Source organism: Oncorhynchus gorbuscha, linkage group LG07 (assembly GCF_021184085.1).
Source record: "Oncorhynchus gorbuscha isolate QuinsamMale2020 ecotype Even-year linkage group LG07, OgorEven_v1.0, whole genome shotgun sequence".
In the NCBI taxonomy this organism is placed as follows: domain Eukaryota; kingdom Metazoa; phylum Chordata; class Actinopteri; order Salmoniformes; family Salmonidae; genus Oncorhynchus; species Oncorhynchus gorbuscha.
Window position 1 is genome coordinate 68,870,571 of NC_060179.1, and position 72,089 is coordinate 68,942,659.

General features: G+C 40.7%; 3 protein-coding genes and 1 long non-coding RNA gene across 6 annotated transcripts; 1 reads left to right on the forward strand and 3 right to left on the reverse strand.

Moving 5' to 3' along the window:
• Window positions 1–4,688: 4,688 nt before the first annotated feature.
• LOC124040291 lies at window positions 4,689–6,450 on the reverse strand. Of its 2 annotated transcripts, none has more exons than XR_006839698.1 (3): window positions 6,125–6,450; window positions 5,524–5,638; window positions 4,689–5,255 (listed from the first exon to the last, which is right to left on the reverse strand). It is a non-coding gene; the product is annotated as an uncharacterized LOC124040291 (long non-coding RNA). The 2 variants fall into 2 exon arrangements; XR_006839699.1 differs by lacking the exon at window positions 6,125–6,450 and adding an exon at window positions 5,977–6,118.
• A 2,025-nt stretch (window positions 6,451–8,475) lies between these two features.
• On the forward strand, window positions 8,476–12,251 carry LOC124039349 (homeobox protein SIX3). Its single transcript, XM_046355308.1, has 2 exons — window positions 8,476–9,309; window positions 10,823–12,251. The coding sequence occupies exons 1-2, from the start codon at window positions 8,618–8,620 to the stop codon at window positions 11,013–11,015; spliced, it is 885 nt and encodes a 294-aa protein (XP_046211264.1). The 5' UTR covers window positions 8,476–8,617; the 3' UTR covers window positions 11,016–12,251.
• A 15,557-nt stretch (window positions 12,252–27,808) lies between these two features.
• LOC124039035 (proline-rich extensin-like protein EPR1) lies at window positions 27,809–31,653 on the reverse strand. The gene is made up of 3 exons (XM_046354918.1): window positions 31,316–31,653; window positions 27,914–29,490; window positions 27,809–27,816 (listed from the first exon to the last, which is right to left on the reverse strand). The coding sequence occupies exons 1-3, from the start codon at window positions 31,651–31,653 to the stop codon at window positions 27,809–27,811; spliced, it is 1,923 nt and encodes a 640-aa protein (XP_046210874.1).
• An 18,981-nt stretch (window positions 31,654–50,634) lies between these two features.
• LOC124040292 (homeobox protein SIX2-like) lies at window positions 50,635–54,002 on the reverse strand. 2 transcript variants are annotated; one of them, XM_046357339.1, is made up of 2 exons: window positions 52,870–54,002; window positions 50,635–51,436 (listed from the first exon to the last, which is right to left on the reverse strand). In XM_046357339.1, exons 1-2 carry the CDS (start codon window positions 53,427–53,429, stop codon window positions 51,133–51,135), a joined length of 864 nt encoding a protein of 287 aa, XP_046213295.1. In that variant the 5' UTR covers window positions 53,430–54,002; the 3' UTR covers window positions 50,635–51,132. The 2 variants fall into 2 exon arrangements, with proteins under 2 accessions (XP_046213295.1, XP_046213294.1); XM_046357338.1 differs by having other exon boundaries at window positions 52,864–54,000.
• Window positions 54,003–72,089: the final 18,087 nt, after the last annotated feature.

A 72,089-nucleotide genomic window follows, 5' to 3' on the forward strand; every position in this document is an offset into this window, starting at 1 on the left:
ATGCATCGCGCCTATAGGGTTAACCCAATAATACATTTAATTATAAACTAGGAGAAAAAGTGATAATTAAAGTTATGTTTAGAGAGGATTTAATCAACATGTGAGTGCGGTCCATTGATGAAACATCATTATTTCTACCTCTGCATGCGGAGGCGGTCCTTTTCCCCCAGCAACGACACAGAGCCGCGCACGGGGCTTGCACCTGTCACAGCAATGCAGCTCGCTGCGTTTCCTGGCGTGCTCCAGACGTCCTCTATTGATCTCGCCCGCCAAACGGAGACACTGAAATAAATCACATTTGACAGGTGCTGCTCACGCGTGAACAACGAGTTTCATGGACGCTACATCCCTCGTTATTATCCCTTAAACTAATATCGAGTATTACAATAGCTCTCTAAATTTCAAATTCTAGGCCTTCAGTGATGGATTATGACCCGTTCCCGCCAACTCAAAGGCAGCAGTTGACCACAGAAAGTGTTAGATATAGGCTAATGGCAACAGGGAAACTAGACTATGTCAATGGACAAACTTAGTAAATAAACTTTTAAACGAGAATAGCTTTAGAATTGTTTTTGCAAAATAAATTAGTTATATATTTGAACCAGTGGCCACAATTGGGATTGAGCACGCAATCTTCTGATCCAGAGTCATGGGAACCAGTGTCCAACATTCTGACCCAGAGTCATGGGAACCAGTATCCATGACTGGTATTGAACACAAGCAACCATCCACAAACGCCCATCCACCACACCCATCCACAACGGAAGCCAACTTGATGGTAGTAGCATTCATTCCTTGTTGTCCTTAGAGGCTGGTTTTGAAGACAATTCCTGATGTAGACTTCCAATTTCGAGGTAAATCTTGAATGTTTCGGCAGCCAACCTGGTCTCAGAGCATTTCATATTATTCTGTATGTCAATTTGAGACACTCCATTTAGATTGATATGTTACGTTTCGTATGGTTACATAAGACAGATGGTGACTTAAGGTAAAAATGTACAACGCCTAGTCGAGCAACCCAAAGGTTGCGAGTTTGAATCTTATCACGGACAACTTTAGCATTTTAGCTAATTAGCAACTTTTCAACTACTTACTACTTTTTAGCTACTTTGCAACTACTTAAGATGTTAACCCTTCCCATAACCCTAACTTTAACCTTTTTAGCTAACCCTTCCCCTAACCCTTTAACCTAAATACTAAACTTAACCCTAACCCTAAACACAAGCTAATGTTAGCCACCTAGTTATAATTCGTAACATATCATACATTTTTGCAAATTAGAGACATATTGTACATTTCACAAATTTGTAGAATATTGTACATTTAGCTAATTCATTACATTTCATATAAATTGTCATTTATAAAATATCATATGAAATGGGTGATGGACATACACAAATTAATACTTACTGTATCATATGAAACGTAACATATCATAAATGGGGGTATCTGATTTACGTACAGAATAATACGAGATGTTCTGAGACCAGGTTGTGGCTGGAGATAACTGTCACTACATGCTGGATACTATATATAGTTCACCGCTTCATTGTTACTTAAGCTTGACTTGGGGGGTAAACAGGCAATTGAGTGGAGTAATGTCAAAAGCTGGAGTCAAGAGGGAGTGAGGCTAAACGCTGTAGCATTTAGAATTGTACTCGTTGCGTGCCACAAACACTGAAACAAACAAATGTGTGCGACAGTGACAGAATCGCAGGTGACACACAGTAGCCTAACCTTCAGGGCTCAAACTCATGCTGCAGTGTTATGGATCTGTAGGCCTATAGATCGCTCACGCTGGTCGATGACGATATAAAGCTTTAATGAAAGCATTTACCCGTGACGCGCAGAGATGGCCAGACACTGCTCAAAGAGGTCAAGTGAATGTGGCAAGCAGCTATAACATGAAATAGGCCTAGGCCTCCTGAGCAGCACCTAGTATCAAAGTAGCCTATGAATTCACATCTGGCGCGCAGAGAAAATTACGAAGGGAAATAAATATATATATACATATTGAATTCGTGAATTAATTAAATTAAATTAATGAATGAAGATGGGTAGCCTATACGCATAAATTATGTACACAACGTGAACTTCCTATTGTGTCTGACGTTGCTTATGGGCTTCCATGTGAAATAAGATTGGACACGATTTGCCTTTCGACATGATGGTACTGATATAGAGTTCTCAAATTAAGGGGTTTTACTGCGATATTCCAGCGTCGACTCACTACCGGTTTTGGGTAATTATAAGAAACATTCCAGTATTCACATCAGCATCACGGGTTTAGCGCCCTGATCGAGTTTGACTCAGGAACATATACTGTAGCCTATATCATAGACATAATACATTTAATAATTGTGAAATAGCAAATAGTATTACCGTTACACAAATACATATTAGTAGCACATAATGTAGACAATATTACTTATACTACATTAACATGGGATATTAATAACAAGATGGGCCATATTATCAGCATCATTTGTCATTAGGCTACTACTACTACTAGGCCTACAATGCTATTACTGGTAAATTATGTGGTCAAATGGTCTTGATCAACTGGATGGTGAGGAGGTCGGGTGTACAATCTCTAGCAAGGAACAACATTACATGTCATTACGGTATGAATTTCAGAAGTACTTCTGAGATATCAGCTGCTGTGACAACCTTGACATTAAACTGTTTAGAAAAAAATAATCTCTCATTTCTAATGACATGAAGAGCAAGGCCTAGGGAATATTGAGTGTTTTTGGGGCATCATATGTTAAACCCAGGGGCGTGAGCGATGCATCCATTATATTATTTCTGCATTAAAGCGCTCTAACCAAATACCTGGAAGAGTGATCATCGACACCTCCAGCGTTGGTGTGTCGTATTGCTGCTCTTTGGCAAGGGCACAAGGCGACAGCATATGTTTCATACCTTGCATGTTATCAAGAGTATAGGTGTGTTATACTGATTTAAAATGAAAATCATTTTTTAATTAATTAAAAATCATGAACCAGTGACCTATTGCCTGAAATGATCAAATAGAAAACACACAAATGTGAAATGTAGGTAGTAGGCAAGTGAGTCTATAATGGCATGTGATTATGCTGTATATATTCAATAGGCTACTTTCAATTAACTTTTTAGCAAGCAGGGTCACAACTGTAGGCCTGCCAAATTAGGTATTGTTTGTTTCCCCAAGACCCCTCTATAAAACTATACTTTCACATAAGCCTAGCATTGACAAACGTTTGATGAAGTGACTCGTGTTTATTTGATCTAACCCTATATCGCCATGTACTTGAAGCTCAATTGATTAATTATTTCATATGAATTAGCGTATTTTTAAATCCAATATAGGCTACTGCCTATACGAAGACGAAGATGGCTACATTATTATTTTATTAATCTCTAAAATGGCAATTATTACCGTAATGAAAAGCTCTAATATTATTAGGTAATAATTACTACATAATTTCAGATTCTTATTTCTCTAACCAGCGAGTAACTTTGACTCTGAACATGTGATATTGGCTTGTTTATTTATTTCACTGATAGTGTTCGCTGTAGGCCTACCGATGTATAACGATAAGCTACATAATTAAGGTGTTAAGGAGGTGAAAACAATTGGTTTATATGGATAAATAAATGCATACTATGGTAAATAAATAAAGGGTTACAATAAACAAATACATAATTAGAATTGTTTTATTATCCTGCTTGGGGTCCATACATTTGTTTCGAATAACTCCCTCGAGGAAATGAAAGACTAATTGATTTTTAAGTGGTGCCCCAGTGAGCAGGAATAGTAAGGACAAGCACACTTGGAAAGGCATTTGCGAAACTGCGCCGTTTTACCTGAATTGAGAGGCAGTGACGTGTTGTTGATTCGACTTAAATCACACAGGGGCCCGGGCAAAAGCAAGCAGAGAGAGCGTCTGCATGCGTGGAGGTGATTAAGTGAACTTTTGGAGAGGCAAACTGACACGTCAAACCCGATTGACCAAGTAGGCTACACGACAGCAGCTTGCGATATTACACGGGGTGATTTCTTTCACACACACACACACACACACACACACACACACACACACACACACACACACACACACACACACACACACACACACACACACACACACACACACACACACACACACACACACACACACACACACACACACACACACACACACACACACACACACACACACACACACACTTCCCTTTTCTCTTGTTCAATCCAAATGACTCAGTGCACCCCCACCATCTGATAAATGCATCATGGAGTTCAGTCCAACGAAAGCCCTCCTTAGAGGAACCGGAAGAAAGAGGGCCTGCAGTTCCAGCCACCCGGCTCCATTCACTGAGAAGCTTCCAATGGCTTCATTAGAAGTAACGAGTTGACACAAGGTAAATCTAACATTGAGGCGCCATTCTCTCCGTGCACGGAGCGCCCTCATTAACTGTCGCTAACAAGCCGTGCAAATACACTGATTGGACAGCTCCCGTATAACCCCGCAGACTTAGCAGGATGCCCACTTAATGAGACCACACAAAAAATAAAAGAAGAAGTTGGGAAAAACTCTTTACAGTCGAATAATGTAGGGTTTGGTGAAAGAGTTAGTGTAGTAGGTAGATAGGACTGGATTGTTCGGATGGTTCTAAACAAAAAATGTGTATGCACTGGGTTTAAATTCAGGAACTTTTATTTTTTTTTAGAAAATAAGCAGATTTCTAGACTTTTACCAAAAACAAATCATCAGAAAACTATTGTCAAAAAAACAGTCGCCGGTCCTGCATGCGTAGGCCTAATCATCTCGTATAATCTTCATTCCCATTTTCTATTCTGCCCCTCTGGATCTCATTCTTGCTATCTTTAACAAACACTTAATTCCTCCCAAGACCATGTGCCAAGTCAATACTACCCCGGCTGTATCAATAGCCAATAAAGAACGTAGTATTGACAATAGCCAATTGTTATTTTCAGTCTATAAAGGTAGGCCACGTCTGATTACATTTACATTTACATTTAAGTCATTTAGTTCATCGTTGACAATAATCATCATAAGAATCATCAATAAGAAGAAATGCTCCAGTACAGCGCTATAAACCATGTTCGGACTCATAGCAAAGCAACGAGGGATGAAAGCCGGTGCTAAGCAAACACAGAGAAAGGGGTATTTGCGCCCCGTCCCGACAGCATCACACAGCTGCAGCAGCTCTTGCTGTGCAGGGCTTGGAGGACTGGCTGGTGCTCGTGGCTGCTCCATGAAGACAGATGCAAAAGCAGCAGACCAAATTTGATCAGATTCTTTCATATAATTTGACACTAAAATGACATGGCAATATACCTAATCAATCATTGTAATTTAAATGCTAATGTTTTTCATGCATTTAGCGACATTTTATAGCCTAAGACATTTGTGTGAGCTCGTCACTATTATCCAAAGCGTGCGTCTGGAGCAAATCCTGGGCTATTCTAATAGTCAACTTTAGAGGCAGAGCTCAGTGTGTGTCTAACGAACTTACAGGATCCGGAAAGGATTTCCCCTCTGCACTTGGACAAACGGATTCCTTCAAGAAATAATGCATACACGATAGTCCCGTCCCTTTAGTTCATCGTTGACAATCCCCCGTTTAAAACCTGATTTAAACAGGAGAGAATGAAGAAGGGGAAAGGAGGACGAAAAGAAGAATAGCAGGTGAAAGAAGCAGATGAGGAAAAAATAACAACTAGGCTGACTGATGGATAACGTAGTTTTGTGGTAAATATGACAAAATGTCACCCTAAAAGTTCTAATCCGTTCTATTCCGAGTTCAGTCAATAACATTTTAAGAAACTTTGTCGCTGTCCACATCAGCATGTGACCAAGACCCGTCATAAAAATATATCCATATTTCGACTATGCAGTGTCAAAATCGTCTATTGAAGTGTGTATAGTCTCAGAAGCTAAATAAATCAAAATATGAAAGTCAACGCACCCTCGCTGCATTATTTTCACTCATTATCCTGAAAATACCCCCAATATTACGCACGCATGTTGATCGAGGGTGGGTGTAGCAGGCTTTTTCTGTTCATCATTTGAGGAGCCGAGGCTAGGGAAGAAAATAAAAACGAATGCTTTCTTACCTTTTCAAAGAGTGCCTCTGTCTTTCCTCGGTTTCCCCTCTCACAATATGACGTAAGACCTTTGTTTATTTCCCCCCCTTGGAACATTGAAAAAAATATGTAGCCCAACTTCGAAATTTAGAGTTCAGAGTCAATGGGCGCAAAGAAATAAATCCCTGCTAACTAAACACGCCGAGTCAAGGTTCATTAATATTTGTTGCTGTCAGTTTAGTGTTATTTCTAACTCCTGCTTGCACTGTCAAGTCGGGGTTGTGCGGCAAATAAACAAAGATCGAGCTAATGTTTAGTCGGCATTGAGTAACTTGCCTCCCGCTGGTTATCGTTAAGAGAGGAGCATTAGAAGCTGGAGGATAAACAGACAATTAGGCCAGGTGAATAAACTTGTTTGGGGGTGTTAATTACGTGCTTAACGTAGACAAAAGCTATGTAAAAAAATTGATTTACCACTGGCTTTGCAAACCCATTCAGGTCTTACATTTCACCTAAGTGATTTCCGAATTGCCTGCGAGGGCTGCTTACAACTAGGCTCCATCTCCTTAAAAACATAGTTCCACGTAATACCTGGAACCCATGCATATACCTGGATCTACAAGCAGCTTTGAATATTCCGAGGACTTCCAGTTAAGCCCCCTCTTAATATTGGCCGAGCGAGAAGGGAGGGGGGTAGTTTTAACATGACTATAGCCAGCATGGAAATAACGCAGGTTACTTCCAGTCCAAGAAGCTTTCCAACCGGACCAATTCAAGTGCCACTTGGAATTACTTCTCCTGAGTTTCGTATGACAAGGGAGCAAACAGGTTTGATCCCAAAGACACAACCTGCCCAAACGCTTCCAACAAGATCATCACCCCACCCCTATAGTACACACACACCACACACACTACACACACACAGGCGAAAACAAAGCAAAGCTACCCATATGTCTAAATCTACATATGCAGCCACTGGAACAAAACTCACACTAATTGTAAAAATAAGTGAATATGATAAGATGAAAATGAATACGCAAATGTACATGCTACTTAGCCTTATTCTGGAACCGGTCGTGTAGGAAGATGCGGGGAAATGCAAACATCTGAGAAAGAGAAGGAAAAGTTTTGAATTTCTTAACGATTTAGAAAGACGGCTTAGGATAATTATCTCAGTTGTATTGAGGGTGGATTAGCCGACGTATATATGCTGTGTTTCACTACGTTTTATACATGCGCTTATACAATGTGAGCACTGTTCGCGACTGCAAACTCAAAACAGTTTTAACACCAACTAAGCCCTTTCTAAATATGAGGCAGTACAGTCGTTTTTTGTAATGAACCTGAAAACCACACCGCTACGGCTGCTGATGTGGGCTCTAAGCCGAATCCCGAGACAAATATGGATATTGATCATGCCTATCGTTTGTGAAAATGAAAACAGGTTAATATGCCTAGTTTTCTGTAGGGTATATTGTGGCAGACTAAATATTCTCACCATAATGATATAAACTGATAAATGGTCGTCAAAACTACTAGGCCTATAGCGAAAGAGCTGCATCAAAGAAAATAACATTGGAAAAACGTTCTTAATTGAAATGGTCCGGTTGATCAGCATTTAATTATTACAATGCACCCCATCGATATTCATTTGACATGAAAACAATGTTTGGAAACACCCGCGCTGGGCAGTGGGCCAGGGTTGCACCGCTGCGTAATACCAGCCGAGGCCAAAATCGACTAGAGGGTGAGCCACTGCTCATTACACCCACACCAGCCCCGGTCTGCTGTCTCTTGAGCAAAGCTAGTGCCCAGACCCTGTCACGAAAATATTGACATATAGCATTTCCCGATTCATCTCCGGAAGTAAAAGTCAGACAGACATATCAAACGGTAACAAATTGCCAATAATATGTTTCATTGGTTTAAGATATATATATGTTCTTACATATGTTGCGCAATATAGCCTAGCCTATTGTGAGAAAACCCTACCCGATAATAATTGACTCTGTTATAAGCAAATTCTTTCAAAGGTGTATTCCGGTGTGTGTGTGTGTGTCCCCCCCCACCACCAAGCATCTCTACCCTACATATCTTCTTTAGCTTTAACGAGCCTCGTTAAGATCGCAATAATATTCCACCCACTAATTGCTCATTCCATTCAACAAATAGGCGAGCGTTGGCTTCTACTTCACGAGAGCCGTGCAGTGGGAGGGTGGTGTTGAGATTGGAGTTTGTGATAACCCCCTGTGCTTGCAACAGAAGTGGTGAAAGCCCTAGTCTACGTAGTGGCTAATGATTGGCACGCTTGACAGTGATTGGCAGGGCTGCCATGACAACCTCACAACGACACCAAGAAGACCAATAGAAAAGCGAAACAAAATGTTTCAATGCTACACTCACGGTGGATTTAGGGGGAGATATTATGAGGCTGGTGTCATTATAGGCGATAGCTATTGAATCATACAATCTTTACTCGTCGTTCTTTTTCTTGATAATTTTCTTTCTCTCTCAGGTCATTCCATGGTTTTCAGATCCCCTTTAGAGCTTTATCCCTCCCATTTCTTCCTGCCAAACTTCGCTGAGCGCCCTGTGCTCTTGGCGAGCAGCACTCCCAGCACCAGGTCTCCAGAAGACTTGTCAATGTTTGCGCTACCGACCCTCAACTTCTCTCCGGAGCAAGTGGCGAGCGTCTGCGAGACGCTGGAGGAAACCGGAGACATTGAACGGCTGGGACGATTCCTGTGGTCCCTGCCGGTGGCACCCGGAGCATGCGAACAGATCAACAAGCATGAGTCGATCCTGCGAGCTCGCGCAGTGGTTGCTTTCCACACGGGGAATTTCCGAGACCTGTACCACATCTTGGAGAACCACAAGTTTACCAAAGACTCCCACGGCAAACTGCAGGCCATGTGGCTGGAGGCACACTACCAGGAGGCCGAAAAGCTGCGCGGTCGCCCCTTAGGACCGGTTGACAAGTACAGGGTACGGAAGAAGTTCCCCCTGCCCAGGACCATCTGGGACGGCGAGCAGAAGACGCACTGTTTCAAAGAGAGGACGCGCGGTCTGTTAAGGGAGTGGTACCTCCAGGACCCATATCCAAATCCCAGCAAGAAAAGGGAACTGGCACAAGCCACTGGACTCACTCCTACACAGGTCGGAAATTGGTTTAAAAACCGGAGGCAACGAGACAGAGCCGCCGCAGCAAAAAACAGGTCAGTACGCTGTTCATTTGTCATAGCATATGCTACATAGCACCAAATAGGCTACAATAATTCCTTTAATCGAAATGCAAATATACCATGTAAATGTTCAACTTCATCGTAACAATAAACAAGGTTATAGAGGGGTTACAAATGAGCAAGTTTGGTGTATAGTTAGGGGTGGGGAGGGAGCACGACGACATTTTACTTTTTGATCTCATAGGCCTATGCAATCATTACCTAAAGAAAAATATAACTATTATTGTTTTCCAAAATAATCCCCAAAATAGTATACTGCGTAAAACATTTTCGTGCGTAAAGCTAAGCTTGTAGGCTTCAGGCTACGCTGGTATGCCAGTATCCCTGATAAGCAAACTGAAAACACCAAAGTATGCGTTAGGTAACAAAACAGGAAATACACACAAAGAAAATCATCAACAATGTACATTTGAATTTGTCCTATATTCCAGACAATAACGCAAATAATTATTGATGAAGTCTGTTAAACTTTGAATACAGCATATTATGATGATACTACAACAGTGCACGTTTTCGATTATCATCTTGTATCCCAAAGAGAGTGTTGTTATCTTCAACAAGTGAACGTTTTTGTCTGGAAACATCACATACACTGCAGGGGTGGTATAGATATGGATCCCAAACAGGAAACAAAACACCTACGATCAAATACTGTAGGTTATTGGTTACTTGTTTAATCAAAATAATATTATGTGCCTATATATTCAAAGGTTGCACCTGTAAAATTACACTGTAGACTAAGATAGGCCTACAACCAAATGCTAATGTTAAAACACACAAAAAGATGGGGTAGTTTTGCTATATTAATATGAGTTCAGTTACCAATTTTACATTTTTATTCGTGGTGCTTTTTACACATAAGAAACGCATACATTAGGCTATAGACGTTTGGAAATGATTGATGCATAACACTCTTGATATAAATCAACATAAACATAAATACAAAATAAATATTCTACAATTATGGCCTGTTTTCGATTCACAGTGTGTAGCCTATTATTTATTTGCAATGCAATAATTTATTACAAATTGGTGAACTGAACAAGCCAACTGAATAAAAACAGTTGGTGGTAAAAACAGCTATATTTCTTCATCTGCATTTTCTCAGTGATAAAAGAGTACATCATGGATGAATTAATTTAGTAAATCAAAACAAATCGTAAAAATTAATCAATCTTTCATTCATTTGGATAGGCCTGGGTATGACAAAATCTACGATAAAAGACAGCTCTCAAACTACATTGGCCATGATATAAGTCGCTAACAACACGCCTGTTACTTTAACATAGACTGTTATATTTCTCCCACATTTAGTATTTGTATCTGTTTTGCTTTAGCCAATTCTTACCCCCATTATGTGTAGGCTACAGAGCTGCATTTGTTAAAGGCTTGTCAGCGAATGAATGACAAGCAGGCTGAACGCTATTTTGCGGAGCAACACTGTGTTTAATTGCTATATTATTTTCCCTTTCTTTTATTTCTCCAGGCTTCAGCACCAGGGAATAGGACAGAACGGTATGCGGTCCCTTTCAGAATCCGGGTGCACTCCACGCAGCTCGGCGGAATCGCCGTCGACCGCGGCCAGTCCTACTACCAGCATCTCCAGTATGACAGAGCGAGTTGATACTGGAACGTCCATTCTTTCAGTAACCTCCAGTGACTCCGAGTGTGACGTATGATATAAAAAAGAGAAATATTTACAGGAAATATGGACCTGAAAAAAAAAACTATGAAATATCGGGATGAAAAAAGGACCAATTGATTTAAATATTTAAAAAAATATAAAAGCACGTCTTTTTTAAGCGCTTTCAATGGACCCACCAAGCCTTCCCCTACCCCTCACCACTACCTGCATGATGTTTTTTGGTATCTGGGGAACATACCCTGTTCAATATTTCTACAAGGATAATCGAGAAGAGGGAATTACCAGAGGGTGTTTATCGCCTTTTCATCTCTGTTTTAGTCCAAGTGATGATGCCGCTCAGCCAAGATGCAATCCTGTTTTACTTTTATGTTCATCAGACAATCATTTACGTCGTAAGCACCTTTTTACTATACACTTCTGTCACTGCCTGTGTGGGGTAGGCCTACATGGTCAAATGTGGAACCCAATCGTTATGACTGTATCAGATTTTTATTTTTATTTTAAGATTTTATATTGAATTATGTATATCTCAAATAATGCCATCATTCTCCCGCGGTCTGTAATATCCTATATGTGTAGATATGCTTGTATATAATATTGCTCTCCCATCTCCATCCTCTTTTCTATCCCTGTTCTTGACTTGGTGTTCCTATACATAAAATATTTGTCAAAACGTAAAAAAAGTGCTCTAGGCGTTTCTTTTGTTTGTTTGTTTTGATAGACTACCTAACATGGGATAATGACGCTATATAAACGTGTTATCGGTCACATTTATGCAAAGGTATATAATATAAACATTGGAATACTCTTCAACAATTCAAGTCCTATACTTCCCCGTGCATCACCTAAAGCGCTTATTATTCAATGTTCATTTCTTGCGTGTTTATGTTAATGTACATTTCTAAATCAAATACAGTATTCCATTTTCTTATATATTCTGCATTAAGTCTCTCTTTTAAGTGAGTGTTCATTATCCACCATCAAGCGTTTATGAGCATCTAGGCCTATGTTGAGAAGTGGTTATGTTATGCTCATGCAAGCATAATGATTCTGATACACATGCTGTGGTCCTTTTATGAAACTACACATAGGTTGTAGCCTACGATGTTAAAAAAAGTATTTTTTCCCTAAATATATGCATGTGTTATGGTAAATGTCAACGTCATAGTCTCTTAAACGAGAGTCCAGTTTCTCCTTTTGTTTATGGTTGCCAGTGAATACAGAAATTAAGTAAACGCGCCATTAAATGGACTAATCATGGTGGACTCCTCCCCTGCCTCAATCTCTCATTGTGGTTCGGTGAAAGAGCCTTTCTTCACCCAGGGATGAGCATTCCCTACAGAAAAGCTTTCCCTAGGCGATTTATCCTAAAATCAAAACCAATCGTAATAACCCTTATACTTACAAGGGAACTGAAAATAATTATTATGGTAGATTAGTATTGTTCCTCGACAGAGTTCCCGTTCTCTAAACCCTTACCAACATGTTTTATAGCTGTGAAAAATAAACGGTATAGTTTCAATGTAACTGTGAGGACAGGACGTCTCCTTTGAAAGGAGAAAAAAGTAGGCCAGGGAGGCTACAACTGTTTTACTCTGGGTTCAGGGAGGCTACAACTTTTTACTCTGGGTTCAGGGAGGCTACAACTGTTTTACTCTGGGTTCAGGGAGGCTACAACTTTTTACTCTGGGTTCAGGGAGGCTACAACTTTTTACTCTGGGTTCAGGGAAGCTACAACTGTTTTACTCTGGGTTCAGGGAGGCTACAACTGTTTTACTCTGGGTTCAGGGAGGCTACAACTGTTTTACTCTGGGCTCAGGGAGGCTACAACTGTTTTACTCTGGGTTCAGGGAAGCTACAACTTTTTACTCTGGGTTCAGGGAGGCTACAACTGTTTTACTCTGGGTTCAGGGACTGTTTTACTCTGGGTTCAGGGAGGCTACAACTGTTTTACTCTGGGTTCAGGGAGGCTACAACTGTTTTACTCTGGGCTCAGGGAGGCTACAACTGTTTTACTCTGGGTTCAGGGAGGCTACAACTGTTTTACTCTGGGTTCAGGGAAGCTACAACTGTTTTACTCTGGGTTCAGGGAGGCTACAACTGTTTTACTCTGGGTTCAGGGAGGCTACAACTGTTTTACTCTGGGTTCAGGGAGGCTACAACTGTTTTACTCTGGGTTCAGGGAGGCTACAACTGTTTTACTCTGGGTTCAGGGAGGCTACAACTGTTTTACTCTGGGTTCAGGGAGGCTACAACTGTTTTACTCTGGGTTCAGGGAGGCTACAACTGTTTTACTCTGGGTTCAGGGAGGCTACAACTGTTTTACTCTGGGTTCAGGGAAGCTACAACTTTTTACTCTGGGTTCAGGGAGGCTACAACTTTTTACTCTATGTTGGTGGAATAATAACTAACTGCTCAATTCAACAGTTAAACATCATTAACTTTTAAGACACACAACAGAATGCGTGTACATGCAGTGTATCAATTCTATTGGCATTGACATATGTCGTTGACACTCGGGATATCTTAATGAGATGCAATCCAAAAACAAAGTCTAGGAAACATCTTTTGAACATGCCTTGAAAGTGTTGATCATTACACTTAGTCCAACCAAAGGAGCTAAAGGACATTGACCTAAAGTGAAACGCATAAACGAACATGCTGACAAAGGAATACATTCCGCGGCCAAGATCCTCATTGCTTTGACATCGGAATGTCCGTAGACAAAAATATGGGCATTTTTTTCGACAATATCCCAACCCAGAATTTTCACATGGCAACAACTTAAACTAACTGCAAAATTCAACAATAACCCACTTGTAAAACAATGTTACTCGCTTACTTAACTCGGCAACTGTGTGTGTTTCTTTCCTTCTCACCTTTATTTAACCAGGTAGGACAGTTGAGAACAAGTTCTCATTAACAACTGCGACCTGGCCAAGGTAAAGCAAAACACATTAACAAACGTACTGTCAATAACACAATAGAAAACAATAGAAATATCTATGTACAGTGTGTGCAAATGTGTGTGTGTGTGTGTGTGTGTGTGTGTGTGTGTGTGTGTGTGTGTGTGTGTGTGTGTGTGTGTGTGTGTGTGTGTGTGTGTGTGTGTGTGTGTGTGTGTGTGTGTGTGTGTGTGTGTGTGTGTGTGTGTGTGTGTGTGTGTGTGTGTGTGTGTTACTGAGAAGCTGTCTCCATTTGATGGGCAAGAATGCAAGGTCTCCTAAAAATGAGAAACGAGCATAATTCGAATTTTACGCATAGGCTTAACCCCTTTAATGTAAAGTTCTCAATATCTTATTCGGTCTTATTCATAAGTCACTACATCAGTTTTCACTAAGGCTACCTAGGCAACCTAGGCTACTCATATAGTTTTTCTCGTCGTGAGATGAATAGGAAAACAACCACTAAACAAACACTAAACATAGCCTAGTGCAATATCGATTTAAAAAAATAACTTGGCCTTAATGCAAACTAGGTGCAGGAAAACAAATATGAACTGATTAGAGTGCACTCGTTGGGAGTTGTGGTTGTGGTAAATCTGCATTTAAGCCCGTTTTAACTGGTAAATCCATCTGCAGGAGAAAGATAGGGCCTATCACCCGCACCGGGCAGTGGAAACCATAGCTGATCTGTATCACCGCAGCAGACCCTCTCAGACCACATTAGTTTATTGGCGACGACAAGTCCCAGCCATGATTAAGATTACATTAATCGGAAACTGAAGAGCATTTTTATCAATAAAAAGGATATGGGGGATTAACTATAACGCAGATGTCCGCTATAACAATCATAGTAGGCCTAGGATAGAGCCTCAATGAAAGTGATTTGCATATTTTCCGATACTTAAAGCCGGAGCCGATACGATTTGTAAAGATAATTTAAACGGAAGTTAAATAAACTGTATGTATTATTTCTAAATGTAATCAACAAATAAAACTTTGTAGTAGTATCTTAACTAAGAATAACTTTAAACAAATAGCTTATGTATTAAAACAAATGTAAATGTACATTTTGCAGGTGGTTGACATTTTGCAGATGGCATTATAGGCCTATATATAACATAGGACATATATTACCTCTAACTATTAAGTAGACGAGGTCTTTTGTTTCATCAGGGATCATTACTGGTGCAGCGTTTTGTTCGTGATCTGTCAAGTCATATATCATGAGACAAAATAACTTTGCCAGGAGTAGTCGCCGTCTCTGATACTCACATCGAAATACGTACAGAAAGTAAACGAGAATGTGAGAAGAGCGCAGCAACAATGGACGGGCATGTTTTTCTTCTTCACTCCATATCTGTGCCTGGTCTATAGTGCGTGCGTCAAACAAACAGAATAATGGATTATTTGTTCTATTCCCATAACCTTGCGAGCGAGGCAGCCCACAACTATTTGGCCATGGTCCGCAGTGAGAAAGGCTTGCACTGCCCCGTTTTTTCTCTGATTTCATCGGTTAACTGAACACAACTTTTCTATTCGTGTGTATTCATGCAGCTCTCAAAGAGCGGCAGTTCCCTCTGACCCGGATTCTGCGCGTGCAGCAGTGGCGCAGCCTCACAGTGCACAGTGCAGGCGTTCTTGTCAGGACCGGGTCTTTTGGTTTAAATTAAGCAGGCCTTGAAAAAGGTAAAACTTCGGACAAACAGTTAGTAGACTATATTCTTATTGTTGGAGAAAGCTACCGGCCTACTGCACCATACTAACATCATTTTAGAGAGGTAACTAATTGACAGGATTTTATTTTTTACAATTTAGGGTGTAGGTCTATTCAATTGCAATTTGGAAACTACAGCTGGATATATCATTTTTTATTTGAGGAATTCCAGGCATATGTTGGATTTCAAAGGATCATATGAGAAAAGGTAGGAAGGCGGACGGACTATAGGCTTGCAAAAAAATGTGTGTGCGTGTGTGTTTAGTAAGAGAGAGAGAGAGAGAGAGGAATTTCCATGCAGTTCAAAACTAAAAAGGGAGCAGTCTATGACTTGTTCTCAGAATGCCACAAAGCACCTGTCTGATGTAGTCTCCATGGCATGCAGGGCCCGTGATAAACATTCTTCCCTCTCTAAAACTACTGGGATTTAAAACTGTAATTCTATTAAATAGTAATTGAAGGGTCACGAGAAGCTATGATACAGGATCAGTGGTGTATAAGCCAACCGTTTGAACTTTAATTTGGAACCATAGGCAGATGGGATCATAGCTCCTCTGATGCTTACCGTTGTAAAACTGGTCAGCACAGGGGAAAATGGTTTAATGCCGATTAGTACCATTCCATAACCCCTTTTAAACAAGCACAACATGAAAGCAACCCAACTTTAGCTTGTTCATCCGAAACACACCTCTCTACTACTCAATGGAGGGTGTGGGGTGCTGGGCATAGCTCTGATCTCGCGCCTTCTGCACACTGGGCAGACAGACCCATGAGCAGCTTAAATACCGCGAGCACCTGTGTTTTCAACAGCTATTCTCATGCCATGGTAGATGGGATTAAAAATGAAATAGTTCATTCTATTTATATGGTTCTATTTCTAAGGGCATTGCTGTATGCACTATAAATAGAAAACACAAACACATGGAGAGAAATAGGACTATAACATTAGTTTGTGAAAACCTGTGCACAATACGATTTTCATAGTTTAGTATGATTCATTATTTGATCTTTAAAGAATTTCATTTTTTTCAAGATAACTAAACACATGAATAAACTTTTATCAAAAGATAAAATATCTTACACACATTTACACATCCGCATGTGCCATCGACTTGCTTATTAGCCTCTTGATTAGTACCATTTTTAAAATAGACACATTATTATTTCATAGCAGTTTGCTTAATGTCCCTCAGATTCAATCTTAGATCATCTGGCCTACGTTTTAAGACATTTTTTTTATTTGAAACGAAATAACCGCTTTCAATTGATATTAAGGATATAATGCTACCCCAAACTACTCCATATTTCCAATTATTTTGACATAGTGGCGTAGTCCTGTAAAATAAATTGCGATGAAAATGAAGCATTAGCACGATCGTACCAGATGCATCGTTATTTACGAGGCACACTTTTAAGAGCGTTTCCCAAACAAGCACGTAGTGAGAAAGTGCGTCGTTAATGTGTCGATATTGATAGATGGGATTGAAATAAAAGCAAGTTCCACTTAAATATTTAACATCATAATTCTTGCACAATACTGACGACGTTTCAGCTCCTAGAGAGATATTACCACCTATGGCTGCACATATTGAGTCCCGTTTATTATGATAACCCAATAATAATGCACTAAATCACAGATTGGGCACATCTTGTCACACATCATGAAACATATTGAGGCACAAATTACAAACAGTAGCCTAGTGGCAAAATAAAACTTAATATGATTTCAATAGAATTTAAATATAGGCCTCTAGGCCCATGTAGCCTATTTATCTTTTAATGCAATCATCTCGGTTTTCATCCGAAGCATCGTTTTGTCCTTCACTTGTTTGTAGCATATGCAAATACTTGGTAACTTTGTACCTATGCGTAGTGAACTTAGTTCTGAAGTTATCAGCGGTCAGACAGATACCTAGCATAACATCTTTATTCTATGTTTATTGGAGATCTTCAGTGAATAAAGTGACGCTGAAGGGCGAAAAACATCTAACGATGCACTTTGGCTGAATGTTTTTAAGAGCAACATTACTAACAAAGGCTCTGGGAAACAGATCGGCTACTAAAGATAGGCCTATATCATAAAATGGTTCTGACGATGATCTTAACGCTACGAAGGATCTGGGAAACGAGGCCCAGTCTAGTTTCAGAAGCAAGAAATGTCCACTTCATTAATATAGATATTGTCAGGAGGATGTGAATTGGTAAAACATATAGAAGTAAACTGAGCAGAGAAAGAGAGAGGAAGAAAGAGAGAGAGATTGATGAAGTTTGGTCTCATATCTCATATCTCCTGACAGGATGCTGAAGTCGTCCCCTGGCTCCGCGTGCTCAATTAGCGCCGCTGCTTGCGGAGCCCTGCTGCGCCGGAGAGGTCAGCACGGAGCCACCAGTCTCCCGCGCCTCCTACGGCGACTCTGCCCAACAATCATGAAACCGTTTAGAAATTGACTCATTTTGTAAATAATCTTTTGACTTCCCAACAAAGACATCATTCGAGAGGGGTTTATTAGCAAGAAACCATTTACACGAATGTCATGTAAGCTGGAATTTGGCGATTTGGTGACATCTCCCTTATGAATTGGCGATTGTTCCATGGTCTGTCAGTGAACGTTCGGCTCTATTGTTTGACCAGAGGGAGAGTTCTAGGCGAAACGAGTCCCTTCACTAGCAGTAGCATTGAAAGGACCGGATGGACTCGGCCACACACCCAAACCTGCTCAGCCGAGGACGAATAACGAGCGACAGATTGGCCGCCAGTTGAAGCCAGTAAACACCTTTTCATCCTCTCTTCGTCTATCCTCGGGATTTGACACCTACTGACCATTTCTGAACTGGCTTAGAAATGGCAATGAATGGAAGGAACAACGCAACAAGTCTGTAGCCTACGTCCACGTGTAAAAACAGCTAAAAACACAGAATTACATATATCTTCTAAAAAATACTTTTTATTTATTATAAATATGTCCGGATAAATAAAAAAACCTTGTCATTTTTTTAGGCCAAATGGTTCAAATTGTATGTTATAAACGTTCACAAAACATTTATGAAACACCTTGTATTATTTTAAACAAACACATTTTGGAACTATTCGTCTCCAACTATGACTATCATAGACATATTAGTGTACATTGTATTTGTTGTTTTCACCTAACACATCCTATCATATTATATTTGTTGGCATTGATAACATACAACTACAGTTAGGCTATATATATTTAGAAATATTTAGTGTTTTGGTTCAAATAGCCTAGGTCAACAGGTAGGACACAACGAATTACCACCAATAACCACTGCCTATAAATTATCTGAATGGAATGAAGCTAAATAAAGACCGACAGCAAGATTTCATAATTTGAAATGAATCAGTACATGTTTTTAGAGAGATTCATGTTACTAAAAATAACGTTCTTATCCAAGGGACTTCCAACAAAAATATGACTGTCAGGGCACATTTGAGAATTATTCAAATAAAGCAAAATCATTTTTAGTTTATGTAAATATGTGGAGCACACCTATAGTGTCATAAGCAGTCTATAAACCCAGCCTGCATTTAACAAAAGGTTGGAGATTGACTCGAGCCTGGTTGCCCTTATCAATTTAACCTCCGTTTAGCCCAGTAGAATGGATTACCCACGGATCTGAGCTCGGGCTCACAAACAACCCCTGACAGTGTCGATTCCGAGCACAGCGTTTCTGCACAAAGCCATGTGCATTGACACAAGTTCAACCTGCCACCATTACACGTGCTGTTACTGCCATCTACCGGAATTTGCTTGAAGTAAAAAATAACAGAGATGTGAAATAGGCCTACAAGATACTGACTCACTGTTGGTTGCAAGATGGATAACAGGCATCGAAATATTTATAACTGCGTGGGCTATCCAAATGTCGTCATCGTTGAAGAATAAGCCGATTTGAGGTCAGCACACATCTAGTTGATTTTAGTTTTAGGACTGGTTTCCTGGACACAGATTAAGCCTAGTGTTGGAATAAAAAGCATGCTCAATGGAGAATCTCAATTGAAATAGCTTTTTAGTCCAGCACTACACTTAAACTGTGTCCGGAAAACCAGCCCTTAGTGTTAGGGACAAAAGTAGCCATTTACATTACATTTAAGTCATTTAGCAGACGCTCTTATCCAGAGCGACTTACAAATTGGTGCGTTCACCTTATGACATCCAGTGGAGCAGCCACTTTACAATAGTGCATCTAAATCTTTTAAGGGGGGGGGTGAGAAGGATTACTTTATCCTATCCTAGGTATTCCTTAAAGAGGTGGGGTTTCAGGTGTCTCCGGAAGGTGGTGATTGACTCCGCTGTCCTGGCGTCGTGAGGGAGTTTGTTCCACCATTGGGGGGCCAGAGCAGTGAACAGTTTTGACTGGGCTGAGCGGGAACTGTACTTCCTCAGTGGTAGGGAGTCGAGCAGGCCAGAGGTGGATGAACGCAGTGCCCTTGTTTGGGTGTAGGGCAAGCACCATGGTCTTGTAGCGGATGCGAGCTTCAACTGGAAGCCAGTGGAGAGAGCGGAGGAGCGGGGTGACGTGAGAGAACTTGGGAAGGTTGAACACCAGACGGGCTGCGGCGTTCTGGATGAGTTGTAGGGGTTTAATGGCACAGGCAGGGAGCCAAGCCAACAGCGAGTTGCAGTAATTCAGACGGGAGATGACAAGTGCCTGGATTAGGACCTGCGCTGCTTCCTGTGTGAGGCAGGGTCGTACTCTGCGGATGTTGTAGAGCATGAACCTACAGGAACGGGCCACCGCCTTGATGTTAGTTGAGAACGACAGGGTGTTGTCCAGGATCACGCCAAGGTTCTTAGCGCTCTGGGAGGAGGACACAATGGAGTTGTCAACCGTGATGGCGAGATCATGGAACGGGCAGTCCTTCCCCAGGAGGAAGAGCAGCTCCGTCTTGCCGAGGTTCAGCTTGAGGTGGTGATCCGTCATCCACACTGATATGTCTGCCAGGCATGCAGAGATGCGATTCGCCACCTGGTCATCAGAAGGGGGAAAGGAGAAGATTAATTGTGTGTCGTCTGCATAGCAATGATAGGAGAGACCATGTGAGGTTATGACAGAGCCAAGTGACTTGGTGTATAGCGAGAATAGGAGAGGGCCTAGAACAGAGCCCTGGGGGACACCAGTGGTGAGAGCGCGTGGTGAAGAGACAGATTCTCGCCACGCCACCTGGTAGGAGCGACCTGTCAGGTAGGACGCAATCCAAGCGTGGGCCGCGCCGGAGATGCCCAACTCGGAGAGGGTGGAGAGGAGGATCTGATGGTTCACAGTATCGAAGGCAGCCGATAGGTCTAGAAGGATGAGAGCAGAGGAGAGAGAGTTAGCTTTAGCAGTGCGGAGCGCCTCCGTGATACAGAGAAGAGCAGTCTCAGTTGAATGACTAGTCTTGAAACCTGACTGATTTGGATCAAGAAGATAATTCTGGGAGAGATAGCGAGGAGAGCTGGCCAAGGACGGCACGTTCAAGAGTTTTGGAGAGAAAAGAAAGAAGGGATACTGGTCTGTAGTTGTTGACATCGGAGGGATCGAGTGTAGGTTTTTATGTGTTGTATAGTTTTTGTGTATTTGGGGATGTCACTTCTTGCCACTGTGGGGCAGTAATGCATAAGGTTTTGGGTCAGGTCACATAGGTTAGGTTAGGTTAGGTTAAAAGGTAGACTCAGCGAGATGATGTAGATGAAAAAAGCAAACCGTAGTAATGGGTCAATTGTGGTTAAACTTCTACTCGGTTTTGGTCCCATAGCTACCACGCTGTAGCAGCGTGAAGCTTACCCGTGCACATGCGCTGATACTCAGTGTGACTGTGAGAGCAAAGTCTTGCATCATGCTCATCTCAGTGGGTGTGTTCAAGCACATCACCTTTGTCAAGTTGGTGATAACGCATTTGAAAGTGTGTTGCATTCTGGGGAACAAAATTGTCAGACTTCTGCCTACATGTCAACTTACCAAAATCATGTGATCGAAGGTCATGAAGTTTTCACTGCAGTCAACTGCAAGTTTGTGCAGTTGCTCTTCACCAACTTCCTCCTGCTGCCATGGTGGGAGGCTCTACTGTCAACCAATCATGAGGGTGTTTTTATTTGACCCACACAAACTTAAACACAGACATGACTGAAACAGGAACCAATTTGCTTGGATTTATGTGTACAGTGGATATATACAAATAAATGTGATATTTTAGGTTCTTTCTCACTAAGTGATTGTACAATGTACACACATTATATTATATTATGATTTCAGTTTGTGAGTGTGTGATATTGGGGTTAGAGACATGTTTTATAAACAATGGCAATACTGCCATGTTGATCTGAGCCTTGCTGTAGGAAAAACACATTAGTGTCCGACTTTCGACTGTTGCAGATGCACCTCCTTGACTTAACTTCTCCACTTTTATCTACAGTCGTTTGCTTTAGCCTTACCACTCAAACTCGCCCGAATGCTGCAGTGCTGCTTCTGGCAACTTCATCTAGCCGAGTCCACCTTTCAATTATAAACTTCATCTCAATTCAACCTGCAATCTAGAAAACCCATTAGATTTTCATTTTGGTTTCAGTTTTAGTTTACTATGACAACCTTGCTTGGCCCACTGTGACCAAAACAATCATGTTTAGAGGGGTGGGAGGGGGGGGGGGGTGGAGGCCCCCAGAGAGGTCATAAGCCATGGCAAAAACATTGAATTGCAGGAAGTTAGCTGTAAAACTTGTAAATGTTCTCTCAGCCTCATGGCAAAATGTGTAGAATAGCAAGAGGTTAGCTATAAAACTGCACATTTTTCTTACTGCCCCATGGCAATGTGTAGATTTGCAGGAAATTATACAGAACATAAATAGAAATGCAACATGCAACAATTTCAAATATTTAACTGAACTACAGTTTATTTAAGGAAATTAGTCAATTGAAATAAATTCATTAGGCCCTAATCTATGGATTCCACATGACTGGGAATACAGATATGCATCTGTTGGTGACAGAATGTTAAAAAAAGGTGCAGACATAGATGTGGACATAAACCAGTCAGTATCTGGTGTGATCATGCAGCACGATTCATCTCCTTCGCTTAGAGTTGATCAGGCTGTTGATTGTGGCCTGTGGAATGTTGTCCCACTCCTCTTCAATGGCTTTCTAAAGTTGCTGAATATTGTCAGAAACTGGAAAACGCTGTCATACACATCGATCCGAGCATCCCAAACATGCTCAATTGGTGACATGCCTGGTGAGAATGTAGGCCATGGAAGAAGGGGACATTTTCAGCTTCCAGGAACTGTGTACAGATCCTTGCGACATGGGGCTGCATATCATGCTGAAACATGAGGTGATGGCGGTGGACAAATGGCACGACAATGGGCCTCAGGATCTCAGCACGGTATCTTTGTGCATTCAAATTGCCATTGATAAAATGTGTTCATTGTCCATAGCATATGCCTGCCTATACCATAACCCCACCGCCACCATGGGGCATTCTGTTCACAACGTTAACATCAGTAAGCCGCTCGCCCACACGACGCCATACACGTGGTCTGCGGTTGGGAGGCAGGTTGCCAAATTCTCTAAAATTAATTTGGAGGCAGCTTTTGGTAAATAAATGAACATTTAGTTCTCTGGCAACAGCTCTGGTGGACATTCCTGCAGTCAGCATGACAATTGCACGCTCCCTCAAAACTTGAGACATCTATGGCATTGTGTTGTGTGAGAAAACTGCACATTTTACAGTGGGCTTTAGTGTCCCCAACAATTCGAATCAAATTCACATGCGCCGAATACAACAGGTGTAGTAGAAATGCTTTACTTATAAGCCCTTAAACAACAATGCAGCTTTAAGAAAAATAAGGGTTAAGAAAAGATTTACTAAATAAACTAAAGTACAAGGTGCACCAGTATAGTGATCATGCTTCTTAATCAGCTTCTTGATATGCCACACCTGTCAGGTGGATGGATTATCTTGGGAAAGGAGAAATGCTAACTAACAGGGATGTAAACAAATTTGTGCACCAAATTTGAGAGAAATAAGCTTTTTGTGCGTATGGAACATTTGGGGGATCTTTTATTTCAGCTCATATTTTTGTTCAGTGTAGCTTTAAAAATACAAAATTGTCTCAGCCTCATTGCAAAATGTGTTTAATGACATGAGATGAGCTATAAAACTGCACATTTTCCTATTTGCCCCATGGCAATGTGTGTAGAATTGCTGGAAATCAGCTTTACAAATGCAAAATTCACTCAGCCTCATTGCAAAATGTGTATAATAGCATGAGATTAGCTATAAAACTGTTTTTTTCTGCCCTATGGCAATGTGTGTAGAATTGCAGGAAATTGGCTTCAAAACACCATACTTTTCTCGCAGCCTCATGGCAAAATGTGTAAAATAGCATGAGATTATCTATAAAACTGCACATTTTTCTCTCTGCCCTATGGCAATATGTGTAGAATTGCTTAGGCCTACCGTCTGGCCCGTTTCGCTGCAGCTTCTCGTGCTTCAGTTAATGCTCAGCACCATGGGGACAGCCGCCGAACAAGCTCGCGCATGAATGTTTTATCATATGAAAGTCAAATGATGTTGGAACACTGAACTGGATTTCCATTTGAGATAGATCAAGGATTCAGTCGGCAGCGAGTGTAATGGAATCTCGGCTCCCTAGTTAATTTTTCACTACTGATACCCAGAGTTTCCGAGCTTCCGATGAGACAATCTAATGGGCTCCGTTGGAGCGCTGCCTTTCAGAGTTAAACTCCGGTAAGAGCATGAGACCGAGATGGGCCGCTGTAAATGGACAGTAAAACACTGCTTATGGCTACAGGACAACCATTAATCGCAGTCCTGGAAGCAGCTTTGACCGTACTGCGGTATCAACTTTTACATTTCCACTTTATGGTGACTATACTCAAACAGTTATGATCCTATTTTCTTGCGTAAAGCATGCCGGAAATAGATAGGCTACATCTCCGTCATGGGATGGATGTTGACAAATAGCCTACAAATAGGCCTACCATGTATGTATACAAGCTTATAGCCTATACATTTCTGCACAATGTGTAAAACAAAGGCCTATCATGGTACGGTTGAAGTCGGAAGTTTACATACACTTAGGTTGGGGTCATTAAAACTAGTTTTTCAACCACTCCACAAATGTCTTGTTAAAAAACTATAGATTTGGCAAGTCAGTTATGACATCTACTTTTTGCATGACACAAATAATTTCCAACAATTGTTTACAGACAGATTATTTAACTTATAATTCACTGTATCACAACACCAGTGGGTCAGAAGTTTACATACAATAAGTTGACTGTGCCTTTAAACAGTGTCGAAATTCCAGAAAATGATGTCATGGCTTCTGATAGGCTAATTGACATCATTTGAGTCATTTGGAGGTGTACCTGTGGATGTATTTCAAGGCCTACCTTCAAACTCAGTGCCTCTTGCTTGACATCATGGGAAAATCAAAAGAAATCAGCCAAGACCTCAGAAAATAAATTGTAGACCTCCACAAGTCTGGTTCATCCTTGGGAGCAATTTCCAAACGTCTGAAGGTACCACGTTCATCTGTACAAACAATAGTACGTAAGTATAAACACCATGGGACCACGCAGCTGTCATACCGCTCAGGAAGGAGATGCGTTCGGTCTCCTAGAGATGAACATACTTTTGTGCGAAAAGTGCAAATCAATCCCAGAACAACACCAGAGCACCTTGTAAAGATGCTGGAGGAAACAGGTACAAAAGGATCTATATCCACAGTAAAACGAGTCCTATATCGACATAACCTGAAAGGCCGCTCAGCGAGGAAGAAGACACTGCTCCAAAACCGCCATAAAAAAGCCAGACTATGGTTTGCAATTGCACATGGGGACAAATATCGTACTTTTTGGAGAAATGTCCTCTGGTCTGATGAAACAACAATAGAACTGTTTGGCCATAATGACCATTGTTATGTTTGGAGGAAAAAGGGGGAGCAGGCAGAAGCAGAAGAACACCATCCCAACCGTGAAGCACGGGGATGGGGGGTGCTTTGCTGCAGGAGGGGCTGGTGCACTTCATAAAATAGGTGGCAGGAAAGTTATGTGGATATATTGAAGCAACATCTCAAGACATCAATCAGGAAGTTAAAGCTTGGTCGCAAATGGATCTTTCAAATGGACAATGACCTCAAGCTTACTTCCAAAGTTGTGCAAAATGGCTTAAGGACAACAAAGTCAAGGTATTGGAGTGGCCATCACAAAGCCCTGACCTCAATCCTATAGAAAATTTGTGGGCAGAACTGAAAAAGCATGTGCGAGCAAGGAGGCCTACAAACATGACTCAGTTACACCAGTTCTGTCAGGAGGAATGGGCCAAAATTCACCAAACTTATTGTGGGAAGCTTGTGGAAGGCTAACCGAAACGTTTGAGTCAAGTTAAACAATTTAAAGGCAATGCTACCAAATACCAATTGAGTGTATGTACATTTTGACCCACTGGGAATGTGATGACTATTATTCTGACATTTCACATTCTTAAAATAAAGTTGTGATCCTAACTGACCTAAGACAGGGAATTTTACTTGGATTAAATGTCAGGAATTGTGAAAAACTGAGTTTAAATCTATTTGGCTGAGGTGTATGTAAACTTCTGACTTCAACTGTATATTACTGTCTGATTAAAAGACTAGTTTTTAAAACAAGATAGGCCAACTACCTTAAAACAAATATATGCTAGCTAACCAAATAGGCCTGCATAAGTGTAGTGAACATGCACACCACATCTAAACATACTATAGTTCCTCGGAATGGCCAAATATCTTTGCAGAAACCCCAATAAAAAAAGATCATCCTCATGTTTTCTATTTTCCCTGAGCAGGCCAATCCACAGCATCCCAGTGATTTATCTTTGACTCCCAACAAATCACACAATCTAAATCCAGACATGAGGACAAAATATCCACCAAGTGTCTGAAGCACCACCGACCCACTAATCCACTGCATCTACTATTTTATGTTTTTCACATGAGGTGACTCACTGGATTTTTAAACCAAACTCTGTAAAAAGGCATCTGCCCCAAGGTTCCCCTCCTCATGCATTTTTAAAGGGTGCACTGTTCCATCCACTTTGCTCTCTCTGCGAGCCGAGTTCAGCAGCAGAGCTCCAACCAGAGAAGAGAAGTAGATTCAACTCTACTGTGGGGACTGCTCTGCTGTCCTGACCGACTGCAGTTGATGTGATGTGTTTTCACTGCCTCGCCTCATCCCACCTCGCCACTACAGGTCCAGATACAGATGATGTCAGTTAGACTAAATGCAGCAGCCCTCCTGGGAATATATGCACACGCACTGAATATGGTGTTATTATACAACTGTAATGTGACACACTGGTGCGTGTGGGACTGGCTTTACGAGGCAGCAATTCAATAATTCTGTTTTTTCAAGACCAATTTGAAACCGTTGATTTATTGAGATCATTATGGGATTGCATTGTGAACATGGTGTAATTACACATTTCTAATGGTTTATTTACACATTTAAAAAAATGTAGTTTCATAAATCAGTACCACTCAGGATTTCAAAATCACATAAGACAGTATTAAGTAAATGGTCATAGCCACTACAATGGTAACTGCATCAAGGTTGAAAGTTTCAGGAGGGTGAATATTTATATGAACTTAATTAAAGTGATGCAACACCCACTCACTATATCTTAGGATGGAATGACAACATCCATGGTCAAGAACCGTATACGTTCAGAATGTCAAACTCTGGCTGATGACTGAACCATATAACTATTTTTCTGTCTGTATCTATGTCTGTATCTATGCAGTGTATTGTACCATGCACCTTAAGGGACCACAATGAAAATACGTCATTTATTTTATTGTGTTGTCCCTGTCAAGTTTTGAAAATGTATGTACTATTTGTGCGTATGTATTTTTTAAACTGTCAAATAAAATCAATCAGTCACAAGCATAGCCAACCATACAACTACCGTGGACACACACACAACAACATGTATCTCTATATGAAGGGCCCACAACTGTCACAGAGGGCACTCAAACAGTAATCTCAACCCCAGACATAAACTGGTGCACCTGGGCTATGAGCCGAAAGAATGCCATGTCATTCCTTAAGTGCTTCATCACAACCCCCCCCCCCCCTCTTTTCACAGGTTTCTGCATTTATCAGTCAGTTTACTGGATGCAATGAGCACACATTTCATAAATACAGTGTGAGAAATGTCTGAGGGAGGACAAAGGGAAATCTGTGCTCTGAAATTGATATCATAAGTACAGAACAACTCATTGTTTTTTTCTAGGGGTGACTGGTGCTGGGTATAACTGGTGCTGGGTATAACTGGTGCTGGGTATAACTGGTGCTGGGTATAACTGGTGCTGGGTATAACTGGTGCTGGGTATAACTGGTGCTGGGTATAACTGGTGCTGGGTATAACTGGTGCTGGGTATAACTGGTGCTGGGTATAACTGGTGCTGGGTATAACTGGTGCTGGGTATAACTGGTGCTGGGTATAACTGGTGCTGGGTATAACTGGTGCTGGGTATAACTGGTGCTGGGTATAACTGGTGCTGGGTATAACTGGTGTGCTGGGTATAACTGGTGCTGGGTATAACTGGTGTGCTGGTGCTATAACTGGTGCTGGGTATAACTGGTGCTGGGTATAACTGGTGCTGGGTATAACTGGTGCTGGGTATAACTGGTGCTGGGTATAACTGGTGCTGGGTATAACTGGTGCTGGGTATAACTGGTGCTGGGTATAACTGGTGCTGGGTATAACTGGTGCTGGGTATAACTGGTGCTGGGTATAACTGGTGCTGGGTATAACTGGTGCTGGGTATAACTGGTGCTGGGTATAACTGGTGCTGGGTATAACTGGTGCTGGGTATAACTGGTGCTGGGTATAACTGGTGCTGGGTATAACTGGTGCTGGGTATAACTGGTGCTGGGTATAACTGGTGCTGGGTATAACTGGTGCTGGGTATAACTGGTGCTGGGTATAACTGGTGCTGGGTATAACTGGTGCTGGGTATAACTGGTGCTGGGTATAACTGGTGCTGGGTATAACTGGTGCTGGGTATAACTGGTGCTGGGTATAACTGGGTGTATAACTGGGTATAACTGGTGCTGGGTATAACTGGTGCTGGGTATAACTGGTGCTGGGTATAACTGGTGCTGGGTATAACTGGTGCTGGGTATAACTGGTGCTGGGTATAACTGGTGCTGGGTATAACTGGTGCTGGGTATAACTGGTGCTGGGTATAACTGGTGCTGGGTATAACTGGTGCTGGGTATAACTGGTGCTGGGTATAACTGGGTGGGTATAACTGGTGCTGGGTATAACTGGTGTGCTGGGTGGGTATAACTGGTGCTGGGTATAACTGGTGCTGGGTATAACTGGTGCTGGGTATAACTGGTGCTGGGTATAACTGGTGCTGGGTATAACTGGTGCTGGGTATAACTGGTGTGTATAACTGGTGCTGGGTATAACTGGTGCTGGGTATAACTGGTGCTGGGTCAAACTGGTGCTGGGTATAACTGGTGCTGGGTCAAACTGGTGCTGGGTATAACTGGTGCTGGGTATAACTGGTGCTGGGTATAACTGGTGCTGGGTATAACTGGTGCTGGGTATAACTGGTGCTGGGTATAACTGGTGCTGGGTATAACTGGTGCTGGGTATAACTGGTGCTGGGTATAACTGGTGCTGGGTATAACTGGTGCTGGGTGCTGGGTATAACTGGTGCTGGGTATAACTGGTGCTGGGTATAACTGGTGCTGGGTATAACTGGTGCTGGGTATAACTGGTGCTGGGTATAACTGGTGCTGGGTATAACTGGTGCTGGGTATAACTGGTGCTGGGTATAACAGTTGGGAAAGCAAAGAAAGTTGCTCATTGACATTCTAAACCAAGGAGAGGGCCTCCAGTCAAGCCGTTCGACCGTTTCTTTCTAGATGACCTCAAATGTCACGCTCGTGCAATATCGTCCTCTGACATCTCCCAGTGAGGTCCACAGTGTTGACAGACAATTCTGTTAGAATAGACTCATTCTGTGAGAAGTGTTTTGTAAAATTTGTTCACGTAACAGTGCAGAGCAATTGCACATCCTCTTTGTAGTCCAGTATTTGGTCAGACCTACTTATTGTTTAATGGTGCCATCTACTGGACACGCCAGAGTTCCAGGTTACTTTTTTACAGATGGTTATAGTGATTGTCTTACAATACTAAAATAAAAGTAATTTCCTCATTGCCCTTCTCTCCAGACAGACCATTTGAAATCTATAGTTTGTATTATGTCATCAAAAAAGGGAAAGGGGGATACCTAGTCAGTTGTACAACTGAAAGCCTTCAACTGAAATGTGGGTTAACTGCCTTGCTCAGGGGCAGAACGACAGATTTTTACCTTGTCAGCTCGGTGATTAGATCCAGCAACCTTCCATCAAGCATGATAGGAAGGGACCACTAATGACACATGAGCCTAAATTCATTAACCATCAGTGTGGAAATAATATGATGAAGTGTAAACACTAACCTTCACCTGATACTTGCTAGTGTTATCTTCCTTTTCCTCATCCACATCTTCATTGTCTCCTGTTCAAATAAAGGTTACATCAAATGAAATACAGTATATAGGCCCTGTGACGGGACCTCATTCATTTTGATCAGGTCAACCTTGGACATGATAACCATAGGACAGAGTTTAAGCAATTAGGGGGTGTAAAAAAATGTGCAATTTGACAGGACTTTTATGTTTGAAATAAATGTACTACTGTATTATAACACAAGGTCTGAATACACATTTATAATGGAGAAAAACTAAGCTAGCATTCTGTTCCTATTCCATTTGATAATTATAGTTATGGTTAAAGGTGATCCTACATTTATGTACTCTACTGTATCCTGAATTAAATCAGACCAAGCAGCTAAATTGTTCATGAAAAACCTTCATAGCCTACAACATTTTATCAACTCAACAATCCCACCCTCATTTTGAACCCTCCACCTTCCAAATTTGAACTTGAGCCATTCTGTACAGGCACACAAAAGGCAACGTTCCATGTGTCAACTGAACTATGCATTACCAGTGCAATGGCTTAAGGTCACTGACAAATACTCTGACTATCCCTCTCTCTTTCTCTTTCCATCCTCAGTTCTGTGGAGGAAAATTATACCCATGGCATGTTTTCAGCATCTCTCAGTCACTACACAATTGTTCACCATTCTTGCGGGTGCCTAGAAGCTAAATGGAGAACTAAATCAAGCAGCAACTGAATGCCAACAAAACAAGAAAGACTTCAAACGGCTGCCACTGTAAAATTTGAGAAGACCTCAGCTTGGAAACCAGTCTGGTGTAAGTTATCGGAAGGGAAGGAGGGAGAGAAACAACAGAGCCTGTGAAATTGGGGGAGGGGAAGGATAGTGAGAGGGAAATAAAACAGAGGGAGGGAGAGAAAGATAGAGCAATCTGGTTTGCCAGCAGCTACTGTGCAGAGCAGCTGAGCCACGAGTACTAGAGTGTGAATGAGATGTTCAGTTGTTCATTCAGAAAAGCATGTGTGTATGACACTAGAACCCTTTTCACACTATTACGTGACCCAAACTGTACTGTGCTGCCAGCCACCACTTTGTCTCTGTTCCCTTTCAGTCAGTCAACTTCAGTACATACTATGGGGAGTATGTACTTGGCGTGGGGTATGTGGTGTATCCTGGGTGTGAGGTATGTGGTGTCTCCTGGGCGTGGGGTGTGTGGTGTCTGCCTGGGCGTGGGGTGTGTGGTGTCTCCTGGGCGTGGGGTATGTGGTGTCTGCCTGGGCGTGGGGTATGTGGTGTCTCCTGGGCGTGGGGTATGTGGTGTCTGCCTGGGAGTGGGGTGTGTGGTGTCTCCTGGGAGTGGGGTATGTGGTGGCTCCTGGGCGTGGGGTATGTGTTGTCTGCCTGGGTGTGGGGTATGTGGTGGCTGCCTTGGTGTGGGTTTGTGGTATCTCCTGCCTAAAGCCTCCTGGCTAACATCGGCTAACATGCTTAACTTCCGGAGAGTGAAACTTACTATCTTTCCTCCGGCGTTATGGTAACCCCATTCCTATTTTCAGTTTCTGGAGTTGGAGGGAGTGAAGGAAACAAGGTTTGTGTGCACCTCCGATGAAGAATCAGCCCCCCGAGCACTTGGCTGGGGTAACTCCCTGAACAAGGGGCCTTGGCACAGGTCTGAGTGACCAGTGCACCCCTCTGCAAAAACATTACTGTGACAACAGTAATCAGCCTTTGCCAGAGCCCCCTGTGCCCATAAAAGGGCCGGGCTTCATGCACGCTATACAGTCTCACAACGTATGTTGGAAGCAGGGGGCAAGCAGTGTTACACACATCCATGCTACTGTCCCATATTCAGTCTCTAGGTGTCATAAGAAACCAGAAAAAGGTGAGATGTAGGCAGATAGCTATCTGGATCTCGAGCTATGCTCGCTCACGTATCACGCGTTTCTATCCCCTCTGAGGGTGTCCGGGTTCCAGTTCTGCTTAGACAAATTTCAGCTTGGTCACAGAGTGTTTTAGCCTGTGCCTATGCCTACTGGGGAGGATGTCGTCTATGATGAAAGCCGTTCCTGTGGGGCTATTGTTGATGCGGCCCTTCCAGGGCTGAGTGCTAGCCACTCACCTGGATGCATCTCACAGCCTAATAAGTCTGTAGCTTCAGGTGTCCCTGTCAGACCTACGGGCCATGGCACAGTGGTGAGACCCTCTGCTAATGTCAGGGGACTCCCATGTGCTGAGTTGTATCCTGCAAGGTGATCACGACAGACGCATCCCCCCACGGGATTCAGGGGGTATGGACACCGGAGCGGAGCGCACTGCATGTCAATTACCCAAAGTATCTGGCACTCAGGCAGCTTGTGCTGGTCAGAACCAACAATATGTCAGTGGTGGTTTGCATCAACAGATGGAGAGAGACTGTATCTCTCCCTCGTAACCTTGGCTTGTTCCCTATTGCTGGGGAGCAGTGCGCATATGCTTTCACTTTGGGAGACGCATATCCTCGGTTGCCTTAACTTGGGTGCAGATATTTTATCCAGGTACACCCTCTCTTGCAGGAGTGGAATCTCTCCCAGGTATGGGACATTTTAGTCAGGGCGCATTGCGAGGAAGCCTTGGTTTGCTGAGATCTTTCGCCTTTTAGGCGAGGATCCGTGGAAAATTCCATTGTGGGACCTGTTGTCCAAGACGCATGGGCGGGTTTGGCAAGCGAGGCCGGAGATATGGTTCCTATGGGCCTTGTCACTAACAAGGTCAATCTGAAGGCTAAAGGTTGACCTCCGAATGTTATTGCTATCATTCAATCTGCAAGGGCTGTATGCGTATAAGTGGCAAGCGTTTGAGCTCTGGTGAAACATAAAGGACTTGTTCCTTTCAGTGCTTTGTGAGGGACATCCTGATGTTCCTACAGAAGCTTTTCAGGTATTCTCCACTTTAAAAGTGTACATGGCCGCTGTCTCAGCGTGTCATGTGGGAATTGATGGAACCTCACCCGGGGTTCACCCCCTGGTGGTGCGGTTCCTGAAACGTGTATGTCATCTCAGAAGGTCTCTAAAACTATTGCACCCACATGGGACTTGCTGCTGGTTTTGGAGGCACTGTGTGCGGCCCCCTTTGAGCCTCTGGAGTCGGTAGATCTGAAGATCCTTTCATACAAAACCTCCCTGCTCATTGGTTTGACTTTGGCTAAACGTGTTGGGGACCTCCATGCATTATCCGTACACCCTTCCTCTACTCAGTTCTCCCCTGGCGACTCTAAGGTGATGTTGTGTCCAAATGCAGCCTTCGCCCTGAAAGTGATGACTATGTCCTACAGGTCCTTAGCTTTTGAGCTATTTCCCTTTTCGCCTCCTCCTTTTGGTACTGAAAAGCAACAGAGGTTACATGCCCTGTATCAAGTGCAAGCTGTACACATGTACATACGGACCGGCACATCCGGTTATGTGACCAACATTTTGTCTGTTTTGATAATCCAGCTGGTCGCAGGTCGCTCTCTTAGCAGCGTCACTCCCACTGGATTGTGGAGGCTATCTTCCTTGCATATAGCAAGCAGCAAGGGGCAATGGTTACTTAGCGGTGTACGAGCCTCCTCCACCAGGGGTCTGGCAGAGTCTTGGGCAATGTTTAAAGGGTTGACTAAAGGAGATATTTGTGCTGCAGCGAGTCGGGCATCACCACATACTGCGGTGAGGTTTTATCGCTTGGATGTCACTGCTCCCGGTATAACACACAGTATGCTTACGGCTGGGACAGGGGAACGTCACTAGGCAGCACACAGTATGCTTATGGCTGGGACAGGGGAACGTCACTAGGCAGCACACAGTATGCTTACGGCTGGGACAGGAGAACGTCACTAGGCAGCACACAGTATGCTTATGGCTGGGACAGGGGAACGTCACTAGGCAGCACACAGTATGCTTACGGCTGGGACAGGAGAACGTCACTAGGCAGCACACAGTATGCTTATGGCTGGGACAGGGGAACGTCACTAGGCACTAGGCAAACCGTATGCGCAACACCCAGACTGTCGCATCTGGCGGTGGGTAGCCTGCCATGGGCCGTTTCATCTAGTATCCATTGGGGTCGGCTTGGGGCAGGATTATATTTCTCCAAAGTAGGTTGTACCGAAGTTGACTGACTGAAAGGGAACATAACATTATGACTCTAACTACACTTCCCTGAAGGACGGAAATTAGGTACAACCCCTATTTGGCCCCGCATCCTCCATTCCTGGGCTCGGTGAAGAGCGGTATTAAATTGAAGGAACGAATCCGGGCCTCATGCTTATCACCTTGGGAAGGCGGGGCTTCCAGCAGGGCACAGATTTCATTGGCCTTGTCAGGCGTGATTGTTAATCCTTCAACCTATGTCGCAAGAGTGTGACTCCCCATAGTAAGTTGTACCTCGTTTCCCTCCTTCATGGAACAGTAGTTATAGTAATATAGTTATGTTCAGTAGTGTGAAAAGGGTAAAGGACTGCTTTTAAATGGATTCTAACCACTTCAAAAGCAAGGGAAATGAGTGACCATGTGAGAACAAGAAAAAGGTCATTGTATCTATAGATATTTATATTGGACTTTGCACGATATAGATTCAGTAATTTATCCTGTAAAGTCTTGTGCATAACAAAACCTCCCTATCAACAGATACTGTATTGCGATGTAAAGTAATGTATTGGATTATGGATGCTGGTTAAGCTTCTTTCCTCTAGAGGGTGCAAGTGTTCAATGCATCACTGCCAGGATGGCTGCAAGCGACTCACCTTTGAATAAAATATGGTATTTTGTCAACATTAGGCTAGAGGGTGCTGTTACTCAACAAACTGTGTGTGTGTGTGTGTGTGTGTGTGTGTGTGTGTGTGTGTGTGTGTGTGTGTGTGTGTGTGTGTGTGTGTGTGTGTGTGTGTGTGTGCGTGCGTGCGTGCGTGCGTGCGTGCGTGCGTGCGTGCGTGCGTGCGTGTGCGTGTGCATGTGTTCTTATTAAGGATTCCACACTTGTCTGCAGTGTTGAGGTGTAATTGTTATGGTTTCCATTGCAGCAGGAAGACAGACACACATGCATCCTCCTCCTCATCGTCTTAGGTTGACCCTGGTTCACTTACACAGTCACCCTGTTTAGGCTACCACAGTTTCCTCCTTGTCAGAGTAGGGATGGACTAGCTGTATCTAAACCTAGACCATATTATTTACCAATGTTGAAGATGAACTGCATCTCCCTAGGTTACCTTATAATTACCCAGCCCTCATTTATGGAGCCAACTCAGACATTTCATAAATTCCCTACAGGCCCTAAGTGACACGTATCCATCCTCAACGATAGTTTATATTTATGTTATTAGCATTACAAACTTTTCTGCGCAAATGCACAGACCACTCTTTCAGGTGTTAAAGATGGTCATCCTCTCTTTAGATCTTTGAAAACTTGCCTTTAAAGCACCTAAAGCCAAGTACACTGTATATCAACATAATACACTCATATATATTTTATTTCCAAAACTGTATTTTCTTGATGCTGCCAACCAACATTGTTTTTGAGTGACAGTGCATTTGATGAGGAACACAGTTGTTCTGGGCATCAGTTTGACTTACTCAGTCTACCTAGTAATACCTGTTTGGCTGTTTAGCTGGAAACAAATAAGAGCCAACTGTACACAAAAACTATAATGCTCAGTGATCTGTGATGGAATAGTAGCTATTCCACCTGTTTGTCTAGTAGTATCGAGGCTGTAAGGGATGTTGTGATGTCATAATGAGGTGGAAAATGGCTTCTATATTGATTTAGAATCCTATTGTCTATTATGCATAACAATAGGAACACTATGATGAGTATTAGACATTCTGTTCTATGGTGTCACAGACTACAGTCATACATTCTAGCTGATCTCACACTTTGGCATGTGACTTGTTCTATCACAAGAACCTATCATCATCCCCACCCTTATGACACTTTTTGTGTGTGACATCGAATAAAAATGATATATTCTATGAAGTGTAAAAATATAAATCATATGATATACTGAACATTCTGGACTATCCTGTCTATCACAGACTACTGTGATATTTTCTATTTGATTTCAAATGTGAGTTGTGATATCACAAGAACCTACCATTATTACCCCTTTGTCCAGCCATGACAACCATCTATAGAGAGGCTGTAAAAAAACAAACAGCATCTTCGACAGTTTAGTAAGATACTGTGGATGACATTTTGAAAGCAGCATCGGTTAGATGATGTCATAGATTTTTTGTCACTATAAATGCAATAAGTATAATCAGAGTAACTAGCACCCTTCCTTACGTTATCAAAAGGGCCCCTATTACAGAGAGTGATTAGACCACAAAGACTGGAACGGTACACCTAATACTGACACACTCAACGTTAAACCTAAACTAAAAATGTTTATAAAATGTTCATTCAAATGTTTTGGGTCTGACAGTAATTTCAGGATAGTCCTAACATAGGCCTATGAAGAATAATTGGACCTAGCTGCTGAGTGTAGATGTAAAACATGTTTATGCTGCCAGTTGATATATGACATCAAAACGTCAGCTAAATCCGTTTAAAATATTTTTACTTTCCAATGTAGAAAATACTGTGTGCTACACTTAAAGGTCTGTGAATGATTTAACCTGTCCATTGTGTTCCAAAGAATGGTGTAGTTATTCTCTGGAGTGGAATGATTTTATGGTAGGGTGTCATATGACACCTCTGGAAAAACTATTGCTGCTGAACTTCATGGAATCAACATGACCAGCGACATCTGAATTTCTAAATTTACAATTTACGTGAGATGGAGTAGTTTTTCATACAACCAGTTTTTCATACAACCAGTTTTTCATACAACCAGTTTTTCATACAGCCAGTTTTTCATACAGCCAGTTCAACTTCCACTCCACTCGTGACAGGGTTCCCATTGTGCCGCAATAAGACTCAGGAGGAGTAGGCCTGAACAGTGACCTTTTACTCAAGCAAAGGTCAGTGTCTGTGACAGGCAACAGAGGTGTACTGTAACGGTATGCGTCCGGTACGGGGGAGTTCGGTGCATTAATGCTTAGCCTCTGGTTATAGCCTACTCCCCTGCTCTTTGTTGACCGTAACACAACACCGTCCGTTTTCCCCCCCCCCCACGGGTTTCATTTGTTTTATGGGATGCACCTGATACACTCAAACTGCATTATAAGCCAAGAAATGCTGTAATCAATGTGTCCATCAATACACATCCCTCTGTACCTCAACCATGGAACGGTTCTCAACTCTGCACAAAACATTCCATCACACCTATGTAACGGATAGTTATTAATGAATGTTGATGACTAGTAGACTAGGACAATTTTTAAAAAAATGTATAATTAATATTATAAACCTGGTAGTTTGGGTCCTGGATGCTGACTGACTGAAAACCGTGGGGTACCAGACAATATACCACAGGTATGAAGCACATGACTTGTTTATTGTTCTAATTATGTTGGTAACAAGTTGATAATAGCAATAAGGCACCTCGGGGTTTGTGGTATATGGCCAATATGCAGCTACGGGCTGTATCCGGGCACTCCGCTTCACATTGTGCCTATTAACAGCCCTTAGCCGTGGTATATTGGCAATATAACACAACCCCTCAGTCCTTATTGCTAAATATATAATGACAGCAAGAAAATCAATGGATTATTAAAACTAATATTACAACTATCACTACTACCACTACTATCACTACCAAGACTACTATCACTACTACAACTACTATTACTATCACTACTACAATCACTACTACTACTACTACTACTATCACTGCAACTTTTACTATCACTACTCCTACTACTACTACTACTACTACTACTATCACTACTACTACTATCACTACTACTACCACTAATACTACTATCACTACTACGACTACAATCACTACCAAGACTACTATAAGTACTACGGCTACTACTACAACTACTATTAATATCACTACTACTACTACTATCACTACTACTATTACTATCACTACTAATATAACTACTAATACTACTACTATCACTACTACTACTACTACTACTACTACTACTACTACTACTACCACTACTACTACTATCATTACTATCACTACTACTACTACTACTACTACTACTACTACTACTACTACTACTACTACTACTACTATCACTACCAAGACTACTATCATTACTATCACTACTACTACTACTACTATCACTACTACTACTACTACTACTACTACTACTACTACTACTACTACTACTACCACTACTACTACTATCATTACTATCACTACTACTACTACTACTACTACTACTACTACTACTACTACTATTACTATCACTACTATTACTACTATCACCACTACTACTACTACTACTACTATTACTATCACTACTGCTATCACCACTACGTCTACTACTACAATTACTATTACTATCACTACTACTACTATCACTACCACTACTGCTACTATCACTACTACGTCTACTACTACAACTACTATTACTATCACTACTACTACTACTACTACTACTACAACTACTACTACTACTACTACAACTACTACTACTATCACTACTACTACTATCATTACTATCACTACCAAGACTACTATCACTACTACGTCTACTACTACAACTACTATTACTACTACTACTACTATTACTACTACTATTACTATCACTACTACTACTACTACTACTACTACTACTACTACTACTACTACTACTACTAATACTACTATCACTACTACTACTACTACCACAACTGCTACTACTACTACTACTATCACTACTACTACTACTACTACTACTACTACTACTACTACTACTACTACTACTACTATCACTACTACTACTACTACTACTACTACTACTACCAAGACTACTATCACTACTACGTCTACTACTACAACGACTATTACTATCACTACTACTACTACTACTGTCACTACTACTACTACTATCACTACTACTACTACTATCACTACTACGTCTACTACTACAACTACTATTACTATCACTACTACTATCACTACAACTACTACTACTACTACTACTATCACTATGACTACTACTATCACTACTACTACTATCACTACTACTACTACTACTACTACTACTACCACTACTACTACTATCATTACTACTACTACTACTACTACTACTACTACTACTACTACTACGACTACTACTACTATCACTACTACTACTACTACTACTACTACTATCACTACCAAGACTACTATCATTACTCTCACTACTACTACTACTACTATCACTACTACTACTACTACTACTACTACTACCACTACTACTACTATCATTACTATCACTACTACTACTACGTCTACTACTACAACTACTATTACGATCACTATTACTATCACTACTACTATCACTACTACTACTACTATCACTACGACTACTACTATCTGGCAGACATATCAGTGTGGATGACGGATCACCACCTCAAGCTGAACCTCGGCAAGACGGAGCTGCTCTTCCTCCCGGGGAAGGACTGCCCGTTCCATGATCTCGCCATCACGGTTGACAACTCCATTGTGTCCTCCTCCCAGAGCGCCAAGAACCTTGGCGTGATCCTGGACAACACCCTGTCGTTCTCAACCAACATCAAGGCGGTGGCCCGTTCCTGTAGGTTCATGCTCTACAACATCCGCAGAGTACGACCCTGCCTCACACAGGAAGCGGCGCAGGTCCTAATCCAGGCACTTGTCATCTCCCGTCTGGATTACTGCAACTCGCTGTTGGCTGGGCTCCCTGCCTGTGCCATTAAACCCCTTCAACTCATCCAGAACGCCGCAGCCCGTCTGGTGTTCAACCTTCCCAAGTTCTCTCACGTCACCCCGCTCCTCCGTTCTCTCCACTGGCTTCCAGTTGAAGCTCGCATCCGCTACAAGACCATGGTGCTTGCCTACGGAGCTGTGAGGGGAACGGCACCTCAGTACCTCCAGGCTCTGATCAGGCCCTACACCCAAACAAGGGCACTGCGTTCATCCACCTCTGGCCTGCTCGCCTCCCTACCACTGAGGAAGTACAGCTCCCGCTCAGCCCAGTCAAAACTGTTCGCTGCCCTGGCCCCCCAATGGTGGAACAAACTCCCTCACGACGCCAGGACAGCGGAGTCAATCACCACCTTCCGGAGACACCTGAAACCCCACCTCTTTAAGGAATACCTAGGATAGGATAAGTAATCCCCCTCACCCCCCCCCTTAAGTTTTAGATGCACTATTGTAAAGTGACTGTTCCACTGGATGTCATAAGGTGAATGCACCAATTTGTAAGTCGCTCTGGATAAGAGCGTCTGCTAAATGACTTAAATGTAATGTAAATGTAAATGTACTACTACCACTACTATTACTACTATCACTACTACTACTACTATCACTACTACGTCTACTACTACAACTACTATTACTATCACTACTACTTTCACTCTACTACTACTACTACTACAACTACTACTACTATCACTACTACTACTATCATTACTATCACTACTACTACTACTACTACTATCACTACCAAGACTACTATCACTACTACGTCTACTACTACAACTACTATTACTATCACTACTACTACTACTACTATCACTACTACTACTAATAATACTATCACTACTACTACTATCATTACAACTACTACTACTACTACTACTACTACTACCACTACTACGACTACTACTATTACTACCACTACTACTACTCTCACTACTACGTCTACTATGACAACTACTGTTACTATCACTACTACTACTATCACTACTACTACTTCTACTACTATCACTACTACTACTATTATCACTACTACTACTACTACTATCACTACTACTACTACTACTACTACTACTACTACTACTACTATCACTACTATGACTACTATCACTACCAAGACTACTATCACTACTACTAGTATCACTACTAATACTAATACTACTACTATCACTACTAAGTCTACTACTACAACTACTGTTACTATCACTACTACTACTATCACTACTACTAATAATACTACTATTACTACTACTACTACTACTACTACTATCACTACTACGACTACTATCACTACCAAGACTACTATCACTACTACGTGTACTACTACAAATACTATTACTATCACTACTACGACTACTACTACAGCTACTATTACTATCACTATCACTACTACTACTACTAATACTACTACTACTACTACTACTACTACTACTACTACTACTACTACTATTACAATCACTACTACGACTACTACTACGAATATCACTACCAAGACTACTATCACTACTACGTCTACTACTACAACTACTATTACTATCACTACTACTACTACTACTACTACTACTACTATCACTACTACTACTACTATTACTATCACTATCACTACTACTACTAATACTACTACTATCACTACTAAGTCTACTACTACAACTACTGTTACTATCACTACTACTACTATCACAACTACTAATAATACTACTATTACTACTACTACTATCACTACTACTACTATCACTACCACGACTACTATCACTACCAAGACTACTATCACTACTATGTGTACTACTACAATTACTATTACTATCACTACTATTACTACTATCACCACTACTACTACTACTACTACTATTACTATCACTACTGCTATCACCACTACATCTACTACTACAATTACTATTACTATCACTACTACTACTATCACTACCACTACTGCTACTATCACTACTACGTCTACTACTACAACTACTATTACTATCACTACTACTACTACTACTACTACAACTACTACTACTACTACTACTACAACTACTACTACTATCACTACTACTACTATCATTACTATCACTACTACTACTATCACTACCAAGACTACTATCACTACTACGTCTACTACTACAACTACTATTACTACTACTACTACTATTACTACTACTATTACTATCACTACTACTACTACTACTAATACTACTATCACTACTACTACTATCACTACTACTACTACTACTACTACTACTACTACCACTACTACTACTACCACTACTACTACTACTACTACTACTACTACTACTACTACTACTACCAAGACTACTATCACTATTACGTCTACTACTACAACTACTATTACTATCACTACTACTACTACTGTCACTACTACTACTACTATCACTACTACTACTACTATCACTACTACGTCTACTACTACAACTACTATTACTATCACTACTACTATCACTACAACTACTACTACTACTACTACTACTATCACTATGACTACTACTATCACTACTACTACTATCACTACTACTACTACTACTACTACTACTACTACCACTACTACTACTATCATTACTACTACTACTACTACTACTACTACTACTACTACTACTACTACTACTACTACTACTACTACTACTACTACTACTACTATCACTACTACTACTACTACTACTACTACTACTACTACTACTACTACTATCACTACCAAGACTACTATCATTACTCTCACTACTACTACTACTACTACTATCACTACTACTACTACTACTACTACTACTACTACTACTACTACTACTACTACTACTACCACTACTACTACTATCATTACTATCACTACTACTACTACTACTACTACGTCTACTACTACAACTACTATTACTATCACTATTACTATCACTACTACTATCACTACTACTACTACTATCACAATGACTACTACTATCACTACTACTACTATCACTACTATTACTACTATCACTACTACTACTACTATCACTACTACGTCTACTACTACAACTACTATTACTATCACTACTACTATCACTCTACTACTACTACTACTACAACTACTACTACTATCACTACTACTACTATCATTACTATCACTACTACTACTACTACTACTATCACTACCAAGACTACTATCACTACTACGTCTACTACTACAACTACTATTACTATCACTACTACTACTACTACTATCACTACTACTACTACTAATACTATCACTACTACTACTATCATTACAACTACTACTACTACTACTACTACTACTACCACTACTACGACTACTACTATTACTACCACTACTACTACTCTCACTACTACGTCTACTACGACAACTACTGTTACTATCACTACTACTACTATCACTACTACTACTTCTACTACTATCACTACTACTACTATTATCACTACTACTACTACTACTACTACTACTACTACTACTACTACTACTACTACTACTACTACTACTATAACAATCACTACTACGACTACTACTACAACTACTATTACTATCACTATCACTACTACTACTAATACTACTACTATCACTACCAAGACTACTATCACTACTACGTCTACTACTACAACTACTATTACTATCACTACTACTATCACTCTACTCCTACTACTACTACAACTACTACTACTATCACTACTACTACTATCATTACTATCACTACTACTACTACTACGACTATCACTACCAAGACTACTATCACTACTACGTCTATTACTACAACTACTATTACTATCACTACTACTACTACTACTACTATCACTACTACTACTACTAATACTATCACTACTACTACTATAATTACTATCACTACTACTACTACTACTACGACTATCACTACCAAGACTACTATCACTACTACGTCTACTACTACAACTACTATTACTATCACTACTACTACTACTACTACTATCACTACTACTACTATTACTATCACCATCACTACTACTACTAATACTACTACTATCACTACTAAGTCTACTACTACAACTACTGTTACTATCACTACTACTACTATCACTACTACTAATAATACTACTATTACTACTACTACTATCACTACTACTACTACTACTATCACTACCACGACTACTATCACTACCAAGACTACTATCACTACTATGTGTACTACTACAATTACTATTACTATCACTACTATTACTACTATCACTACCACTACTGCTACTATCACTACTACTACTATCACTAGTTCTACTACTATCACTACTACTACTATTACTATTACTATCACTACTATCACTACTATGACTACTATCACTACTACGACTACTATTACTATTACTACGATCAATACTATGACTACTATCACTACTACTACTACTATCACTACTTCTACTACTACTACTATCACTACTACTACTATCACTATTACTATCACTACTATCACTACTACGACTACTATCACTATCACTACGATCAATACTACGACTACTATCACAACTATGACTATGACTACTATCACTTCTACTACTACTATCACTACTATCAATACTATGACTACTATCACTACTACTACTACTACTATCACTACTATCGATACTATGACTACTATCACTACTTTGACTACTACTACTACTACTATCACGATTTCTACTATCACTACTACTATTACTACTATCATTAATACTACTACTACTACTACTATTATTACTATCACTAATATCACTACTACGACTAGTATCACTACTACGACTACTAATACTATCACTACTACGGCTACTATCACTACTACGACTAGTACTACTATCACTACTACTACTATCACTGCTATTACTACTATCACTACTACTACTACTACTACTATTATTATTACTATCACTACTATCACTACTACAACAACCTCTACTACTATGACTACTACTACTACTATTACTATCGCTACTACTACTATCACTACTACTACTACTACTATTACTATTACTACTATCACTATTACAACTACTACTACTACTACTACTATTATCACTACTACTACTATCGCTACTAATACTATCACTTCTACTACTACTACTACTATCACAACTATCACAACTACTACTATTACTTTCACTAGTACTACAACTACAATCACTACTACTACTTCTACTATCTCTGCGCCTACTACTATAACTACTGTTATCACCACTACTACTACTTCTATTACTACTACCACTACCACTACTATTATCAATACTACTACTACTACTTCTACTACAACTACTACTACTAATAATAATAATAATAACAATAATAACAACAATAATAATAATAATAATAATAATAATAATAATAATAATAATAATAATAATAATAATAATAATACAAATAATCATTCTAATAATAATCATCATCATCATTATTTTGGCGTTTCTTAGTCAATGTAAAAGGACATATTTATATAGCCTGGAAGTTTTGGGGGATTAGAATATTCCTTAGTTGTCTTGAATATAATTGGATGTTCTCCTTTGTCAACAGAAGTCCCATCTGTGTGGCTTTATAATCCAATAACTATAGGAACAACGACTGAAAATAAACTGAACAGTTGAAATTCCATCCGTCTTGTGCCTAACGTTATCTAGCTAGTATACTCTGGTGACTGGAGTCTGTCAACATGCATATAAACAAACATTTGTGAGTTTAGTATCAGAACACTGTCTCAATTGTACTATAGAAATAGGTAGGCCTAGCTATAGGCCATGTAACATCCTCAAATCCCTATATGTCAGAGAAAAAAATTAAAGGCAACACCTTCAAATAACTTTTGGTGAAGATTTCAGTGATGATTGTAAAAAATCTCTATGTTCTAAATGAATTTACAGGTAATAGGTTGCCTTTAATCCGTTGACGGCCATGGAGTGTGGCTATATTGGGAGTTTCTTCCATTCATCTTTGCTGATCCTCTCAAGCTCCTTCAGGTTGGACCGGGAGCGTCGCTGCACAGCTATTTTTAGGTCTCCAGAGAGGTTTGATCGTGTTCAGGTCCGGGCTCTGGCTGGGCTCAAGGACATTCAGAGACTTGTCCTGAAGCCACTCTTGCGTTGTCTTGACTGTGCGCTTAGGGTTGTTGTCCTGAGCACTCTAGAGCAGATTTTCATCAAGGATCTCTCTGTACTTTGCTCAGTTAATCTTTCCCTCGATCCTGACTAGTTTCCCAGTCCCCGCTGCTGAAAAACATCCCAACAGCATGATGCTGCCACCACCATTCTTCACTGTGGGGATGGTACCAGGTTTTTCTTCCAGACAGAACCTGGCATTCAGGTTCAATCTTGGTTTCATTAGATCAGAGAATCTTGTTTCTCATGGTCTGAGAGTTCTTTAGGTCCCTTTTGGTGTCATGTGCCTTTTACTGAGTAGTGGCTTCCGTCTGGCCACTCTACCATAAAGGCCTGATTGGTGGAGTGCTGCAGAGATGGTTGTCCTTCTGGAAGGTTGCCCCATCTCCACAGAGGAACTCTGGAGCTCTGTCAGAGTGACCATCGGATTCTTGGTCACCTCCCCGATCAAGGCCCTTCTCCCCAAATTGCTCAGTTTGGCCGAGTCTTGGTGGTTCCAAACTTTTTCCATTTAAGAATGATGAAGGAAATTGTTTTCTTGGTGACCTTCAATGCTACAGAAATGTTTGGGTACCCTTCCCTAGACCTGTGCCTTGATACAATCCTGTCTCGGAGCTCTACGGACAATTCCTTCTCACTCATGGCTTGGTTTTTGCTCTGACATGCACTGTCAACTGTGGGACCTTATATAGACAGGTGTGTGCCTTTCCAAATCATGTCCAATCAATTAAATGTACCACAGGTGGACTCCAATCAAGTTGTAGAAACATTTCAAGTATGATCAATGGAAACAGGATGCACCTGAACTCAATTTCGAGTCTTATAGCAAAGGGTCTGAATATTTATTTAAATAAGGTATTTCTGTTTTTATTTTATTTTTTATAAATGTGCAAATATGTCTTCAAACCTGTTTTCACTTTGTCATTATGGGGTATTGTGTGTAGATTGATGACGAAAATAACAAAATGTTGAAAAAGACAAGGGGTCTGAATACTTCCCGAATGCACTGTACATGCCTAGAAAACCATACTGTCTATGCTTATTAATCCCTATCATTTATTCACGTGTAATTAAAAGCTAGCTACGGGTGAATTATACCAACATGTCAGAAAAGGTTTTAAGTAAACATGTTGCTTGGTTAGGAGACTAGACCAATCACAATCAATAGCATTTTAGAAAACAACAGCTTTGTTTCCATAAAAATCTAGTCCTTAGTCTGTTATTGATATTTTGTTAAAATCTCAATTTTATCAGGAAAACTTTATCAGATTAAATGACAAAACAAAAATAAAACCATGAGAAAAATATCATCCCCAAATCTTGATAAGCACTATGTTGTCTAGAATTACATTTCAATTGACTAAAATCTTGCATTTAAATACATATCGGACATACATAATTAGTCATATTTGACAATTACAGAACAATGCAAATGTCAATCAAACCTGAATATGAGTAATTTGACGCGTGGGCATGAACTGAAGAATTGGGCATACAGACTAATCACATATTCCAATCATTTCCACGATAAAGGCCAGGCTAAACCCATAGTTAAAGTATAAGGGCCCACAATATATTACCTGGTGTAAGGTCTAACAGCAGGCTACACCAGTGCCTGTGTGAGCGAGCTTTCCGTTTGCGTAGAAAGACATTCGCCACTGGACCTGGTGTGGCCATTGACCCATAAAAAATATTCATCTGTCAACATTCCTTGGTGGAAATAGAATAGTCTCACTTGGTATATACGCCATAATGTTATACAATATTGGCAAAGGGGTGCACAATGATAACCTATGCGTAAATATTGCATTGCGTAAAGCATGCGTTGGTGTCGATGTGAGATATGCGCTAAAGTAATGCGTGACTCAACCTTGAACTGAATAGTCATTCTATTTATGATTATTGACATTCTCATTTACTAATTAAGCACTTATTAACTGGCTACATGGAGTAGGCTCACGTGACCTATAGTGCTTTTATCTACAGGACAGTCAAAGCCATTGCGCAAGTCCCTGTGTATAATATTTTAACAATGAAAAACGGATGGCTAAACTTGTACTATTACAAGTACTGCAAGGCTGTTATCTGCACCAATTTAGTCGTAATTGTTACAGTCAATATAGGCCTAATACCACAAAGAGAAAATTGCTTACTAACCACAGCCACAGAAATGACACCAGCCTGTCTTACGCAGCTTTGTAAAATTCGAGAGAGAAAGAGAAACAGTGGAATGTGCAAAAATGCACTATTGTTTATTCTGTTTCCATTACTTTTCGTCGTTGCAGTTTGAGTAATGTTCCTATAAACTGGCTTCCCAGCCTTAAATCAACATGTTGCATTGCATTTATAACCAAGGGGTCTGGTTAGCCCAGCTCATGCCGAAAGAGTTTTGGAACATTTTATGCCCAAAAGTTTAACAACCTCTCTGCCACTCTTAAGGCACACATGCTGCACTCACACAAACGAGTTAAATTTCAGATTTCAGCTGTTGGAGAAAGGGAGAGAAAGTCAAGAGCAGAACCTTGCACTTCCCAGGAATTAAAATATTTGTCTTGTGAGAACCAAGGTATTTGGTGTTACGCCTATACCCAAACACACACGGTATTATGGGGCATGGTTGTTTTGAGTATCCACTGAAATGTTTGCTAATTATAAAGTGAGAGGGCTGAATAACAGCGTCAATAACTTCATGGTCCATAAGCCAACAAGGTGTGATGGTCATCACTCAATACAAACGTTTGGTTATATAGCCACAATTATACGAATGCTATGTACAACCTATAAATGCACACTTTAAGATAGCATCTTGCATATATCGGAATACGTAGTCCAAGGCCACAAAGCAACAACAACAAAAATATTGTAAAGATCATATTCAGTACATGGAATTGGGTCCATAGGGCATACATTCAATTCAACTTATAATTGCGTAACGTATCCATGCCTAGGACTCATGGAAGGGGACTGATTTAAATAAAGAGATACAACTATCATAAACTATGTAAGGACTAAAACATTGAATATAAAATACCGACAATTCCTGAAAAGAGGAATGAATAGACCTATGTCAATGTTGTTTTTAGAAATATTCTACAAGACTTTGAAAGTAGAAGAGATTGGATAACGGGGGTTGTGGGTTGAAGTTCTTCAAACCAAGTATCCCTTTTCAACACACGTTTCTAGTTTTGTGTTTGTCTCCGTGAACACCGCAATTTTGTTCTCATCGACAAGAAGAAGGAAAAGTGTCATCACATGAACATCAACCTCCGTTATGGTCTAAATCATTTGTGTCAGATTTGATTTATAATTGCCAATGCTCTCTTCAGTCCTGTTTTTAAAGAATGTCATAGAATGACAGCCGTAGTCAGGTTAATACTTTAATTCTATTCCATAGGCATATGACATAGTACTGTAAAATATCGTAGTGTAAGAAATATTATCTTTGCACCATATACATAGATGAGTAGGCAGAACTGACCTGACACGCATAATAACAAAAAACGCTAGACCCTACCCACTGGGCACACACTGGTTGAATCAATAGGGTTTCCACGTCATTTCAATGAAATTACGTTGAACCAAAGTGGGACAGACGTTGAATTGAGGTCTGTGCCCAGTGGGTATCTACACCATACTGCAGTCCATGCATGTAGTTAACACACACAATGGACAATGTCCAATTTCAGCAAGTTGCAAAATTGCTGCACTTGTTTTGCATTGAAGATAGATTTCAATATAGTTTTCATTATCTTTAGCCCTAACCCTATATTGGAAGGGGGGGGGGGGTAATATGTCACGAAATCACAGCACATCAGTAGGCCTAGAATATAGGCCTACAGCAAACCTCTGTGTAAAAGTGTAATACGCATAGGCACTGGGGTTTTGGGCCTATACGCGCCATACACCTTCATCATATATCTTCAAACACGAAAATAACAAGACAAGGAAAGCGCAAAAAAACATATAGGCTATAAGAAAATATATATCTTACGTTTTCAAAGACGTTGTAGGCTACTTTGAAATGTTGTCTGGTCACATTACATTTCGAGAAATGACATACACCCAGGTCTAGGCCTACAGTAAGAAAGAAAAAAGAAAACACAGGTCTCATATAGCCCGATATGAGACCTGTGTTTTCTTTTTTTTTTCTTAGGTCAAGTCCCAGGTCTAGGCCTACAGTAAGACGCCTTTGCATCCGGTTTAATGGCTACCTTAGCCCACTTGATAGCCCAATGTTGCAACACGATACTATCGAAATCGGAATCATAACGCGGAGACGTAACACAGATGGATACACATTTCAGGTTAGACATTCTGTCGCCTTTCCAAAAATAATGAATCAACGAAAATCATGCTCATCCTATGCTACTTTACGCACTGGTTGACATTATGGTCAACAATATAGTTTAAAATGTGAGTGTGGTTCTAAAGCATTTAGCAAAAAAAACACAAGTGGTGTTTTCCATCGTATGAAATATATCTCAATATGCAAAAACAAACTCCACACAAAAAATGAATTGCCATTTTTCAAATAAAAATCTGAAATAATATAAATCAAACAAGTTCTCATTTTAAATGAATGCATTTCTTTTTTTTTATTGTAAAGGGAATATGAAACTATAGTGAGATCGATGTGTTTATGTTTTATTATTCATCGCAGAGTTAACATGCAAGTCGCTTTCCAAATGAAAATACAAATAATAAGATATTATAATCTTTAATCGTTCACATAAGGCTCTCATGATAGTAAAACACTTAAGCGATGATGCCCCAAAACAAAATCAAACTGAATATGGCTCTCTTGGAAAACCTATGTGTAAACAAAAGGTCATGGGGTACCTGACTTTGAGTTTACGCATCTGTTGATATCTATCCCCTAAAATAATAACGATAATAGTAACAAGAATTAAGACATTTTATTGTTATTGTTTTCAACAATATAACATGTTATTACATTCCGGTAAAATACCTTTCAGCTAAACGCCTACCATCTCACCTCTCACCGTGTGAGCCACATTTTCCTGACTGTCCTTTCGCCTTTGCACCTCGCCTCAGGTGCCTGAAGCTTTTCTCAAACATCCACGTAACTCAGAAAGTCCCCTTCCAACCAGGGTCTCGTGTTTAAGAGCCGAGGTCGACCAGGTTAGACGACATAGGGTTCAGTATAGTATCGTGCAATGAGTGATGATGGTGCACAGAGTCATGGCTGGACACTGGCATGGCGCTAGGCCCGGGTGGAGGCGCTAGGCCGTGCATCTGCAGCCCCGAGTTTGAAGCGATGAGCATAGCCGGAGTCGACGAGGTGTTATCCGGAGTCCCTGAAGGCGTTTTGTCTTCGTCTGAGCTCCCCAAAAGTGTTTTATTTCCATTCATGGAAGAAGTCAATGGGTTGTGGCTGTTGGTGTTGGAGTTTTCGTTGTTTTCCCTGTGGAAAGGAAATATGATAATATGGTAAGTAATAATGAACCCCATATTAGCCCATATCGTCAGGTAGCCTATACAAACATGCATTCGCTTGCAAACAACACATAGTCTTATCATAATTATACCGAGTGATGTTTGGATGAACAATTTAGTACAGATTTTAATATACAACTTTTAGGAACTGGTAAATGAGCAGTGGGGGATATTTCGTCACCGCCATTGGTCTCTCCAGTATTTTTAATAAGAAGTTCTCATATAGCTAGTCTATGCAAGTTAAACAACAATGTGTGAAATTCATGAGACAAGGCCTATGTGAACTAGTAACAATGTTACATTTTCGTGCATCATCTAGTTTCATTGTGCAGATCTTGTTTGCCCGCATAATAAAAACGGGAGAATCTAAGTTCAGGAAATACATACAAGGGTATTTATACCTGTATTTATACCAACTTATTTTTGAATTCACACAGACGCAAACGACACACCCCTAAACAGAAATGCAATGTGTGTAAGATTTATATTAGTACCTTTACTGTTGCTATATACTTTATATAATTAAATTATTATTAGAAATTTGCAGTGGATTTAACCGTTTCTAAACACATTTGTATCAATCACCACCCTACCCTTAATGAGGACGAATAGACGAATTTGTCACGACTGTATTTCACCAAGTCAATGTTAGAAAAAAAATATGTTTAAGCCATTTGAACTATATCTAAACTGGTGTAGGCTATTAGTTTGGGCCTATGGGTATGAAGGCATAATGGCAAACCTTAACTGTGTACACACAAGCTGGCAGGCGCAAATGACAGGCCTAATTATTGCTAAACGTGTATTAGGCATACATTTACAGTCTGAATCGCAATGACTCATGGTTTTAAAGTGGAAAGACATGATTTACGCAGTGGTTTCAGTTTGAATTAGTCGCCAGCGGGAGAAAGCAGACACCCTCCGAGTGAACACCTGACTAAATACATATTAAAGCTCTTCTGTACAGTATAATTTCGAAACTTGAAATGTAGGCATACAAACAGCTCATTAAGCAATAGCAAAATAACTACCACCATCAAACAGAATAAACACGTCTTGACATTCAAGGAACTTTTTTAAAACTAAATATATGATCCACATTTACATAACTTCAGATGTGATCATGAAGCCAGAGTTAATATTTGGCATCCGTTGATTATGGATGGTTTAAATGGCAAAATAAAAGCATGATATTAGTTTGCTTTTGCTTATCAAAGTTAGAATGATTATCAATGGTAGCTTATAATAAATGATACTATAGTTTACCGTACCCTGATTTGAAATGAGAGGTTAGCATGTATAAATCAATATTTCCTAACAAATAATCCAAGTTAAAGTCAGCGTCCAGACTTTTACGCACACAAGGAATAAGACAAGGAGTAAACATTCACTTACTCGTACCTTTCCTTCGCTTCTGCCGCGCGGTCTCTTTGCCGTCTGTTTTTGAACCAGTTACTGACTTGCGTGGTTGTTAACCCGGTGCCTTCGGCGAGCTCCCTCTTCTCTCGCGGGGAAGGGTAGGGGTTATGTGTGTACCATTCTCTGAGTACGCTCCGGCTTTTCTCTTTGAAACAGTAACTTGTCTCCTCGCCGTCCCAGATAGACCGAGGCAGGGGGAACTTTCTGCGGACGCGGTACTTTCCCACAGCCCCGAGAGGGCGGCCTCGGAGCTTCTCCGCCTCGACGTAGTGCGCTTTGAGCCATAGCTGCTGCAGCTTCGGGTGATTGTGAGGGGAAAATTGGTGGCTCTCAAGGATCTTATAAAGCTCTCTGAAATTTCCTCTGTGGAATGCGACCACAGCTTTAGCTTTGAGAACACTTTCATTTTTGTGGAGGTGCTCACACGCGGGTAAAGACCACAAAAAGCGCCCGAGCCGTTCAATGTTTCCACCCTGTTGGAGGACCTCGCAGACGCAAGCAACTTGCTCTTGCGTAAAGCCAAAAGTTGGAAGCATAGACATGGTTGCAAGTTAATAAACAGGTATGTTTTTCTCTACTTACACGTCCCCTTTTATGGCTAAGACATTAAAGCAAGTAACCGACACTGTAAGTCCACAAATGACCATGAAAGTCTCCAAAAGTAGGCTGTATCAAAAATGACGAGGATAAAATCCAATCGAAAAGAAAAAATGAAAGTCCCGTTTATGAATAGCAGAACAAAATGCACAGCATTCCCCTCAAGGTACACCGAGAGAGAGTGTTTACTCCTTCCACAGTCGTTCTCCACCTTTTCTATGTCGTTTCAACATTACCTACTCCTGAAGACCAGGCTCGCTCGCTTGTTTTAATAATATTATTCTAAACTGGCAAGAAAAGCGATTATGTGAACTGTGATTGGTTGGTTATCTGACCCGGGGATGGTGAGGATAAGACAATAGTTTTAGTCAAATTATTTGCCATGGTTACGCTGTCATTCAATGTAACCCGATATGGTTTGAGGTGGCTCCCTGGCCTCACTGACTGATTGTTCCCTTCTATTCAAGCCCTCCAACCAATAGAAATATTGCCCAGATTTTTCCCTGTAAATGGGATTTTTTTCTCTCTCGTGTTTGACAGACACTCGAGGCAGCCAAAGAGCGCAAGGCTGTGTAGCAGTGATCCCTCTTCCTGGGGAGGATGGCGCCAGAGCGTGCGACAGATCATGCTACCCAATGTTCATGTCCATAACGAGGAACCACATGTGTATGCACAGTTTCTACAATAACTGCTTATTCATTATATGTCATCTAACGCTTATTACATTGTAATAAGGAATTGTATGGAGGCCTAATTCACCTGGAACATCATGGTATATAAATTATATTTAAACTATAGGCTGGGGGACAATACCTATAGTTTCACCACATATGTTGCATTATTTGCCATGTTTTGACACAGTAACAAAAATCTATAGATACAGTATATCTCCAAGTATGAATAACTTGGGCAATCTTGGGCCACTGTTGACACGTGTTCCAGGAATGGGAGACAGTTGAATTACATAGATTTCTGTTAAAATAAAATCATAGAAAAGTGCCCAGTTTTGAAGACAGTTCCCTCACCTTCAAATCCTAGTTTAACTCCTGTTAGATCATGTGCGCATTGATAACCTCTGGTGTAATTAGCCATGCATTGTAGAGTATTTAATGCACATGCGGATATGACAAATTAACAAGGCAGGCAGGCAGGCATCCCGTGGGCACACATCCCCGGGAACTGTACAATGTGGAATACTGTAACATTAGAGCAAACGCACAAGGTGCCTGAATAACAAAACAAAGGTTGAGAGAGGTGTCTTCTGCTATGAGAGCGCGGAGAGCTCCCGCTCTCTACGGCTTTCTGAGGGGAACGAGAGCTCCTACTTGATGCTGCCGGTAAGACAAATTAACCTCTTGTTTGGAGATGACAGGATATAAGACATATATTAGATGTTAATAATTAAATATGCCCATGATGTCTTTTTAAACTACCAATAATAATAATTGTTCTGAGTGAGAGTGCCATAGCTACCTGTTGTGAAGATGTCATTTTGTATTGACCGGTGGAGTGAAGAATTGACCAGTTGATAGATTTATATTGCATCACAGAGGGACCTCTTCATTAAGTACATTTACACTCACTAGTATCATATCACACGAGGCCAGGTCTCTTTCCATCCACAGATCTTAAACGCATCTCTGGTATCTGCTTTCTGTAAAATATAACGCAAAAACCTGTTTCAGCTTTCATCCGAAAAGCTTTTTGATCTAACTTAATAACACCTCAGACCACAAGAAAGCTTAGCAAAATTACATTTTGTGTGAAATTATAGAATCGCTGACGCTTGTAGTATAAATGGAAAGGGTGGTAATATGGCAAGAGATGAAAACGTGTTCTGCTCTGTGTTGTTATGCCTTCAATGAAAATGGACCTCGGTTGCCTTCCCTCTTTCAGGCGAGCTCGAGCTGCTCCAACCTGTGGGTCAGTGATCACAGGGTAGCCTGGCGCGGCGCGGGTGCAGCCTGGCGGGGCTCCTACATAGGTTTCGAACAAAAGTGTAGCCAACTCGTCTAGTCAACAAATTAGTTGCGTGGGCCTATATTTTTGGTTAGAGAAAAATTGTCAACGTCGAATGTGTCCTCGCATCAATTACTTTTTGATGTTAAGATTGATTGCAATTAGGCCAATAGGCCTACTTTGAATTTAGGTAGGCTAATCACGCATCCAAAATTATTTGGATATATTTGTTCAAAAAGCTATAATATTTATGGTAGCCTTTGTCTCTATTTCTCTTTAATATTGTAGCCTAGTTTAGTTTTACTCTTAATTCAGACCTGTGTGCTCTAAATAAGACCCAGGAAACCGAGCCACTTAATTGCAAGAAAATCAGTCCTTAGTGAAAGGACAGTGGTCTGTCTCGTATGCACCTGTAGGTTAAAATGCATGCATAATGTGTAGCCTATAGTCATACACGAAATCATGCATTTTAACATGCCGATCGAAGAAAGAGGTGTTAAACAAATGAAAAACGCACACTGACTATTTTCCATTTTATCATTAAGATGAATTATCTTGTAAGAAGACCCTTATCCGTTTTCATGTTGTGTTTTCACTCGCAAAAGGAACGTGTTTAATAAATTGACTTGGGTTTCGCCTGAAGCCAGTTTGCAGAGTGGTATTTCGGCATTAGCTTGACTGATGCTAATCATCAGGGGACAAGGCTGCTGAGATGGGTATTAATAAAAACAACGCTTCGATTTAATCGTGTAAACGAGTAGCCTATATGAAAAATTCATAATTTAACCATATTAGACTGAGCATTAATGAGTTATATATTCCCCGTCTTCGTCCACTTAAAAATAAATTCTCACAAAGGGAATGTAATAATAATAATAATATTAGGCTAATAGGCTATATGCGTGTAATAATTAAACAATTATTATCATAAATCCAAGGCTACAAGATGAAAGGGAAAATGTGTAATAAATATTTAATAACTATGTTTAAAAAATAACCATTGCATATAACTTCCAATTGCCTATATCAAATGTATAAATTCAATCAATGACACGAAATAGTGCTTCAAGACGGATCTAAAGGAGGGGTTAAGAAAACCCTTTTCATGGAGCAAAAGTGAGAACCCAAACGTTGTTTGACAGACCAGCCACTTCGAGCGCTTTTAAATTCGCGTATCTTCTCTAACAATCTAGAAGAAACAGCTAAATGTCTCCGAATTGAACCATAACATGCATAAAGCTCCCAAATCGTTTATGATAACGTTTGCGATGACCGTGACAATGGTCGTCTGTTCCCCCCTTTTTAGCACCATGTCTGATAATGACTGCTTGTGGGTAGACTATTTGACTATTGAGAAACGTTATTTTATGATCGTGTCTAATAGGTCATAGACTGTATAGGCATATAAAGACCTAGGCCAATTGCTCTAGCCACCATATAACATAATATTTCATGAAATCCATTTGAAATTCTGATCTGACATATAGGCATTATACATTAGCCCATGTGAAAATAGTTTGAGTTATTAGGCCTAGCTATATGCTACTAAAAATAGTAATTTCACGGAAATCACATCAATCAATACGTCATTCTGTTTGCGAGGGTCTTTGGGGATCATGCACTGAAAATGCTAAGAGCCAACTAGGCTACAGTACAACTACAGAATAGGACTTTAGCCTATTGTTCCACCTCCTTGTCAACAGCAATGCAATGTCCTATACAGACCTAGTGCTCCTTGCAGCTAAAGATGCGCCTATTAATTTATTCCTTGCAGGCGGAAGGTGCGCGCTGCAGGGCGACGGCGCAGTCACATGCGTCCATCAAAGCCTCTGCTGCAAGCGGGAGGAACCTGGCAGTGACAGGCCGAATCAAGGTACCCGTCTCGCCTTGACAGTGTTTGTAAACCTCTTGTTTCCATGGATCATTTTGATCAGAGCTTCGCTGGGCCCGCGTGGCTCGTCAGAGCGGTGATTATTACAATGCTGATGAATGGGGATCGCGTTTCTTCTAATAGCCGCCCCCTATTTTCACAACCTCCCACCGCTAACCCGAGAGCTCTCTGCCACGACCTCCACTAATTGGACTGATTATTGCAAGATGTTTTGGGGGAGCGCAGGGTGGCTGCGGGACGTGGCTTTTCCGTGGCCTACCCCGAGACAGGCCCGACGCGGGTTGATGAGTTACATTCTTTCAGACATGTCATGTTGGGCAGACAGAGAGAACGAATTAAACCCAGGCGTTTGGTGTCTCTGCTGTTTAAGGATCTATGAATGAGGGCCTATGCAATAATTAAATGTTTATATCTACCTTGTTACCCAATAGGCCTACACAGGAAGGAGTACTGAAAGGACTGAGGAGATCTTGTCTTAATGTACAGACAGACCAGGAGGCAGAGTTGGTCAAATATGGTTCACGCTGTAGATGATAGGCTATCAATAACTCAGACCTAGCTGATTTTTAGAGCTGTTTTGAAATAAGACCTACGCTACTCACGAATATGCCAGGTTATTCTATATTCTCATTAAGAAACACATATCGAACAATTGATTATGAGTTTACCCTATCCATATAGGCTATGTAGCGTAAGATTTAGGCTACTCTGATTTACAGAATTACGCATGGACATTCTCTTGGGCATTGTGTACAAATTTAAATCACAGATTAGATTTGCGCCCAACGCAGGTGTGAGCGATCACTCTAGCAACAAGTGGCTTTCTTCAACCTTTCCACAGGGGCTGGAGTGTGGGCCCTGGGCCGCTACTGAGACTAATTATTTCAATCAATCATTTGATTTGATTCCTGTTTATTTTCAGTGCTCGCTTAGTTACTTCACCCGTACACTGAATCTATTATGCATTTTCCCTTCACATCCATAGCACGAACTATAATTTGAAGTGGAGTGCTACTCCAGCACCCCTGATACTTCACGCTTGGTAACCTTTATTGTCCCCGGAGACCCAGGCTGCGCGTGACATCTCATGGGCTGCCTCTTGTCAAGGCGCTAGGTGAAAGCGCAAGTAGCTGTGTGGATACAGCTACCTTATGTAAAGCGTGTGCAGTTTTGGAGACCAATTTAGGCCCATTAACTCTAGTTTTATAGGCCTACATACACGGACAAAATATAGCCTATTCCAGAGCCTCTCAAAGTGTGATATTATTATTTGTATTATAGGCCAGCGCCTGCGTAAATTGCATTTAAAAAAACGTTTAACAACAAACACCGTCTGAACCGCGGGCGTCACTGTTTTGCCAGGAAGAAGACCTTTGAAGAGAGGAGAGCACCTGCGGTCTGTATTTTTCCCTGTTGATAGGCCTATCTTCTCCAAAACAGCCAAAAGGGTTTTAAGTTGTTTAATAAGAAAACAAACTATTGTCCACATAGATTCTCACAAGGGCTAGGGTAGTCTTTCTAGTTTATACTCACAGTAAGTCCAAAGTAGAGTGAAACATATAAAAAAAACACATTTTAGGTTAGGCTTAAATTAACTTGCCACTACGCTATAGAAACAACGGGTCAACTATCGGTGATTTATACAAAAATATTTGATGATAGAGATAATGAAGGAAAAAAAGAAACAAAATATTATTATTATTATTATTTAGAGGGTTGGTTATACAAAGTGACGAATTGATTATAGCAGTAGTCACTAGCATTAGTACAACTCAGTAGCCTATTTAAAGTGTGTTGTTTTGCAGGTAGGTCTATTGCTAATCAGAAAATGTAATTCTGATGACACTGCAGAAGGCAGCACTGAGGCAACATGGCTCATAGAGAAACATCAAACCTCCTGAAACCATGTCCCACCCAGCACTGTATAACATTTCTCAGGGACCAATGCACGCGGTCAAAGGCAGATTGGGCGAACTACATGGACAACACACATACTTAATTGGCACTTTATTGAACTCGTTGCTTGTGATTTGATTGTCAGCTTGTTTTGTCTATTGACCTCTCTCACCCTTCATGGCATCCTTGTTCTTTAAGATGTGAGACTAATGATATACGCACTATAGATGATGAATCTGGACACAAATGTTAAATTCCCGGAAATATTGGTGAATAAACACGATTTTCTATTTCTTTCAAGAAAACCAAGCAAACACTTTTTTAGAATTACTGAAAAAGTCTGCTTCAGATTTCTCCCATTTATTCAAATTGTATTTCAGCATTATCTGCCAACATTTCTTTCTAAGCTGTACATTTATTTTCTCAGCGTTTCGCCATAGACTCAATGACTATTTTAATAATTTTAGTATTATTTTTGAATGATCATGTAATTATTTAACCCTTATCCAAAACATCATCCATTCAGATTCTCCAAACAAGGAACAGGCAAGTTGGAGATACATCCTATAGCTCGTTTCAGTGCTTATTAGAATTTCACATTCAGATTCAAATTCAGAACAGGAAAATCAAAAATGTATCTCTTTTCCTCCTGAGTTGATGTTATTGTTCAATGAGCGTTAGACTAGATGAATACACTGGGCGATAGGGAAGGGTTTCTTTACCTCATTACATCTGATTCCCCATATGGCCATCGGATAGGCTGGATAGGTGTACTGCACTCATCTGCTGTGTGGGACAGAGAAAAGGCTTTTACCTGGCCACCTAACAAGGAGTGTAGGGTCAGCTAAGATGGCTTCTACCACAGAGGATGTTGTTACAATCTGATACCTCTCATCAACCAGCTTGTGCTCTTTTCTCAATCCCTCCTCTCACATATACTATGACTACAATGGCCTGTTACAGTCTGGGAGGGTATCTCTTTACGTATACTGTAATGCAGTTCGCTCTCTGGTCATAGAAACCTGCAACATCGCTTAATGTTTTCCCCTTATGCAAGGTTCCTTTTATAGCACATGGACTTTATATGTCAGGAAAGATTTTATTAACATTGATCCACAGTAATTAGTTATGTGCTAATGCTGAGTTTGTATCCATTCCTGTCCTCTGGATTTTTACTGCGATTTGTGGTTTCACTTGAAACTAGGAGTTCATGGGGTGTCACAAGCCACATGGCCAGTTAATACTTCCATGATACAGTCAGTTGTAGTAATGTATGATACTGCTGCACCATATAAGTACAATACAGAATGCAGGACATACTGTAGGCCTACATGTTTTTGTCATATACAGACCATTGACCAATTGATCTTGACTCATTGCTAGCTATTATCATGTCATGCTTTACTGTACTTTGAAGGACTGTTTTATGTGTTTGCGTGCAGCATTAAAACATGTTCACCTCCTTCCAGTACAGTAAGTTCATGAGTTCAAGCAGTGTTTCCCCTAGGATTTTTTCCAGCAGCGATGGGGGCTTCCCCAACCAAAATATTTAAATGCTTCGCTCTGACTGTCTAGTTTTTATTTTGGTAATTGTTAGTTCTCAAATATGATCTTATTAACAAATATATAGCTCCATTATATTTTCTACATACTATATTTCTGGTTTTAGTCTTTTAAGTTTACACTGAAAACGTTTAGCATCCTGAATTATGAATATTTATTTGAGTGGCAGCAATGATTTTATGAACACTGAGTTCAAGACAATGGCAGTTCTTGCCTAGTTTTCTCTATGTATAGCAGAATAGCGTACATTAGAATCAATACATTAGAACTTCTATAGTGTCTTACACCAATCCAAACTTTTGCTGATCCATCCTTCTGAACATGTGTCTTTAGCATCAGAAAGAAAACTCTATAATTGTATTCTTTTCATAATAATGAGTTCCTTCTCAAGATCTCAGATTGTCAATCAAGCATGTCAGTAATTAAAGTGGAGTGCCTTTAATTGTGTTATATAAAAACATGTATAGATTAGCCAAGAGATATTTGATTTGTAAATAAACATATACATACTTGTTTTTATATGGAGGAGTGGAATTTCATGATTGTTTTTTAATTCGGCCAGTCTGGCAAATTAAATGCCTGCAAAATTCAGGAAGCTAACAATTACAATCAATTTGAGTGTGCAACCACAGTATACACCAGGAAATGGTCCATACGTGTCATTACAGATACAGTAGTTTTCCTTTCTACTGCTGCTTTTGCTAATGTTAACATGGAAATGAATCATTTTCCTGTTGACCAAAACATTAGATATTTTTTAACACAACTCATTTAGATGAATTCCAAGAACGGATCCTTCTTTGTAACAAACTACTCGATTCATCAAAATGGACTTAAACTTTTCCCATTAAAGTTCAGATGTTCTGAGTCAACTATGTAAGATTTGTTCACCTTGTTTCTTCCAAAGTAATAACATATGGCTCTGTAATTGACCTCAGATATTTCACTTGTTTCTCACTTCTGCAAGTCAGTATCACGCTCAATCATCATTGAGCTGGCATAATGTGTCAGATTGTGCGCTTAATAGTCAGTCGGCCTTTCAATGTGGATAAAACTCAACACACTGATGTGTGGTTCTGGGGTGAAATACCATGACAAGTTTTATTATGATATTTTAAGAATGTTACTCATTTTACATTTGATAATATTGACATTATATTGTTATTCTTCACCTTGTGTTATTCAAACTCTGATTGTCAATGAGCAGTATGAAAGAAAATGACATTTACATTAGTTGAAGGTCAATAAATGATACTGTACTGAAAATGAATTCTTAAATGGTTCTTTCTCAGCTCTTAATGTTCCTTGGAGAACTCTTGCCCAACAAATAACCGTTGAGTGAAGTGTGGGGTTCTTGATGTGGCATCTACGGTTCTTCAGAAATGTACGGTTCTTGAAATGTATGGAAGCCTGGAGATGTGTCCCTTTCATAGGACACTGCAAATTGGCCAGTGTTAAATAGTGTTGAGTTTTCAGTGTAACATTTCTACTGTTGATTCAAGAGTTAAAATAACACCGTAAAGAGTTAAATTAACACTCAGTGGTGTAAAATAACCCCAGGGTTGGTGTTAATAACCAGAGTTGAACCAAAACTACAGTCATCATTATCATATTTCCCAGCATGCTCTATTGCCAGTATATATTTTTTTATTGTTTGTTTCAATATCAATGTTTTTGCATGTACATTGATTGATTAATTCATCGTATGCATCTCAAATATAAATAACAAGCACTTTTCTGAAATATTCCAATCTGTTACTTGGCTTATTGCACCTGATCCTGAAATGGTTGTTCCAGTTGAGATGTTTAAGGTCTCATATCTTAGTCTTTCCAAGACTGGCAGTCATTCTTGATGCAGGTTGCGAGTGAATAAAAATTCGAAATAATATGACTTGCAGGCCTGATGTGGCCTGTGAACTATGAGTTTCAGGCCACTATATTAGGGTCAAACTAGACCCTCAAAAGAAGGCCTTGTAAAATATGCTGAGTGTACAAAACATTAGGAACACCTGCTCTTTCCATGACAGACTGACCAGGTGAATCCAGGTGAAAGCTATGCTCCCTTATTGATGTCACTTGTTGAATACACTTTATGCGTGTAGATGAAGGGGAGGAGATCATTGAGACCTGGATTGTGTATGTGTGCCATTCAGAGGGTGAATGGGCATGATCAAATATTTAAGTGTCTTTGAACAGGGTATGTTAGTAGGTGCCAGGCGCAATGATTTAAGTGTGTCAAGAACTGCAACGCTGCTGTGTTTTTCACGCTCAACAGTTTCCTGTGTTTATCAAGAATGGTCCACTACTCAAAGGACATCCAGCCAACTTGACACAACTGTGGAAAGCATTGGAGTCAACATGAGCCAGCATCCCTGTGGAATGCTTGACACCTTGTAGAGTCCATGTCCCAATGAATTGAGGCTGTTCTGAGGGCAAAAAGGGGGTGTGCAACTCCATATTAGGAAGGTGTTCTTAATGTTTGGTATACTCAGTGTATGTATTGTCTTAAATAATTACATTTCAATTACAACATATTCACTTAGGATCTCACTTGGTGAAGGTCACAGGACTGAAAATGAATGAATGCAACAACCATGTCTTTGTCACAAGCAAACACAGTCATGGGTGGTACTGGTATCTAAACTCCACTTGAATGGCACAATGGGGAATATGCGAAAATGGCCCTACAGCAGGGCTATTCAATTCTGGTCCTATTTTGTATGGTTCTTCAGAGACCCTAAAATGGTTATCCTATGGCATCGCTCTCAAGAACCTTATATGGTTCCAACTTGCACCTTTATTTTTAACAGTGTGATATGAAGGCAATGCTAACTTTAAAAAAAAAATTGTTTGTTTCTTAAAGACTATTTTCAGCATTATTCAGTTAAAATCAGACAAACCTGTTTTAGCAAACATATTTATGTATAATTAATATCTCAGTAGAAAGCCCTTCAGTATTTCAAAAACAGGGATAGTTTATTAGGCCCAAAAGGAAACGATATTGAACTATGATTATTTCCTAGATAAAAAGAACAAACATACAACTTCCGAATGTGTAACAACATCTAACAGCACAAAAATGTGGGTGTATCTGTTTCTGACGTTTTAATGGGATTGATTAATAGTTCAAAAACGTCTATTGTAAGCATGTCTCTAGCTGTCTACAGCAGAGCCATACATTTAAATATATGTATCTGGTCTATAGTATATACAGTATCATGGTCTGTACATGAAGTACATATAACGGGGGAGTATACATTCTTTGTAGGATGAGGTTTACTGAAGACATGCTTCCCTGCATGCAGAGGAAAATAGGGCCTTCACTGGGAGAGGGGGATTACTGTCAGTTGCTCACAAATTGCAATAATACCCGGAGCTCGGCCACCCACACACGCGTTGAGAGACAAGTGATAAATTGCTACATGTGTCCATTCCACATTGGCAACTCGTGACCCTTAAACGGGCAACACTATATCCATTCTTTTCACTGACACTTAGAAAAAGCATGTGTGAATTACCAACCCCTCTGAAACCTGTTTATTTATAATTGGTTATAACATGTATGAAAATAATGAAATATATTTTTCTTTCATTTAATGTATTTATTTATAAGATGACTTTGTATATGTACTGTATACCATCTAATGGGTATCTTTAATGAGTATAAACAGCTTCAGGGGAGCAAAAACACTGATCAGGCTACCATACATGTACAGTAACATCCCCACTCCTCTCCTCTGTTCACTCTTCTCCCTCACACCCACCAGATGGCTAATCGAGTAACAGAATTTAATGAGCACTGCTGAAAGTAATAATGAAATATGGCCCTTTTGTCTTCATATTGACATCTCAACTGTCAGGACCTGCATCCATTCAGCATATAATATTAATCATCTAGGAAATGGGGAAGCTTATACCATATTCATATTTGTTTCCTGTCTTGGCTAGTGCAAAGGAACAGTGTTCAAATTGTATCTCCCCTCAGTGCATCAGTGAAGGAATGGAGTGTGGGTGGACTGCATCTGTGGTGAGGGGGGCTCTTTAGCTCCAGTAGTGAAGACAGTAGAGAATTCAATGCTCAGGCATTAAAGCTGACTTAACACCCTCAGGTCAGGGCACATGAAAGACCTAATCACTGGGAGTAAGATCCGTCTGTCTGCACACACTCTGCAGCTGGCGCAGGAGAGGCAAGGAGGCAGGCTGTGTGTGTGTGTGTGTGTGTGTGTGTGTGTGTGTGTGTGTGTGTGTGTGTGTGTGTGTGTGTGTGTGTGTGTGTGTGTGTGTGTGTGTGTGTGTGTGTGTGTGTGTGTGTGTGTGTGTGTGTGTGTGTGTGTGTGTGTGTGTGTGTGTGTGTGTGTGTGTGTGTGTGTGTGTGTGTGTGTGTGTGTGTGTGTGTGTGTGTGTGTGTGTGTGTGTGTGTGTGTGTGTGTGTGTGTGTGTGTGTGTGTGTGTGTGTGGTGTGTGTGTGTGTGTGTGTGTGTGTGTGTGTGTGTGTGTGTGTGTGTGTGTGTGTGTGAGAGAGAGAGAGAGAGAGAGAGAGAGAGAGAGAGAGAGAGAGAGAGAGAGAGAGAGAGAGAGAGAGAATGGCTGAGCCTCCCCGTGCTACAGAGCATGTGTGCAGTACACTGTACTGACCAACAGTACACTGTACTGACCAACAGTACACATGGTGTCTTTAGAAAGTATTCACACCCATTGACTTTTTACACATTTTGTTGAGTTTAAGCCTGAATTTAAAATGGATTAAATTGCGATTTTGTGTCACTGATCTACACACAATACCCAATAATGTCAAAGTTGAATTTTGTTTGTAGAACAGTTTATAAAAAATATAAAAAATAAAAGCTGAAGTGTCTTGATTCAAAACACACTTCACTCCCGCATATACATAGAGTGATGCTTGTGCTGCTGGTGCTGAAGAACTGTAGAACTGAAGTAATTCATACAATCTGGCCAGGTTAATATCAAGATTTTAATTTGGTAATATCGCACAGTGTGACGTGATAATCGTAAAATACTGAATCCGATGTACAGTCTGCAAAGGCCTTTAACAAATTGCATAATAAGTTGCATGGACTCATTCCGTGTTCAATAATAGTGGTTAACATGATTTTTGATTGACTATCCCATCTTTGTATCCCACACATACAATTATCTGTAAGGTCTCTCAATCGAGTAGTACATTTCTAGCACAGATTCAACAACAAAGACCAGGGAGGTTTTTCAATACCTCACAACAAAGGCATTCAAAATGCCTTGATAGATGTGAAAAAAAGCAGAAAAAAAGCAGACGTGGAATATCCCTTTGAGCATGTTGACGTCATTAATTGGGCTTTGGAAGCTGTATCAATATACGCAGTCACCACAAAGATACAGGCGTCATTCCTAAGGTGATTTTTTAAAATGGCTGTGATAGGAGAAAACTGAGGATAGATCAACAACTTTGTAGTTACTTCACAATACTAACCTAAACGACAAAGAGAAAAGGAAGCCTGTACAAAATAAAACATTTCCAAAACATTCATCCTGTTTGTAACAAGAGACTTAAGTAAAAAAATGTAGCAAAGAAATACACTTTTTGTCCTGAATACAAAGCATTATGTTTAGGGCAAATCCACATCACTGAGTACCACTCTTCATATTTTCAAGCATGGTGGTGGCTGCATCATGTTATGGGTATGGTTGTCATCGGCAAGGACTAAGGAGTTTTTTAGGATAAAAAGAAACAGAATACAGCTATAAGCAAAGGCAAAATCCTAGAGGAAAACCTGGTTCAGTCTGCTTTCCACCATACACTGGGAGACAAATTCACCATTCAGCAGGACAATAACCCAAAACACAAGGCCAAATCTACACTGGTGTTGCTTACCAAGATGACATTAAATGTTCCCAGAGTGACCTAGTTACAATTTTGACTTTAATCCGCTTGAAAATCTATTGCAAGACATGAAAATAGCTGTCTAGCAATGATCAACAATCAACTTGACAGAGCTTGAGAATTTTAAAATAATAATGGGCAAATATTGTAAAATCCAGGTGTGCAAAGCCCTTAGAGACTTACCCAAAAATATTCACAGCTGTAGTCACTGCCAAAGGTGCTTCTACAAAATATTGACTCAGGGATGTGAATACTTATTTAAATGCGATATTTCTGTATTTCATTTTCAATACATTTGTAAAAATGTCTAAAAACATGTTTGATTTCAGGCTGTAACACAACAAAATGTGGAATAAGTACAAGGGTATGAATACTTTCTGAAGTCACTGCCCTTTCAACTCTCTAGTAGCAAATGAGGCCTGCAGCCCCATGATACGGTTCTGTGTGAAGTTATGGCCCAAAATAAAATAAAATCAATCTATAAAGCAGTACAAAACCTTTGTCAAAAAAGCAGGAGGATATTTATTATGGCGAAAGTCACTTATGTGCTTCCTGCAAGCAGCAGCCTGTGCTGTGTGCTCCACCTCGGGGAGCTGTGCGCGGGGGTCAGGGTTTGGTTTGCAGGCCAGCCTCGACCCACGCTGAGGAGGAAGGCCACCGCAGTCATATTTACATCAAGTACTGTAATATTATAAATAAAAGCCTGGAGCCAGGCACCTTGTTGTAACTCACAGCAGACAATTGGCTGTGCAGCTGTTCTGGCCTCATCCTCCTCAGGGCAAAGGGGGGAGGACGCTGGGTCGGTGAGGAGGAGAGTAGGGAGGAGGGAGGATGGAGGTGAAAAGGGGAGGGAAGGGGGGAGGAGGGGGTGAAAGACGGGCGTCCCAGCTAAGACTGTGCACAAATCTAATCCTCAGGTCAAATTGTGGCTTGTTGTCCTTTGTGTGAGATTTGGCAACACGTCCAGGGAGTTGGGGAATATTAATGAGAAGATATACAGTAGTGACAACAAGTGAATTTGTGAGTTTATTTGGTTATAATGAGGCAAAACAGTTGTACTGATCTCATTGTGTATTTGATGAATTCATCATTAGTTGAAATTATTGGATAACAAACAGACAGTAGCTTTAAAATCAAAAGTAGAAATATTATTTGACATGATACTGCAGTGACGTTCCACTCTGTCCCTGGTAGACAGTGTTACTTGGCTTCCAGCAGCTGGTTATCTATATGACCTCATTACATGACCTCATCAGCCAGAGATAACAGCAGGCCTCAGTCCACCTGAGCTGGATCAAATGAAGAGCATGAATAATAACCAGTCTCCTTGTCTCCCTATCTGAAAACACACCTCTGGTACTGTAAAACCGCATTGTAAACAGATCCTTTTTAAAATTGTTTTACGAAGTGAACATAAGGATACATATACAAATATTTAATGAACAAATAGATTTCATGAATAAATATTTGTGAGACAATTCAGAGAAAAAGTTTGATAGCGAGTGTGGTTGAAATTCTCACCATGTTGGAGGAATTGGGGTGGGAAGGTTGAGTGTGTATCATTTACATGTTGCGAGGGGAAGTGGCATGAGATACTTAAAGACGAAAATTGCCCCACTTAGCCAAACAAACTGCCCTGCGTTAACCTAAGCTCTCTAATGGCCAATAAAACCAGGATGTTCGTCTCCCTCCTTGGTCTTGCAAAAACGAGGCAGAAATTAGCCAGCGTAAATAAATTCCAGTGGAGGTCGAGTTAATGACTGCTTATTTCTGGACGTCTCGTGAAGGTCAATAAGGTCTGGAACAGATAGGATATACATAATAGGCCTAACATGCCTTTTATAAGCCCTCGCTCGTTTGAACTTAAAACCACTGGGAGAGAACACAGACCCTCACATAAAAACACACTGAATTCTGAACGTCGACTTTGAAGTTTTCTGTCTGACCTCTCTGTTACAGGCACGTCTTCCCCCCTCTCCCTCTCCATCCCAAATTCCCCCTGATTCGCATTCAAATGATCATCCAGTGTCACTCAGTAAATTCACTTTCCTTGAAAAGTGTTTGAACTTCACATTTTCCCCTTTTTGTCTAGATACACAGATCTCAGTCGTTCTAAGTTGACGAATAATGTAGTTTATTGGGGTGGTGGTTGAGGTGGGGATTGGGGTGTGGGGTGTGGGGGTCTGGGTGTCCTTCTAATGGTTTCTTTGGAAACCATATGTCCTTCATGTCAGCTCTATAGTTACAGTTTAGGCTAGAGTGAAAGACAGACAAGTTGTAAAATAAGAGGCCTTAGGGCTTTTTAAAACAGATCTCACTGTATTTCGTTACCGTCAATAAATTTAGCCCTGCGATAGTGCTGATATAACTTAGGGGTCCTGTTCAGCTGTAACTATACATCCCAAGGTGTCATTGTTGCAGCGGCTCCGCGTCTCACTGCACACTCACACATTGGGTAATTAGAGGGCCACTTCTCCAGCCAGTGCCTTTTCTCTCTGGGTCACTGATAGCAAAGGGGTCTTCAACTTTATATTCCCTGATGGAGCGGAAAAGCTAGCGCAACCTTACAGTTTGATGTTTTGGTAAAATCTCATTACGGGCCCTTTCGTTTTTAGGGCGTAGGGTGTTTAACTGGAGTGGAAGGGGTAATTGTAAGATCCAGGGTGTCGTTTCCATGTGCCGGCCAAGTTTGAGGGCCTCATAAATGCTAACAGATACTGCAAACCCAATTTAGACTCAATGTAAAACGTTACACTGTACATGTAACAGGATGCGAGGGAAAATGTTTGTTGTATTACACAGACTGTTCTTATTGTTCACAGCAGGCCTGTTTCCCCTGTATATTCACATAGACAAATACAGTGACGGGATAAATACAAACCAATTTAGATAAATATATCGTCTGTTAGTCTGTTCATCTCTATGATTAACCACCCTTATTTTTAAACATTTATAAAATACACGTACACATTTTATTATATTGAAATAATATTTATTAAAGTGAATAAGTCATATATTATTTTATCATGAACATAACTATAGTTATTATTAATAACATTAGTAGTTATAGCCGTTGCAGTAGTCAAATTTGTATAAGCAAATATTTCTACTCTAATAGCTATCAAAGCTACAGTGTACATCTTCAGTGAATCTCCTGGAATACTTTTTTAAAAGCTATTTTCTTAGTGGGAGAGGATAAATGTGGCACTTAGTTTTACAGGATCCACTGAGTGAAAACTGCCCATGAGCAGTAATTTCCATTCAAAAATGCTCTCTCTGTGAATTACCAGATAGGCAGCTTTGAAAGCTTATCTTGTGCATCTCAGCATATTTGAAGACTTTTTTCATATGTAATCTTGGAAGTAATTTAATAAATTCAGTCAGCCCCGTGTGGGATTAGAAGACGTTTGGCTCAGTCGGCGAAGGCTTTTATGGAAAGACATTCTAGCCAGAGTCAATGCTAATTGAATGAGCCGACACATTTACCTGTGTCTCACCTTTCCTGTTTGTAGCCACACTCCAAACTGCACTTATGAAAGACCCCATCCAGTTTGTTTTCACAATCTATTTATTTTTTCCCTCGAAAATGAAATATTCTGTGTTCGTTTAAGCCGTTTCTTGCCAGGACGAGAACTTCTCATTGGAAACGGGGGTTAAGCTTTCGACAGACAGAGCAAGGAAAACCTTTTGAAAGAGGGATCCAAGAGAAATAGAAAACACTCGCTTTTGGCTCTGTGGTCAAACATGGGTGTAGAGGACAGGCTGGCACTTGGCCCGGAGAGTGTGAGCGCCCCTGCCCTCTCCGAGACTAAACCGGGCCAGCAGTCACACTGAACAAGTGGGCACAGAGGCACAGGAAGAGAGACAGACAGACAGACAGACAGACAGACAGACAGACAGACAGACAGACAGACAGACAGACAGACAGACAGACAGACAGACAGACAGACAGACAGACAGACAGACAGACAGACAGACAGACAGACAGACAGACAGACAGACAGACAGACAGACAGACAGACAGACAGACAGACAGACAGACAGACAGACAGACAGACAGACAGACAGACAGACAGACAGACAGACAGACAGACAGACAGACAGACAGACATGGAATGGTGGAACAGGAAATGATACGGGATCCTCTTATTTCCCAAATGTTTTCTGCTGCTGCAACTAGAACGGTAAGGCCTGCCTGCTCTGACTGACAGTGGTGTGGAGGGAAGCTGACATTGTTGAAGTATAAATTTCACAGTTTGTGTTTTGGGAAAAACAGTGAGTCAGATCAGTCCCTCTCGATTGGGGAGATGGGCCTGACCCGCAGTCGACCTGGCGGTGGAGGCCTTTTTTTTTATTGGCCAGTCAAGTTAAATTTATAAAGGCAACGCAACTCAATTCATGGTTTCTCAAAACTACAGTCCCACGTTTAGGGTTTAGTGCACACACACCACTGTCTATATTTTTCACTGTCTCTGGCACTTTTGACTTTGATGTAAAAATCCCATGAACGTTTCCTAAATAGTACCGGCGAATAATCTGAAGTCTTGGGTTATATGTCTAGCTACACATAGACTAGATTATAGAATAAAGTCTAAACAAATAGTGTATGCTCAGAGAAGTGTGAAAATGACACAACAGGGGCACAACCCATACACACAACTCCACCTCCACCTTTACCCACACCTCCACCCACCCACACACACACACACACACACACACACACACACACACACACACACACACACACACACACACACACACACACACACACACACACACACACACACACACACACACACACACACACACACACACACACACACACACACACACACACACACACACACACACACACACAGCCAAGGTGTCCTCTAAAGGACCTTCTCCTGAACCCTCCACAAGGGAAGAGCTCTGAGGTATTGCGACAACCCTTGTGATTGATGGGTAAAACAAAACCTTCCTGTAATAAAAGGAAACACTGTGCAACGAAAGATGGCATTCTAAAAATCCTCTATCAATATCCAAAATATGGATCACTTTAGTATGAGGAGAAAAGAGAGGAAAACTATACGGTATTGTGTGAATTCATCTGGTGAATGGACCAGGTCAGTGCAGGATTATTAAGTGGAGGACAGATTCCTTTTCAGGACTAGAAAACCAAAGTCTGGAATCAATCTGTGATGATACCCCTTGAGCCACCCCATGCTATTTTACAGCCTCCCAAGTTTATGCCTTCTGTTGTTTTATCAGTTGTGGATGATACATTTTTTTTCACTCTACCTGCTCACAAGTTCTTTACCAGAGAGCTGAAACATTATAGCGGTAATAAATACTGAAAGGGGTGTAGCTCTCTGCCCCTAACTCGTCCCTCGGCCCCTCTCTGTCCCATGGGACTTGGGCTGATATGCATCAGTCTCA

What these genes read in the sequence shown, in the direction of transcription:
- LOC124039349 (XM_046355308.1), top strand. Translation starts at nt 8,618, where the DNA reads ATGGTTTTCAGATCCCCTTTAGAGCTTTATCCCTCCCATTTCTTCCTG. An exon ending in GCCGCCGCAGCAAAAAACAG is followed by an intron (nt 9,310 to 10,822) that starts GTCAGTACGCTG and finishes TTATTTCTCCAG; the next exon opens with GCTTCAGCACCAGGGAATAG.
- LOC124039035 (XM_046354918.1), bottom strand. Translation starts at nt 31,653, where the DNA reads ATGTTAGCCGATGTTAGCCAGGAGGCTTTAGGCAGGAGATACCACAAA. An exon ending in CACCACATACCCCACGCCAA is followed by an intron (nt 29,491 to 31,315) that starts GTACATACTCCC and finishes TGTTATACCCAG; the next exon opens with CACCAGTTATACCCAGCACC.
- LOC124040292 (XM_046357338.1), bottom strand. Translation starts at nt 53,429, where the DNA reads ATGTCTATGCTTCCAACTTTTGGCTTTACGCAAGAGCAAGTTGCTTGC. An exon ending in GAAGCGAAGGAAAGGTACGA is followed by an intron (nt 51,437 to 52,863) that starts GTAAGTGAATGT and finishes TCCTTTCCACAG; the next exon opens with GGAAAACAACGAAAACTCCA.